Raw genomic sequence first — 72,089 nt, 5'->3', positions numbered from 1 at the left:
TATGGTCCTAAATTTTCAGATCTAAGACACAATTACATCGTTAGAAGTTTGTGTTTTTTAATGCTTCCTTGCATTATTCTCCTCAAGAGAGTTAAACTCTACCACCTAGCAATAAATCTACTTTTTTATTGGTGGGGGTCCCTGACTTTTTGTGATGAGGAGATTTCTATATCTTATCAACTCTCCATCCCTGGAAAAAAAATAGGTAGGTGATATATATATATATATATATATATATATATATAGTGAGAAGAAATAGTATATTGGAGAAAGGAGGGGAGGGATGATTGTTAAGGAAATCATGCTTGCATTGCTCTACGGAGTCAGGGCACACTTTTTAGCCCAACTATGCCACGTCCTTAAGAGACATTCCTTTAAAGGGGGATACCTAAATGCTGGATGTGTTGTGATTGCATGTTGGCATTTGGCTTTGATTGTGCTTGTTTTAAATTATGATTTCTGAACATCAATATCATCTATTTTATTTTTAAATGTGTGGAATTTTCCACCTGATGAAACTTGAATTTTATGCAGCAAAGGCTGTAACTTCCAAGTCGTAGGTAGAAATAGCATCAAGAAATAGAGAAGGAACCTGGATTGTGTAGTTAGAAAACCCACATTGCAACTCTAGCTCTGCCATATTTTAGCTGAGTAAATTTGTTGAAGGCATTCACAGTTTCTGAATTTCAGTATACACATCAGTAGAAATGATAATATCCATCTCATAGAGCTGTTGTAAAGATAAAATGAAATGTCGTTCATAAAGCACCAGTGAGGACTGGTATGTAGAAGACCCTTGATATTAATTCCTCTTTTCCTCAGTAGCTATACTAACAGTGCTGGGAGCAAGAAGATCATTCTCTTCCAGTCTCTATTTCTTACAAACTATATGACCTTGGTGATTCCCATACATGTTTCTTTACTATAAAATGGGAAGAAATATCTTCCCAAATGAAAGATCTCTTTTATAGAAATTCTGTGGCTTTCAAATGAGAAAGTAGAATGCAATAAATTTTGGAAATTATAAGTTCTAAGGAAATACAAGCCATTCTCTTTAAAAGTAGATATTAATTCAGGCACTGATATACATATATTGTATCTTATCACAAAAGTACAATAAACAAGCATTCAGGAAAGAGCAAGTCTTAATATCTAAGATCATATTTCACCACATTTATCCTTGGTCATTTTCTAAGTCCATGTGCAGATAAGATTCTAAAAAATGATTTTTTTCTGACTATTGATATTTGTTCTTTTACAAATATAATTGTGGGACACTGAAAGTCACTTCACTTCCTGAGAAACAATTAAGAGCATATTGAATCTTCTCCTAGAAAATATATACATATAATGGCAAGATCAGGAGTTTTATTCTGAAGGAAAGCAAATCGACAAATTTAGGTTGAAAGAGAAACGAGATTATTTATCAAGGTCAAATGAAAATAAATATTGTTAGAAGTTTTGTTTTGTTTTTAGAGATAATACTCATCTTGAACAAACTGCCACTTGACAGAACAGATTTGCTTGAGTAGCCGATTTTCTCTTCTTTTTGTTTGAATTTTTGATAATTATGTCAGATTTGGAAAAGAAATAAGAATGAGCTTTGTTACCGTCATGGAGACTCTTTCTGTACAAAGAACTGATTTACCAACATGCCAAATCACCAACCATAGCCCTAGCAAAGAAGGGTTTGATTTTTTTTTTTTGAAATTAGAATAATGCACGACATTGCTTTATGTAATTAGGTGTCAACCCAGTTGCATACATAAGCTTTGTGCTGATAAGTGGAGAGTCTGTGATAATGCTTAGAAGTACTTCAGAGTCTGGGCTCTATGATGGGGCCACTTGACTCGCTGTGATCTGAGTTGGAACACACTGCTTTATTCCACAGCCATCTAGACCGAGAGTGAGGAAGAACAATTTACCAACTAAAGCAACAAAGCAATTGAGGTAGACAGAAAGTAATTAGTTTTTAATGATCTTTTGGAAGTCACATGAATAGATTGATTTCTGTTTTGATCTTGCTTGAATTAATAGCAGCTTTTGAGTCTTCCATCCCACTTTGGCTCGCATTGTTTCTCCATTTTACGGTCTAGCGCTCCTGCCGTTCAGGTTTTACTTGGACCATTGTTCCATTTTGTAAGGCTCTGCCCAGTGTTTTTGTGCTCTTCAGCTTTAAACATTGTTGTGGTGTTTTCCTTTTATTTCTATAGCTGTTTCCTCTTGGGAATTTGATGGGGTTATTATCACTTCCAAGGGGCTAACATCCAAATTGGAGGTTCATCGTCAATTCATTTCTCGCTGAGACAAGCTCTATAGTACTCCTTGTGAAGAGTGGTTTCAGCCCTGTCCTGGTTAGAGCTCAGACTTTCCCTTCTCTCCTTTTTGGATTATCTAAGTTATTTAGAACCAACTAATGAGGTTGCAAGGAAGCAGTTCGAATGACTGGAGCGGCTGTTAGGACTAAAAAGCTTTTCTCAATAATAAATTTACTTCTCTCCAAAGCTTTCCAGACAATGGCAACATCCCCAGTTTCTTACTCAAACTTTGTCACCAACTCCGTATTTCATGGGCAGGCGGGTGTCTGCATTCCTCTACTCTGCTTCCCACATGCCCATACAATTCTCACATACTTTTCCTTGTCAGGAAGGTAGTAAAGGCTCACAGTTTTTTCCTTCTTTGTTTGTTTGTTTGTTTTTGGTCAATCAAGCTATGCATGTATATTTTTTAAAGTTTTGTTTTTTTAAGAAAATGAAGAAAAAATCAGTCAAGTTTGCTGCAGTTCGAGACTTTCAACATTTTAAAATAGATCTCCTGGTTTTTCTATATAATTGTATTTATTCTTCAATATATGATAATTTTTATATAGTTGTGCTTTAAAATAATTTTCCACTTAATTTAAAGAGATCATTTTTCTCCGTCAAAAAATATAGATCTCCATGATACTTTTCAAAGACTGCCAGAAAAAGTATTGCATGTTTATGGTCCTGGGCTTCAGGATGGCTATAGGAAGAAAACAGAACTGATTTGAAACTAGTAAAAGATCAAATAAACACCACTACCGAAGACCTTCTGGAAAGGAGAAATGGGAACAAACAAGCTTAGGAAAGTCAAAAGAAATTACCTTCTGGTATGAATCAACAGGTTTTAGACCAGTAACCAAACACTACCCTACACTACGTGTGAATTAGTACTTTGGAAATTGAATGTCTGAGTGCTGGGATAATGAATTTTCTTAGTCTGTCATTCACTTCCCCACACTCCACAGGAGAGAGGAGGGAAGTGGAAAACGGAAGAGAGAGCAGGGAAAAGGTAGAAGATAAGACGCGGGAGCCAAATTGGACAAGAGAGAAGGAGAATGCCGGGCTAGCATGTTGGGAAGAAGCCTTAAGAGAGGAAAAAGGAGGGGCGTCGGGATATTTACAGCCAACATTCCATTTAGCACCAGGCACCCAGTGGAGAAAAGGCCATTTATCCTTGTCATAAACCTGGCTGCGCTGCTTCTCTTGCTGCCAGGCATTTTGTTCCCAGAAGAAGGGGCTACCCAGGAATGTAAGGGGAAGTGGGGGGTGGGTGGGAGGGAAGGTCAGGAAAGGCTTTCATGGTCAGCACCCTTAGTCAATTTCAGGTTAGATTACAGCCTTGTCATTTTATCTTCTTTGTTTATTACTCTCTTTTGGTTTTCCATTTTGTGTTTTGTATAGTTGGGCATCTCTAGTTCTCCATTTCTTCCTTTTATTTAGCTAAGTATAGTTTTAAAATTTAAAAATTTATTTAAAATTCTTTCTAACTATGCCATAAAATGCTATCATGTTTTTCTTCGGTCCTTTACCTTATAGAGGTCAAAATCTTCTGATTTTGTAAAAACAAATCTTCAGTCTGACTGAGGGTTTATATTAATCTACCATCTTTGTGGTTTTAGTATTTCAATGGCAGATATCCCACATGATGTTTTTTTATTCTGTACATTTTGTTTCACAGGGATGTCTGAATATGGTCCATTCACTGAATCCTGGAGAACCTAACCTTCACCAAAAGGACAAATGGTTGCTTTCTTTTGTGTCAGTGACAAAGTTTGGATACACAATGTGCATCTTCCAGTGACCTGTGGGGTAATTTGGACTTTGGGCATTTTTCCAAATTAAGGAAGGAATTATAACAGTCGCCTATTGTTCTTATGAGTTCGACCTCATCCATAATCCAGCATTTTGGGAATTTTGCACCTTTCCCAGCAGTAGTCATCCAGCTGTAGTAAAGACACTCAGTGTCCTCATCATGAGATAGGGTTTGTGTAACACATTGGCCTACTTGCTCCAGAGGGAAAGACATAGCAGGATTAGGCCGTGGATTCAAATTGTGGCTCTGTCTTCTGGCAAAATGAACTTCTTACTAGAATTTGGTTTCCTCGTGTGTTTAAGGAGGACATAATAATATTTGTCTCATAGAGTTGTGGTGGTGACTCAGTGAAGTTCTGTAAGTGCCCGGTACACCGTAAGTCCTCTGTAAGTAGTAAGTGCTGGCTCGTTATCATTGTTTACATTAATAACAATTATTAGCCATAGCTTCAAATCCTTATATGCTGTTTAGGGGTTAAAATTTGCAGGCATTAATCACCTAGAGGATATTTAAGTGTTAAACTGTAAGATAAGAACTATGTTTTCAATTGCAGGCACTCAAATGAAGGAAAGATTTATGTGGGCCAGCTGAGGGGGAAAGAAGACTTCCCGAAAGAGGTAAGAACTGAACTGGGCCTTGAAGAGCAGATAGAATTTAAAACATACAAAAGGGAATTTAAGGTTCAAGAGACAGGAAGTCAGGGAGAAAAGTGTGAGTAAGCATATAACCAAAAAAAGGGTAGGGTTTCAGAGCTGTTTTTCTGGGTTATTTATCCAACAGTTATTCAGTCCTTTTTCCTTTCTATCAGTACCCTGTTATTACATTAAATCAAGTTATTTTTTTTCTTTTTAGCTGTGACCTGCACCAAAATAATAAATATGCTCATAATATTATGCCATTTTAAAATCCTTATGAATCTTGGTTAGTTTACTATTCAGCTGTTGCTTTGAAAGCATACCATTTTGGAATTAATTCTAGGGAGCTATGTTTGCAAGACTGCATATATTTTAGGCAAATTGAAAGAGTTGATATTCCTAGGGACAACATGAAATTTCTAAGGAAAAGCATTGCATTTCAACAACGAGTAAACACCATCTCGTGTCTAGGCTGGCTGTTCTCCATTCACTAGAGAAATCATATTGAGCAATCTACTGTCATAAGATACAGTGCTACTGGAGGGCTCGGTAACTACCTCTTATCCTCTGCACTCCTCCACAGTCCCAACTGTGAAGGGATCTTCAGAGGTGGGGACTTACAGCAAAGTGGAGCCACCCAGGGAGTCAGGGGGTGCAGAGGACTCTACAGTTGAGGCAGGTTAAAAACATAACCCAAAATTTCACTGCAACTGTCAATGGAAGATTAGGGAGGTGGTTTAAAAAAAAAAAATCCTGAGATTGTACGATGCTCTGTATAATAAAGTTTAGGGGGAGGTGAAATGAAACTGTTCCTAGTGATGTACTCATTTAGTTCTTACTCTCTACAAACATCATTTATTACTACTCCTGATATTGCCCTGCTGGTCTCTTCGTTGGCCTGGTCTATGGTGAGTAACTGGCAGTCCAGGCCGTGGGGTCCCGACCAACATTGCCTCACCAGGCAAAGGCAACTTGGCTGCCTCCAAGGCCTAGCCTGTCCACCCATTTTTACCTTTAGCTCTTACTTAAATGTAGGGGCAGTTTACGTGATCTATTTAATTACATGCATTCTTTCCCAAAGCCTTTTATTTTCCGTGAAAGCCCCTGTATTGAAAGACTCTGTTGGCCACTATATCTGAGCATCACTTGGAAGTGAGTCAGGAAAGGAATATAGCTTAGTGTGTTTGAAACTAAACAGATGTGGGTTGAAGTTCTGTCTTCATCACATGTTAACTGTATGATTGGGAGGAAGTTATTTAAGCTTGTTTGCTCCCTGGTAAAATAAGGATAATAATAGCATTTATTGCAGTTTTTTAAAAAATAGAGTAAAAGAAAAAGTGTGTTTAGGTCACTTAGTAGAGTGATTGATACATAGTGAATTATCATTAAATGAGATTATTAATCAGTAACCAATCTATTAATAATGTGACTATTAATGATAAATGTAATAATATACTTCTATTGTTAACACACTCTTTAATAAATATAATGATTAACATTGAAAATACCTACTGTTGGCTGCTACTACAGTTGTTATCAGAGTGTTTGATTCAATTAACTTTGTCAGTTCCCTGATCTGTCACGTAAGGATAATAGTACCTACAGGCTCATGCTGTGAGCTATGCGCAGAGAGATGGGGTTATGCCTGTGCTTTACAGACCACACAATAACTATTATGGCAAAGATGGAAATAAGTAGATGATGTCTGGTAGCACTTTTGACCTTAATGTATATGACCAGAACCTGCAAGACAGAGTTTTGGTGAGTGCTAACCTTTTAAAAGTTAGGGCCAATGTTTCTGGAGAGCCAGATGGATGGTTGGCAATGGAGCGGAGTGCTGTGTCCTGAAAGGCTAGCTGAGCAGCTTCCGATTCTGTTTCCCTCGCTTGGCACAGCCAGTTTACCTTTAGCACTCTTGTACCTACCCCGTAATTACAGGATTTGTCATCTTCTAAGAGAATTACTTTGCTAAGGAACATTCTTTCTTCCTTTTCTTCTTTTGTAACTTTATTGGGGTAATCTCACTGGGCATCCACATTGGGTTAGACCTTTGTGAGGCCTTATACCTGCATCATTTAATACTATCCTTATAGTCATCCTCTGAAGTGTGCATTATCACCTGTATTTACAGGTGCTTCACTAACTTGCCTAATGATAAATGGTAGAGCTGGGATTAAAGCCTTTATCAAACTGAAGGTAAGTCTGCTCTTTCCACGGCATTAGTTCCCTGATGCTTCTATTGCTTAAGCACAAGTGTAGAAAAAGGGCATAAAAGGGAGTGGTTCTCTGGGGGAGAGTGGGGCGGCTTCCCTAAGTAGGGTTGGAAAGTGGACGGGGCAACTGGATGGTCACAGTGACTGGGCTGAGGAGGTGCTGCTAGATTTGGGAGGAGGGGCCGTGGACACTGAATGTGTTATGGCATTCTGGATGGTACGACTAGAGAATTGTCCCACCCGAAATGCCAGCTGTGATCTCAGACAAGGGACTAGGTGATTCAGAAATGGCTCTTGCTATTTCTTCTGCAGTGGTAAAGGGTGGCTGTCGTGGGTTCGTGGTTATATTTTGTAGTTTTCGCTTGCATGCATTTTTTACGGTGTAGAGAAACCCAGCCTTCACTTCCCAAGTAAGACTCTTGTTTCTCTTTAGGTGTTTTGTTTCTATGCTCTTTATAACCCTTATCACAGCTTATTAATCTCCGTATCCCATACCACACAGATGTGAGTGTGGACTCCGTTTTGTTCACTGCTGGTTCTGTGGTGGCCAGCGTAGAATCTGGTTAGTAGTAGGTGCTCAAGTAACACTTTTGAATATAAGGTTTCTCTATCATGTATAAAGCCCGGAAAACAAGCTTAAAAGCTCGGATTTATTTGTGCTCACTGAACTTCCTCCCTGCCTCACAAATAAGCAGAACCTTAGCAGGGCTGAAAAACAACAGCAACAACAACAACAAAAAACACAAAAACGAGCCTTTTGGTGGTCATTACGTATGCTGCATGCTGTTATTTCTGAATTTTTGCTCCTTTCCTGATTCACACATGCTCTGATAGTTTAGGGTTCTCACTTGGTCACCAGCAATCTTCTAGGAAGGGAAGTTCAGCTTTTGGAAATTTACCTGTGCAGCCAGTGCCTTACAAAGATTAGTTTTCACTTTAGCTCCCTTAGGTTGTGGCTCCGTTTTCCCCTTTGGGCACTTTGAGTGATGTGGCTTTTGCCAGAGCCAGGATCTGTATTATAAAACAGCTGATTTTTCAAGGAGGCACTTGAATTCATCACAATCATTAGTTCTCATTTTCTACCCACTGAACTTTGAAATATTATTTATTTTCCCTTGTGGCATTTGTCTATACATCAGGGTTATTTTCCTCTTTCTTAGCATTTAAATAGGCTTTCATATATGGTGAATGTAGGGAGCGCTTCAGGTTGGCACTGGTACTGTTTTTTTTTTTTTTTTAAAGGTTTATATATCTGAGAGAAAGAAAGGGCACGGGGGGGGGGGGGAGGGGGGAGGGGCAGAGAGAGGGAGTCTTACCTGAGCACCAAGCCCTATGGAAAACTGTATCTCAGGATCCTGAGATCAGGACCTGAGCCAAAACCAGGAGTTTGACACTTAACCGAGTGAGCCACCCAGGTGCCCCATGCCCTGGTACTTTTAAATTACTAATTAAAATACCTCAGAAGCCTTTGAGAGAGAACTACATAATTTCCCATCTTATTTATGAGACTTCAGTTGTCATGGGATTTGCCAAAGATCCCTTAGCAAGTAAGTTGAGGGTTTAAAATAAGAACCAAACATTCTTGATCTTTAGTTATTTGGCTTTAACATTTTTTTCTTTTCCTTCCTTCCTCCCTCTCTCTCTCTTTCGTTTTTTTACTTTCTTTCTTTCTCTCAAGGAACTTCAGTATTTACTTTCTTCTACGTCTGACATGAAGTTGCCGACTTTCTTGTTATAATTATTACCTTAGACTAAGAGGTCAGGGTAGAGCCAAATGTAGATGACCAAGCTAGGTTAGACAGTGTCATGGAAGCAGCTCACCCTCTCTCTCCTTAGTGTTATGTTTCCCACATTCTTAATACCCTTCTTCAGTTTCTTGAAAAACATGACCACTTTTGTCTACTACCTTCTTTCTTCTCCTACTCTTTTATTCACTCTTATAACCCTTTCTCATTAAAGCATCTTTTTTTTTCTTCCTGTTGCAGGCACCATGTGTTCTGGTTTTGTTTGTTTTGTTTTCTCTCTCTTTTTCTGGGGGACACGCGAGGTAAGGGTGGTAGCGGAGTGTGTGTCTCTGCACAGAAAACTTTAAAACCGCTTGCCGAATGAAACTTGATGACTTTCTGAAAGCGAATTAGGTTGTGTGCTCTGCTGGCTCATTTTGGATTAATGCATTTCATCAAGTGGCTGGAAAAAAAACCAATCAGCATGCTTACAGTTTGTGAAACCATTTAAAGAAAATGCGTAACGAGGAAGAGAACAATGTACACAAATGCACTTCACCCTCTGATGGCCAAAGAGAATTGTCTTTAACTTGATAATATGTTTGAAAAAAAGACAAGACTTTGACTTGGGAAGTTACTGCCCTCCGCCCTGAGTAGAATCCAAGGATTACTGGCATTAGGAGGAGAGATTACAGATTATGGTTACTAAATGGAAGGATTACTGAGACACACATGCCTCAGGCTTGAAGAAGACAATGGGAATTAAGAGATTACAATGAATAGAGAGTGGTATTAACTGTTTTTCCAGGGTTGAATACTTTACCAAAGAAAGGAGAACAACTATTTCTCAGGCTAAAGTGTGGAGTGGTGCTAGAGCCTTGGTTGTTTTTATATATTCTTTCCAATCTTGGCCCCCAAAACTTTAGGTTTTGTACGGTTAGTCTCAGGAGAGAAAATGGCAGTTGTGTTGATTTAGGTATTGTTTCAGTCTCAGTCTTGATTTGTTGTCTTAATGCATTCACTTTTTGCCCTTCCTTGGTCACTGCTGTTATAACTCAAATAGTAAAGGCTGGTGTAGGAATTGTACCCTAGGCGGCTGTGGAAGAGGAACAAGGTCCCTCCACACTGGTTTCCAAAGACCTGGAGTCTAAGCCCAGTTCTGATCCAAAGAATGTTACTGGATTTCTCAGATCCTCAGGTGCTTCATCTGCAAAATGGAGGGAATGATGCTAGATGATGTTCACAAAGCTAGATGTTGCTAAAAATATAGGTACCTATCAAAGATCTGCAAGCATATTAATTGGAAGCGTTGGGAATCTATTCAACTGTTGAATGGCATTATATTTTGGAAATACCAGATGAGAGTTCGTGAATGTTTTTTCTTTAAGGCTGTAACATTTATGAGATTTAGACAGACCCTATTGGGACAACTGATTTCATTTTAAAAGGGCTAATAACTCTTTATTTAAGAATAATAAAACAAATTTACATATAAAACATAAAACATTTAAACATTTCCCTAAAGTGTGTTTTAGTCCAAATGTTGCTAATTTGTGGGAACCAAGAGGCGAAATTCTTGACATTGAAATAAACTGAAATGATGTCTGATCTGGCTTTAGTCTGAGGTATTTTATTTAGTTCCAAAATTCCTATAAGAGTAAATCCACGCTTTGATCATGTACTTACACTTGATATAAGATTAAAATATACACATTATACTATCAATTATAATATAAAAATAGAACTAAGAAGATACTTTTACTTTAAGCCTTTCTTTAAAAAACACTAGGAAACATTCTTAGTGGTTGTGCTTTCTTTATTTAGCTGGGTTAATCTCTTAGTTGCTAAGGGCAGATTGATTTGTTTATAAACTTGTTAAACCAAATCTGCACACAACCACATCACAGATAATAGAGTGGGAAAAGACCACTCAAATTGTCAGTCTGCATCCACTCACCACCTCAGTCTTATTAATGTCTAATTTAACTTTTTCAGCATTGTATTCCACATTGCATGTTTTGCACATTGTATTTTTAAATGATGTGCTGACGATGATTGTTAACCATGTGTGTGGGTGGGGCTGAAAAGACCCGATGTGTGACCAGAAATCCTTTTCCAATGACATACCCAGGCTGGGCTACTGTCAGTGAGTCATTCTCACTTCGATGACACTGGGGCTCCCATATGAGGTCTCATGTCTTTGAGGCAGCCCGGCAGATGCCAAGCATGTTTATTCCACATTGGTACCACTAGCACAAGGGAAGAGTGTACGCCACTCTTAGATTCCTGGCAATTAAACCTTTCTCTGGATGTCTGCCTCTTTTTAAGAGCCCCCTCATTTTGGAATCAAATTTTGGAATTTTAAATAAAACCAGATCTTTCCATTTGTCAAATGAGCTTTCAGCTTTTGTGATGTATTGTTATCTCACACATGGAATTCTAAAACTTGAGAGATTAAAAATTTCTGTAAGTGTCATATTACATTGTCTTAGCATATTTTATGATTGTGTTTTTGTCCAGAGAGTGTCAGATATCAGTGCTAAAAGGTAGCAAAGCTTGTGCCTGTGTGTGTATGTGTAGTGGAAGTTTAAAGAGTAGGTGAAGTGACTTTTTTTTATTTTTTTATTTTATTTTTTTTTAAAGATTTTATTTATTTATTTGAGAGAGAGAATGAGAGATAGAGAGCACGAGAGGGAAGAGGGTCAGAGGGAGAAGCAGACTCCCTGCCGAGCAGGAAACCCAACGCGGGACTCGATCCCGGGACTCCAGGATCATGACCCGAGCCGAAGTGACTTTTTGACAGGTGACAGCTTTAACCCAAGTATGGAAAAGTTTTATCTATTGTAGCAGATTGAAATTTATACACAATTTAGGAAGGCAGAAATATTACTTTTTTTTTTTTTTTTTTTTTTAGAATCAGTCTCAGTTCTACTCTTCAGGCCCCTCTCTGCCTAGAGGAGGGAACTTAATCTCTTCCAGCCCAGTAGCCTCAATTTGATCTAATAATTTTTTTTAGCAATAATTAAATATCTTTGTTACCTATCATTTCATAGGGTGGTCACTTTTCAGTAAAGGGCATCCAGGAGGATTTCTTTCCATTTCCCTCAGTGGCATCTGGGAGCAAGTTGGGAGGTCCAATCGTAGCAGTGGCATGGGGGCTTGGCTGTGATTTATTTGCTGTCCTCCTGGTCCCTGTGGATCTCACCATGCTGTTGCCTGGCTCTCCTGGTCCTAGTACATGACTCGTCTTTTCAGCATCCTGCTGATTTCTATAACTGATGCTTGTGTACCTTTGATTTTGAGACTCCTCATCAGTGTTGCAGGTCTCTTTCAGACTCAGGTTCTGAACACCTCTACATTACCCACTAGAGTCCATGAGGACTTTTGGTTTCATTCTCCACACCTCACTGAAGTGTGTGAACCTCTGTGGGGCTGGTCCTTCAGCTCACACCCAGGCACCTTCCTTAGCTGTGGAGACTATTTCATATCTCCTCCTGCTGCCATTTTGGATGCTGTGCTGTTCCAAACGCAGAACTTCTCAGGAAGGTTTATAATGGGCTCAGTCTCTGCCCAGGCAAGCAGAGCATCAACAATGGCCCCTCAGATGCTCCTAAACCTATGTGGGTGCTTCTGTTGTTGACTGACCTCTCTGTTCCTGAGATCGGAACCCTAAGTTGAGAGGAGAGAAGTAGACCCCTCATATCTGATACCTTGTCCCTCTCTTCCTCTTGCTATTTACTCTAGCACAGAAATGTTTTTTTCCTTTTCAATTCCTGTCCTCAAGGAAATGACTGTGGTCCTATCTTCTTTCTTTTCTACTCTAGGGCATTTAACTATTGATCTGAGTCCTTTGGGTTTGGCTTTTATTTGCAAAATGCTCAGCGTTGGGAAGTTTCAGTAAAGCCCTTTTCTTTCTCAAGAAAGCCTGGCTCCTGCTAAATCAAAAGCCTTAGCATTCAGGCAATAGTCTTGCTATGGATGTAAAATCTTGTATTGTAAAACTATAAGCTGATTGACGATTGCTGTTCTTGGCTGAGGGTTGCCCTTTTCTTGAAACAATGAACTCCATGGATTAAGAAGGTGTGGGAAAGATGGGGGAAAACTACAGGCAAATGAGGCTTAGACTATATGATTAGGAGGCACATGATATCTGATTGTTTTTTAATGATCTTAGCAATTGTTGATAGCAATTGTTGATGTTTAGTGCCTAAGTTGATTATATCATATATTCCTCAGGGCTACTTTTATACTCTGGATCCTTAATATATGGGCAAGATTCAGAAAACAGTGGGTAAATTGGAGATGAGTCTTCCCAAATGGTACTATAATTTTTGAAACTTCTAAATGTGTTTTACTTGTTTATATATTTGGTATAAACCAGATTGTTGAGGCTACATCAAGCTTGGAGCAAATGCAGAGCCACAATTGCACTGGAAAAAAGTGTTTGCCTTCGGTTCAGGTCATGATCCCAGGGTCCTGGGATCAAGCCCCGCATCGGGCTCCCTACTCCGCGGGAAGTCTGCTTCTCCCTCTCCCACTCCCCCTGCTTGTGTTCCTTCTCTCGCTGTGTCTCTCTCTGTCAAATAAATAAATAAAATCTTTAAAAAAATAAAAAAAAGGTATTCATCTTCATCTTCAAAAAAAAAAAAGGTTATTTTTAAAAAGAGGCATGGGAATGCAGGCAATGATATTGTAACCAGACCAATGGTAGCTACACTTGTGGTGAACATAGCATAATGTATAAACTTGTTAAATCACCTGAAACTAATGTAACATTGTGTGTGAACTATACTTCAAAAAAAGGTGGGGGGGGGGGACAGGCTGTAGTTTGTTGGCATCTGGCCTAGCAGATGGCAGAGCCATAAGATGGAAAGAGCTTGCTTGGATCCTGTCAACTAGGAAGACCCACCTTCAACTGTCATATGAAGGAGGAATCAACTTTTATTGGTTTTGATTTGTATATTAGTTACCTCAGACTGCCATAACAAAGAACTGCAAACTGGATGGCTTAAAATAATGGAAATTCATCATCTTAAAATTCTGGAGGCTAGATATCCAATGTAGGCCAGACTGTGCTTCCTCTGAAACCTGGAAGGAGGAGGCCTCCCTGCCTTTTCCTAGTTTCAGGTGGTGGCCATCAGCTCCTTGGCTTGAAGCTGTATCACCCCAATCTCCACCTCTCCTGTCATGTGGTGTCGTTCCTGTGTGTTCTTCTCTGTGTTTCTTCTCTCTAACAAGGACAATAGTCACACTGGATTCAGGGCCTGTCCTGGTCCAGTATGACCTCACCATAATTTACATCTTAATTACATTTACAAAACCCTATTTCCAAATAAGGGCACATTCACAGGTACCAGGGGTTATAACTTCAACATATCTTTTGGGATATATAATTCAATTAACAAAAAGATATTACACATTTTGGGGGGAGAGTTTAGTTATTACTGAGGCCCACTGGACTGTGAGTAGTTCAATGGCATGCTGTTCTTCACTGGGGAAAATTTATTTTTCACACCTTTGTATCTCACTCGACGTGTCTCAGAATTATGTGTGTGTGCGTGTGTATGAAACAACTTATTCACCTGAAAGAAGAGCCACCATCTTTGTAGAACTCATGCCCCAGGCCACAGGGGGCTAGACAGAAACCAGAGTAGTGATGGAGAGCTAAGAAATTAACAGCTAACTCAGCAATGGACAGGCTGTGCGCCTGAGCACTGTTTTACCTGCTGTTCATGGGGCCGCTGAGCTCCGTTTCTTCTCAATTCCCTCTGCATAAACTTTTTCCAGGAGGCTCATTAGTCAAATGTACTCTTGACAGAACCACTTCCTTTTCTCCTGACCCTTCTGCTACCACCCCCCACAGACATGACTAGACATGCTTAATCCTAACCTGAACACAGCAGACACCCCTGCTTGGTGTCCTTCTACTGAGAACTTAAAAGGTTTGTTAATGACAAATGATAATTACAACATCACCTCCATCTCCAACCAACAGATTTCTTTTAGGTGAAGCGTGACAGAAGTAACTGGTTGACAGGAGTCTGTCAGGAAACTGACTTAGGCAATTTCCTTTAAGCAAAATTTTGAAACAAAGGTACAAACAAATATAATTCAATTAACAAAAAGATATTATACATTTTGGGGGAAGAGTTTAGTTATTACTGAGGCCCACCACCACAAACCAAGGTGAGTCAAAAGATGGAGTTTTTATCCACGTATGGTATACCTTGGCAGCCACCACCTGGTAAACTCATTATTTTAGTTCTTAAACCACTAATTTGTGCTTCTGTGGACAGCCTAAATAAAAAATAAAACGGGAAATCAATGAATTTCAAGAAGGCGATGTTTGTGCGTGTGTCTGTGTTTGTGTCTGTGTTTAATCATTAACGTTTCTTAAATTTATGCAAGTGATCAGCACAAAAATGTGTTTCTTAGCCGTCATATGCTTATAGGCCACGCTTCTTCCTCCTACCTCAGACTTGTGTTTCCAGGTAGGTTCACTGATTTGTAATCAATCAGCAGAGATATTCACAGTAACTTTGGTTCCTAGCCCGGTCTGGAAGAACTCCAGCCTGGGAGAATCTAAACATATCATTCAGAGGCCTGTGATGTTGGAAAGAAAGGAGGTTTTGGATGATTTTTGTTTTTGTTTGGACTTGGGTCAATGCCTCCCATTTACAGCTGGAATGTGTCCTGGATGGTTTCAGGTGTGTTTTGGAAGACTGACATGGGCCTTATGATAGTCAGCCACAGCAGGGCATTCAGGAAACTCTAGGAGCAGATTATCATGTGAAGAAGCATATCTCTTTATCAGTGAAGATTAATGCTGAATAACAAGGCCGTGGAAGTCTTCCCCCTCCATTGGCAGTCTTGCCCATCCCAGGCAATCTGCATAGTTAGAACCTGGGCCAGGGTCCTGAGACCTTCTCTATGGCTTCTCCATCAGGCTTTGACTCCTAGGAGAAAGGGTTCACCCAGGGGATTTCAAGTCAAAATCCAAGAACCAAACTGATTCTTGTAAAATGTTATGAATGACGTGTTGGTGGAAGGAAAGAAAAGGCTCCCACTATGTAGAGATACAAGAACAAGTGCTAGCAGGGAGGTTACCTGCAGTATGCTACCACTGACCGTGCAGGCCGTCATATGAGCATTGCCATCATATCACTTTCCTAGGAGGCAAGATGTCTTCTAAAAGTGCGAAACATTCTTGCTTTTTTGGGGGGGGGGGGTCTACTTGTGGTGAGTCCACTTGTCTCATACCATTAGGCCCACCCCTTTACCTTTTGATCCCCTCAGGTAACTTTCCATCTTCCTTAAAGAAAACACAGGATCTAAAACAAGATTGCAAACAGTTCTTTCAGAACAACAGCAACAGGAAGTTGAACGCGTTATCAAAATTTAGAAATCAGGAGATTGCCCATAAGAATCTGCATTTCTTGTGTCTCTTGTAAGACAGGTACCTGGGGCAGCACTGGGCCTACATTTCTGCATGACAGAACACACTGGAGCTGGGGGTACGGGGCCACATTCAGATGGAGGCCCGTGTTCTTATTAATGTAGGCCAGCTTGACTCATGGACATGACCTTCCCTGTCCTGGTAGGCACTGGAATTTGCAATGTCTGATCTATAGGAAAGCAAGCTTCAACAATTTTAATTTTCTTCTTTGAGGTTCCAAGTTTTGTTTTTGTTTTTGTTTGGAAATGAGCCATAGCCAGGGAATGGAAATGGCTGGTGAAAATAAGTAAATAAATGGACTTCCCAAGAACCACAACCTGAGTACTTCTGACAATAACTGGGTTCAGTGTTGTCCATGTCTGAAAGACTGACAGAATGGGCAGTACCAGTAGGCAGTATGTATTTATTTCCACAGATATATGTCAAGGGGAGATGTTTTCCAGAGAGGGCCAGCACTGTTGGTCTTGAGTGCCTGGAGCAGTTTGTTAAGTTGGAACTATGGCTTCCAAGGAGACTGTATCCTGAACTATGGTAAAACATATGGCCACCTGGCTAGGCAAGAAAGTTCCTGGGTAAGAAAAGTGGAATGCTTTTGGATTTAGTTAATCCTTGCCCTCTCTTCAACTGCTTCTACCTAGAGGATTTCTTCTTCCAGAGGAGTTCTTGCTTCCTTGCCCAAGACCATGCCCATCTTTCAGGTTCCAGTTGGTTATGGAGAAATTGGAATTTTTGTTATTTTGAAAATATAATCAGAGAAAATATAAAAACCATGATAAATGAAATACAACCTCTTTTCTGGTTTTTAATACCAAGTAAGACAAATATTTTTCTATACATATTTGTGTGTCTGATTCTTAAGTGCCCCTCCTTCCCATGATTGCTATTTTCTTATGATTTATTTTATATGGTCTTTTTCCAGGAATCCTTCTATCCCATTGGGTTTTCCTTTTTTTCCTTCTATGCTGCTATGTTTTCCTTTTATTCTAGAATCTGTGTTTAATTTTCTAGCTCTCTGCTTTTATTCCTATTTTTCTTTTGTCAGCCTGGCCTCTTTTATTTCCTGTTATTGTTTCCTTTTCTCCCTCTTGGTGCCTGCGTGTGCTATTGTACGTGGTCTGTTTCTTTCTCTCTTCTGTTCAGTTTGTTTTATTCTCTTACCATATATTTATGCCTCCTGCATACAAACAAACAAATGAACACAAAATGGACTCTTACTGGTAAATCATAGCGATCTCCCTAATTTCTTTATAATAACTACATACCATAAATCAGTTTTTATATTCTAAATTGCCAAAATCCCATTATAACAAAGTATAGTCCACCCCCACAGTTTTCTACAGAAAATTAGAATATTTTTATTAATTTTTTTTTTTTTTTTAAGAAATAAAATTTTCTTCCATATAGTAGCTGCTGGACTAGAAGTCATTATGTAGGTTCTGGTGCCATTTTGTTCATTTGCTGGCTGTCTTACCTTAAGGATGAGTGTCTCTGGATCTCAGTTTCTTATTCTGTCACAGCTAAGGGAGAAGAACTTCCTTCCTGCTCAAAGTCTGGTCCTTATACCAGCCACATCGAAGTCAACTGAGAGCTTATTAGGACTAAATTAGCTGAGGTCTTTTCCTCACCTTTCTAGACACAGAATCTACAGTTTTTACAAGATCCCTGGGTGCTTTGCGTGCTTATCAAAGTTTGAGAAGCGCAAACTAGATGATCTCCAAGATTTTTTCCAGCTTTAATTTTGCTAAACATAGCTGAAAACTTATTTTAATAAGTGAAAGTAAGTGAAAAAATAAAGTGAAAGCTGCCTTTCTCACATGCCATAGTAAAATCATCCCAAAATCTTTGATAAAATGCCAGTGACTTGGGGTAGTCCCTTAGAACAATTAATTGAGAAGCTCCAGGGATGGTATTTTTTTTTTTTTCATGTCCTAGGTAATTTTTAATGAGTGGACTGAGAACCACTCAGGTATACTACTTGAACTTTTACCTCCTTTTCTGATGCTATCAGCACTGCTTTCTTTTGGATGTAAGATGAATCATTACTGTGGAAAGAGCGGAAGTCAAAACTATTTGGTTTTACCTACTTAAATCCACCAAAAATTATTCTGGGGAGGATAAAGGTGTAAAGAGATAATTACTGAAGGTGATAGTATGTATTTTTATTGCATTCTGGGAGCAAAAAGCAAGGTTCGCTCACAGTTTTTTTTTTCTCAAGTCTCACTCAGACCTCTGACAATGGGAGTGTTTGTGGTAACAAGAAGGAAGTAACCCCTGGCGAGTGATAGATGACATCGCATCCTGAGAGTCCTGGGGAGTCGGGGGTGGATATTTTAGCAGGATGGTTTCATTTCATCACAACTCGGTGCTTGTGTTGACTGGGTGAGCACAATTAGCCACATGCTATGATTGAGTTACCAAACATTAAGTTCCAATTTATTTTTAATTATTTCAGGTTGTTGAACTGTAGCTGATTTAAGAAAAATTGAAACCAACAGATTTTTTTCCTAAAACTTCCATTATAGTATCTTTATTTTGAGGACTGGGGAAAGAATAGTCAGAGAACAGTTTGTCGCAAGAGTAGACAATATGACAATACCATTATAGGGAAATTCTCTTATGTTACATTTTTCTTTTTTCTTTTTTTTTTTAAAGATTTTATTCATTTATTTGAGAGAGAGAATGAGAGATAGAGAGCACGAGAGGGAAGAGGGTCAGAGGGAGAAGCAGACTCCCTGCTGAGCAGGGAGCCCGATGTAGGACTCGATCCAGGGACTCCAGGATCATGACCTGAGCCGAAGGCAGTTGCTTAACCAACTGAGCCACCCAGGCGCCCTTATGTTACAGTTTTTCAAGTCAGACCTTAAGGAACTGTGTCTTTAAAGATTAACTTTGTTTTTTTTTTTTTAAGGTTAAATTTTTTTTTCTCCAGTACCGATGAGAACACAAGCAAATGATTACATTTTTGGAGTAATTGAATTACTTGATTAAAATAAAGAAAAAATGTATTTTACTAAACAAAACATTTTTTTTTTTGCTTAGTACAGCACTTTCTTTTCTCAGTTTCTATGTCCTGAATTATTTCTGCATCATTAAGTTTAGCTGAGGAGCCAAAATTCTGTCATTGTGGGGGGTTTCTGAGGTGTCACATCGAAGAAGAGAGATATTTAGAATAAGATGTCACCTTGGTCTGTTACTTGAATGTTAGTCCAAGGAGCTATGTGAGCAGAGAAACATCAATCTGGCTGGACATCTGTCTTTCCCACTGTGTAGCAGAATCCCTGTGCAGAATTTTTAGTCGAGGATGGGCCATGGCCTCATTTCATCAGGTCTGCCGAGAGTCTCTAGAAGGTATGTGATTCTTTCTTCACACATTGCTCAGCATCACATGAAGACTTAACAAATATGTCCTCCAAAATTATTCTAGCCCTTGTCAGAATTGTGAAGTAGGAAACTTCCTCTCTTATTGCATTCTCTCTCTTTTATTGAAACACTTTTCCCTAGTGTACTACTTTTTGTCCCTTGTGCTCCCATCTCTGACCTACTCACACCTGCTACATACACATGGTATCTTTGTGATAACTTCTTTGAGCCACTCTGTTATTATGCATTTTTTATAGATAAATTACTAACTGATATATTTTTTCTTATTAACAAAGTATCTATTTTTTACAATGTTTGATACATCCCCTCAGCTTTCTTAAGTCTTTTGTAAATGGGAGGAAGTTGAAGTTGAAAAGCTTCCTATCCAGGGCGCCTGGGTGGCTCAGCTGGTTAAGCAGCTGACTCTTGATTTTGGCTCAGGTCATGATCTCAGGGTCCTGGGATGGAGCCTGATGTTGGGCTCTACACTCAGCCAGGAGTCTGCTTAAGGATTCTCTCTCCCCGTCTCTCTCTGCCTCTCCCCCCTGCTTGTTTATGCACTCTCTTTCTCTCTCTCAAATAAATAAATAAATATTTAAAAGAAAAGCTTCCCATCAAGAACTTGCTTGGGGCATTCTAGTATGGCTATTTTATTTGATTTTGAAGAAAGAAATTTGAGAATATTTCTTTAATCTCACCCCTCATCTTTAAAGAAAACAATCTGTATTCTTTTTTTTTTTTTTAATTTATTTGTCAGAGAAAGAGAGAGCGCACAAGCAGGGGGAGCAGCAGGCTCCCTGCAGAGCAAGGAGCCTGATGCGGGACTCGATCCAAGGACCCTGGGATCATGACCTGAGCTGAAGGCAGACGCCTAACCGACTGAGCCACCCAGGTGTCCCAAAACAATCTGTATTCTAAAGCTAAATAGAAGTGTCAAGTTTTCCCCTTTTCTTAGAACTTCTCAAATAGAAAATGTCTTTCCCAGGGTTCCATTGAGATAGGATGAACGGGGTGGTGATATTGGTGGTAACTGAGTGATGAGTGGTACAGAAATATGGGTTAAGCTTGGAAATCAAACAAATCAGAAATAGTCGTTTTCCTTACTTTAATCCTCAGGGCATTTTGTATCTTTCTTACTCTTTTTTTTTTTAAGATTTATTTGTTTATGAGAGAGGGAGAGAGAGAATGTGTGTGTGCGCGGGGGGAGGGGCAGAGGGAGAGAATCCCCAAGCAGAATCCCTGCCAAGTTCCAAGCTGATCCCATGACCCATGAGATGATGACCTGAGCCAAAACCAAGAGATGGATGCTTAACCTACTGAGCTACCCAGGCGCCCCTCTTTCTTACTCTTTGAAACCATAATGTCAGATGAAAGTATGTTAAAATTTAGCTCCATAAAAAAATAACAGATAACTCTATCTTACCTTTACCTTTATATATATTCACCTTAAAATAAATACATATTTTAACAACAAGACTGACTTTGCAAAAATTACCTTTCTGGGTCTGGAATCTTTGTGGTTCTGAACTATTAGCACCTTCCACATTCATATTCATGCTTTTGATTCAGCCTATATGCCAACAGATAGCAAATATAGTTAGTTTGAACCAGTGATCTGCACCTACAAACTCTCATGACATTTAATAGAAGTTATTTCTAGTGCTTTTTTTTTTTTTTTGGAGGCTGTTGCTAATTTGTGGTGTGACCACTTCAGTTAGAACATACTCCAGTTATGAAAATTCTCATACCCTCGTTAGTGCTGTGGAAAATTTAAAGAACAACAAAAGTAGGCTTGATGCTGGTTAGAACGTGATTTTTTCTGAGAGTATTTGGAATTTGCTGTGGGTTGGTGAAAACTCCACCTACTGCTCCAGTTCACAAGTTTTCCCAATGGCTGGTGGGATTTTTCCACTATTTCCAGATTATAGAGGGAAATATGAAATAATGGAACTGAAGCATGAAACTAAAGGCTTATTTTTGTCTGGTCATCAGATTCAAATAATTGAGTTGCCTGAACTGTTAGCCCAAGAGCTGGCAGAGAGGGTGAACAGTGTTCTGACTCACACTGTGTCTGAACAGGGAAGGTCCGCTCCAGTAAGAAGCCTATCAGGTGTATCAGGATGAGCTGTCCCATGTTCGGGAGCCCCTTGCACTTGGGATAGAAAAGGAAAGCTACCTAGCACTACCTAGTGCTATTGAAGATAGTAAAAACATTAGCAATACAGTCCCCCCCACATATCCATTCCACAGGGCCTGAGTGTCCCATCTTTAGTGCCCTTCCTTCTAGGTAGTGTCATTGGCAATGTGCAAATAGATGTCTGAGAAGACCAAATACTTTTTTGTTCATGGACTGATAGATTGGATTATTTTGCTCTTGGAAAGAGCTCTGCAGGAAGGGGACACACACAGGAAAGGTATATTTCGCTTGTGGAGTGAAAGGGAGAGTCCAAAACATGGGAGGCTGTAAAAAGATGTCAGCCCTTTGTAGGTGGGGAAGAGAGGGGAATGGGCAGCCTGGGAGTTTACTCCAAGGAACCCAGTTTTAGAATGGGTGATTTGCAATCACTTCTCTGCTCTAATGCATCATAGAAGTGTCACATTCCTCACCTATAACAGGGACTTCCTTATAACACTCTTACAGAAGTGGTTCTGAGCTGGGGCATAACTGGTGTCTGTCAGATTCTGGGAAAGGATATAATTTGGAAAAATCCTGTTTTAACAAAATAGATGACATTATGTAATTGTGGGCATTCTGTACATAAAGCAGTAACTTTGCTGAGACAAAGTTTGATTTCTTATGGTTTCATCAACGTTGGGAATGGATAGACTGAATCAGTGAGGTGTTTGTTTTGCTGAAGTCAGTCTTTAAATTTAGTTTGTCCTGTTGCAGATGAAGGATCCTTCAGTGGCCATACATAGTGTCCTTAGGAAGGGTAGTGGTGCCATAACTCTACACTTTTTCTAAACTTGTGCTGCAAATTTGTCTCTGATATATGTAAGATCAGGGAAAATGTGGAACAAAGGAACGATATAGGAGAGTTGAGGACACTAGGGAGGGACTAAATCTGTGCAGAAGGGAGTTGATAAAATGTGAGCAGAGTCGGAAAGAGCTGGCAGGAGGTGAACTGGATCTGATAAGCATGTGTGCAGTATGTAGATATATGTATGATTCACCGTGAATTCTCACAGTACCTTCATTAATCTTATGGTTGGCTAACTACCAATAGGTATTTTTTGAGCACCTGCTATGTGCCAGGCACTGTTCTGGGTGCTGAAGATACAGCAGTAAATGAGGCAACAGAATTCCTGCGTTCAAGGAGATCACAGTCTAGTAAAAGAGTTCTCCATCTCTCATTAAGTTTGAAGTGCCTGTTTATGGCAAAGAAGTTTCAATGGGAGATGCTTCAGGTAAAATATATTAATTGTCTTGGCAAAACATTCTTGAGGAGAGATTAGGACAGTGGGGAAAAAGAAAGCATTGAATAACAATCTCTCCATTTCCACCTTTCTGTCAGGTCATAGATATAAATGACAATTCTGGCCCTTGTTCACCCTCACATAGCTCTCTGGAATTCTTTCCCATTCTTTGAACATGAGAGGAATGAGGAGGTTATTTGGAAAGTCATTGGTCTGAGGAGTTGTCCTGCTACAGTTACCAGAGAATTCTTGAATTTCATCTGCAAAGACTGCAAGGCATCGAGGGCAAATGCACTATGAGGAGTCAATTGGTGACCAGACCCCACGGGTGAGAAGCATATAGAAAGTCAAATTCATGATTTGCTGCTTTAAAAAGAATAAGCTGTGGGTGGATTTTATTTTATTTTATTTTTTTAAAGATTTTATTTATTTATTTGAGAGAGAGAGAATGAGAGATAGAAAGCACAAGAGGGAATGGGTCAGAGGGAGAAGCAGACTCCCTGCCGAGCAGGGAGCCCGATGCGGGACTCGATCCTGGGACTCCAGGATCATGACCTGAGCCGAAGGCAGTCGCTTAACCAACTAAGCCACCCAGGCGCCCTGTGGGTGGATTTTAAATCTGACTCTAAATACAAGGCTAGCATCAGCAGCTGTTTTCAGGAAAACCAAAGGAACCCAGCATTCCCCAATGTGTTGGAGAGACTGTGTGGTCTCAAGCAGTGAAGCAAGGAGTTCATTGTTCATTCTGTCTCCTTTCTCAAACACCCGTCCTGGAACCCAGCAGAATTTCTGGCTGTGCATCTGGTTCTTGGTATGCTGCCGAAGGGATTAATTAGTGTGTCACTGTGGACTCTTTCTCTGGCTCAGGAGAATATCAGAGAAGAATCGGAGCAAAGTTCTACCTGGGACTGTGTGGGTGGGGTAATTATTCTCTCAGTAGGGAGTGTAAGAAGCTCTGATCCACAGTCCTCACCACTCAAAATGTGGTCCTGGGAACTTGTGAAACATGCAGATCTCAGATCCCCACAGCCACCTCAGAATCAGGGAGTTAAGTTTGGAGCACTGGCCTAGGCGATGCACTTTCCTGCCTCACCTTCTGTACCCCTCACTCCCACTGTCTCTTGTTCCCCATAGACTACCCTCAGGAACGGCGTTGGTGGGTCCTGGATGAGGGAATAGGCCACAACATTCAGTTCTTTACTAAACTGGGACTCCAAACCCAGAAGTGTCTGAGTCACAGAAAACAAAGAAATGGTCTCATTTCACACACATCTAGAGTGTTTGCTGGATAAACCTCAGGAAGGCCACAAAAAAGCCCCTAGACATTTTAGGGTGTGAATTTTGAATCTGTACTTCCTGACATCTGTTTGGCTGCCATGACCTTCAATTTACCAAAATATGGAAACTTCATTATGGCATTCTACCCATATAATGAGGAAAACGCTGGTGTTTGTCTCAACCCCAAGCCCCTAAAGCAATACTATCCTCAACCACACTTTCCTTTATAGCACTTTACACAAAAAAGTAAACCAAGATATTTGTTCCCTGGAAGTTAATATAAATGAAGTTTCCTTCTTATAAAATAGGAACAATATTCAGTCTCTTTGATTATCACAAATCTCTTGTGTAGGAGTCAAAACTCTTCCATTAAAGTTTTATCTAGCTAAAGGGATTTCCTCCTCTTCAGTGTATAGCCTCACCTGTTGGTAGTTGGCCACGTATAAGAGTAGAGAGAGCATTGTGAGAACTCATGGCGTATCTTATATATGGTCCTGCCTTTTAGTTTTTTGTGGGTTAAAGGTAAAGCTACCCTTGCAACTTTCAAGCTATAATTGTGTTTCTTGGGTTTTCAGAAGGAAAGAAATAGTGAGAGAACAAGAGCAAATTGAGAAACACGAGAGTGAGAAACAGAGTGAATGAGATGAATAAAGCCCCTGTGAGCTCCAACCACATCCTTTCTTGGTGGCAGTGATAGGAGCACAGATAAGTGATTCCTTCCAGAACACGGTGTCAAAAGGAGTCCATTATGTGCAAGGTTGCTGCAGCTTTCCCAGGCTGGTTTCAAACTATACAATTGTGATATTCACACATACTTTCATTCAGTAGGGACACATATCAATATATCAATATTTTATATCATCGACTACTTTTCCTGTGTCTGTCAACCCTACTGTCTCAAACTCATAGCATTGTGGCAAGAATGAACCCAGGTCTTCCACTCAAGAATAATTGGTGCAATTTTTTTAGAAGTAGACTGAGGTAGAGAAGAACGAGACCTTGGTATGGCTTGGGCTATTTTGGGATTAGAGTGTTCAGGATCCTCTCCGTTCTACTCCTACATACTTGGCTCTTTTTTTTTTTTTTCTTTTAACATAGGTTTGGTAAATTTCATGTGCATGTGTGGACATTTTTCCATTCCTGGGTTTTTGGCTTAATGGAAAAGTCAGTTGAGGAGCCAAAATACCAGAGAGGCTTACCGTTTTTGTAGTAGGAGTTAGTTTATCTCGTGATTGGGGCCCAAAGAGAAAAGGCTTAGAAATGCCCTCAAAAATCAGATTTAGCTGATTGCTAGTTTATGTAAATCAATTTGAAAACTTTGGATAAGCATTATTTAGACAATAAAGGCACAAAACTCTATTCAGTTGTGTCCACTTTTAAACCTGATGCCCAGACAGAATGCTTTCACGCTTCCTTTCAATCCTTCCAGAAGCCTGAGGAGTGAACATAATAGAAAAAGAATTTCACTTAGTTACCATCCAAAAACAAGAACAGCAATGTTCATGTTTTTGGATGGTAACTAAGTGGTAACATCGACTCATATATTTTTATTCAAGTTAATACCCCACAGACATCCTTGTTGGCATATTTTATTCTGGAGGATTGTTAGAACTGAAATTAGCCTAATAACTTAGAGCAGTGACTTTTATATGTGTCTCCTGAATTGAAGTTTTGGTACTAAATGCCCTGAAATGATTTGACTGTAGATATTCATGAGAATTTGCTCACTGTTGCTCATCAGAAAGACAGCCTCGGTCTCCTTTCTTTCCCTTTCCCAATCAGATTAACTGAGGAAACATTTTTAAAACTATTTAGTTTTAGTTAGGAAGTAACATTACTAAACAAGTTTTGCTAGGTGGTGTATAATCACTGAAAGGCCCATTTATTCAGGAAGCAGGAATTAGCACCTCTACTTGAGTGAATAAAAAAATGGTACAAGACCTTAAGTAACTAGAAATGATGGAGTCTGGTTAAGCAGAAGAGGAGAGGTCTAGAGGGAGAGCAACCCTCAGCTGGCAAGTATCATGAACAACTGCTAGCCCTGGGTAAGCATCTTTTTATCTTGACCTAGAGAAGTTAAAATATCAGCACAATTCAATGTAATCTGCCTCCTTCACTCCAAAGGCCAAATAATTTGTTCAAGGAAAAGAATTTATTCAGGCCAGCCATTAGACATGGCTCTACAGTTCTTGGAAATAAACCAAGCTCAGCTTTGGAAACAGAAAACTAATCCAATTGACCACTTGAGGGGGGTGGTGGGTTATCTTATTTGGAAAAAGGAACCCAGTTCATTTTTAATAATGTGTAATTTTAAGAAATTTGAAAACCTGTGACCTGTGGAGAAGAGATCATAAGAACCCAGACAATGGCCTTTTCTCTACTTGGATCCATTCTCTAATTTTCCTATTAAAATAAAGGGAATAAAATAGATTTATTAAACACTTGTTATGGTCTGGTTGATGGATCACTTTAAAAAGAAAGACGGGGTGAAGTATGGGTAGTTTATTTTTACAAATCAGTTTTAGTTTTTTTCTATGAAATAAATGAACGAGAAGCCCATTAAAATGGTTGTTACAATTCTTCTTTTTAATTGTTTACTCTATTAAGGTGACAATACCTGACACATTTGATATATGAACAGTGTTCGCTGGCCTGACATGAACATAAATTATAACATGAGAATGTGATGATCCATCAACATTTCACTCACTCATCCAGGTTAAATGTAGAGTTTGGAAAGAAATCAAAATTAAAGTTACATTTACTTAGACTCCCAACAGCTGTTTCTTCTTGTTTAAGGGTGGCTGAAGAAAAGTTAGCTGAGATGAAGGGTAAAATGGGTCAATTCCAGCAAAGCCATTGTATTTTATCGGAGCCAAGGGAAATCAAATCATTAAAGCCAGCCCTAGCTGTAAACACCATCCATTCACTGAATTTCTTTCTTCCCAGGTATGATAGAATATGCTTAAATGTGGGTTCATTGCTTGTGGATTGAATGGCGGCATTATAAAATCAAATTATAGAAACAGAAATTTTAAATTAATATTTTATTTTTTTAATAAATTTAATACATATATATATACTGTAGAGTCAAATAATATAACATTTATAATGAAAAACAACAGTATTCTGTCCCACCACTTGTCGTCCCAATTCTTTTTTTTTATGTTATGTTAATCACCATACATTACATCATTAGTTTTTGATGTAGTGTTCCATGATTCATTGTTTGCGTATAACACCCAGTGCTCCATGCAATACGTGCCCTCTTTAATACCCATCACCAGGCTAACCCATCCCCCCACCCCCCTCCCCTCTAGAACCCTCAGTTTGTTTCTCGGAGTCCATAGTCTCTCATGGTTCGTCTCCCCCTCCGATTTCACCCCCTTCATTCTTCCCCTCCTGCTATCTTCTTCTTCTTCTTTTTTTTTTTTTAACATATAGTGTATTATTTGTTTCAGAGGTACAGGTCTGTGATTCAACAGTCTTACACAATTCACAGCACTCACCATAGCACATACCCATCCCAATTCTGGCTGCACAAACAAAACACTTCCAATTTGTTTAGCTATTTCTTCTGGCCTATCACTCCAAATGTCTAAATAACATGTTTATACTGTTCTTTCTTATATGTGTGTGATTAAGCCTCAGGTATATTCTATCGCTTCCACTTATGGAAGAAAGGAATCCAGCCCTGTCTACCATCCCCATATCACTTGCCATGTATTTCCTAGTTTCTTATCCTCTAAATACAGTTCAATCATCATTTTAATTTAACCCGTGTTTGGTGTTAACTTGATTATGACTAAATAAATGCTGTATACAGCTGAGCTTAGCAGGGTGCTCTGACCTCTCTTTTTCCTAATGAAATTGTTTTCCTAAATGAAAAATTGCATGATTTTTTCACTAGCTGATTTTTATGTTTTATGTTTTTTTAAATATTTATTTATTTTAGAGAGAGAGAGAGAGAAATCAAGCAGGGCGGAGGGGCAGAGGGAGAGAGAAACTTAAGCAGACTCTGCGCTGAGTGTGGAGCCCAACGTGGGGCTCGATCTTAGGACTCTTAGATCAGGGCCTGAGCTGGTCGGGTGCTTAATGGACTAAGCCACCCAGGTGCCCCATCATTAGCTTATTTTTATATACTTAATACTGATTCATCCTTCAGACCTCAAAAAGCTATACAACCCCTCTCAATACAGTCACATATAATCCCCCCTAAGCCCTCACACAAAAAATTTTTTTAAAAAAATTTTATTTATTTGAGAGTGAGAGAGAGAGAGCGCGCGCCTGCACATGAGTAAGGGGGAGGGGCAAAGGGAGAAGGAAAAGCAGACTCCCTGTTGAGCAGGGAGCCTGACACCAGGCTCGATCCCAGGACCCCAAGATCATGACCTGAGCCGAACGCAGATGCTTAACTGACTGAGCCACCCAGGCGCCCCACCACAGGTGCTTCTTATGCTTACTACTAAGTTCTCGTCCTGGGTCTTCCCTTCACTATGGAACTGGGATTCTATTATCCTTTCCTGTCTTTGCTTCTCTTTCCTCAATCACATGTTTTCCTGGTTTATTCTCTCCTTTTTCTGGAGTTCATTCTCCAATTGGCTCCTAAGGAAACTTGAATGAGAGGAAAATGTCTTTTTCTACCTTCACATTTTATTAAAGTTTGGCTTGGTACTTTGGATGGGAATTATTTTTCCTCAAATTTTTAAAGATTTTGTTCCATTAGTTTTTATCTTCCACTTTGTTGTTATGAAGTCCAATGCTATTTGAATTCCTAATCCTACACATGGGATCTACTTTTCCCTCTGAAAGCTTTTAGGAACTTTGCTTTATTTCTGGAGTTTTGAAATTTCACAAAAAATGATGTCATTTCTCTTCTCATTTATTTTATTGGAGATTTAATGGGAATTTTCAATTTTCAAACACATGCCTTTTGTAATATTTTTGGTGTTATTTTTGTGTATTAGTTATTTGATTATTTTTTCCCTTCATGTTTTCTGTTCTCTCTAGAACTCCCTTTATTCAGATATTAAACCTGAATGGCTTCTCCAATTTTTCAAATTCCTTTCATTGAAGCTATTTCTCCAATTTTTCTTTTTGTTTCATTTTCTGGATCATCTTTTCCATTTTTACCTTCCACCCTTTCTGTGGAATTATTGTTTAATTTTTGTTTTTATACCTAAATTTCAAGAGCTCTTTTATGCCCTCAGATTACTCCATGTTAAAAAACAAACAAACAAAAAAACCCCAAACCAAACCGACCCTAGATAGCATTCTTTTCTGTTTCACCACATAACAAGACTTTCTTTTAGCTCTCTAAAGATCTTTATTTTAGTTTCTCTGAAGTTATTGTGGTGGACCCTGGGAGGCGCCACCCAGGTCCCCCTTTAAGGAAAGGTGCGATGCCCCCACTGCTAGGAGTGCTACGGGCAGAGAATCTTCAGCTGTGAGCCCCACATGGATCATCTCAGCTGCAGAGCACTGCCTTGACCGAAGATCATCTCCTTTCTGGGATGGCCCACATCCAAAGACTGTTCCATGTGAGACATGTATGCTGGGCCATGTCGGCTCAACTGGCTCAACTCTGAGAGGTTCTAGCCCCAGAGACTGAGGCTGAGCCTACCCTGGGACTGTCCTTGCAGCTTGACTTCTCCACATGCCCATTCCTGCTTTGGTGCCATTTAAGAACACTTGCTAGTAAACACCATCTGACAGTTGGCTTCCAGGGAAACAAATCTGCGACTGTTCTCTTCTTTATGCAATAGATTGTTTCTCCTGTTACCTTTTTTCTGTCTATTCATTTTCGACTTTGATTGCCATGGTAGAGGCTTTCTATTCAAACTCATTTGAAAGTGAAGTTGACTAGAAACTTAAGTATGTGAGGTACATGTGTCCTTAGGGTCACGAGGTAGAAAAAGTCATGAAATCAGCTATTTCTTTGGTGTCTGTAGGTCTCTTCTCTTGGCCCCAGGCAGTTTCCTCCTCTCTCCTACTGAGAACATAAATCTGACTAGCAGCTTTCTGGGACCTAGTGGGAGAAGTCTCTGGGGGTCCCACTCTTCATAGAAACATTTTTACTTAATAGTCTGGATTTTTAGTTTGGAATCTCAGCCCCAAATTTCAGCTCTGCCTGGCAAACCTACCAAACTTCTGTTTTGAACTCTCTGGACAATTCTTTTTACTTATGTTCTCTACCAGGGTGTGGGAGGGCTAATCTCAGGGTATGTGGAATTGGAAAGTGATTTGGGGCATGTATCTTTTCCTTATACAAACTTTCACCGGCTTCCTTTGTTATCAGGTCCCCCATCCTCCAGAGGCACACCTCCAATACGTGATCCCTTCTAGGGATCTGCAGTAGGAACTGTGCTGTGGCTTTGAATTGTGTTCTTGTGGGTTTCCTCCCTGTGAGGGCTTGGAGCTCTCTCCTCTCAGCAAAGTCACTTGCTGCTCATCTTTTCACTTTCCATCTTCCAAAATTTTGTTGATGTCGCTCACCTGCTGTGGTCTCCACTTTCATTCTCCTTGTTTATGTGGGTTCAGATCTCATTTTTATTTCTTTATTGTGATTTAAGTGGAGCCTGAATGGGAATGGGTAGACACACAGGCTTTGCTTAAACTAATTCGAATCAGAGTACTCTTCATATACTGAATCAGTGGCATGTGACAACGTTGATCCTGTCTTCTTTTTAGAAACACATTCTTGTTGGCTTCCATGACAACACGTTTGCCTGATTTCTTCCGACTTTGTGGGGCTGTTCAGTCTTGCAGGCTGGATTTTAATCTCTCATTTCTCCAAAGACTATAAAAAGAAACTCAAAATGACAGTTCTAAAAAAATACAAACCTAAGTACCAGAATAGGTATCTTTAGATGACATAGCTAGAAAAATTTCACTCATCGTAAAGAACTGTAAGACAATTCACAAATGAAAGCAAAACACATACTTTTTGAAGATATTTATTTAACACTCAAGCAAGTGAAAATGGGTTTAAAATTTCTTTCTTTTTAGAAATGTTATTGTGAACTGCAAATGCTTTAAAAATATGAACACATTTTAATTTACCAAGCCCTAATAATTAAGGAAGAAAATTAAAAAAAAAACCCCACAAATTGAGATTCATGCTTTTCCTGTTTCTTTTCAGGTATAGACTATTTCTGTGGATTATAGAACTTTGTTAAAACCATTTTCTGGGCAACAGCATTTTTGTAAACTCTGTAATAAATAAGAATCCATATGCTTGAATCACTAACAAAACTTTAAACTTGCTTTTTTTCATAAAAGAATATACTGTGTGGTAAAATGATTAAAGATAATTTGGAACGAAAGAAATAGGAAAACTATAACTTTATAGAAAAAACCTGAGTGATTATATTTCTTGATCATTGACCCATGAAATCATATTTTCAGAAATAGTCAATTTGATCATTTTAGATAATCTTCACAGATTACCTATTATGAATATGAATCAGAAATTTAAAATATATGTGAGTATATTTTATACTTCTCAAATTGGAATTTCTGCCAGAGAGCTAGGTAAGATGCACAATGACTGAATACCTTTTCCTTAAAATCCAAAGCACGGTAATTGTTGCCATTAGCCGGGTGAACCTGATATTGCTTTCACTCATTGGATAGTTTATCATGTTTACCAAGGAAGAATTTGGCAAGGAAAACTTAATGTTAGTTAAAAACAAAATATTTCTTAACATATTAGTCCTTAAATTTATTAATTTAGAGAACGTAACAAGTTTAGGCCAGAGTTACAACATAAAGAAGTGGGAATGATATATAAGCTTCCAATACAACTGTAAAATGAAGAGTTGCCTATTTTTCTTCAGAAATTGCATATGTGTGCAGCAATCTGAGTCTAGGACAGGTGCAGATGCTTCAGTTACTTGGCTACAAAGTTCTATGGTTTATGAGTCATGGGAATTGCTTGTCTTAATCTGACTGCTAAAGCTCTGTCCTATTGTCTTTTCATGTAATAGAAAATGGCTTTAATGACAAAGCCCAACTAATTACAAAATTTAATTTAATAGTTTAAAGCACAAAAGGCATTCCCTAAGAGTAAAATCTTTTGTTTGGAAAATTTTAAACAAATTATATTTTACTTTATGTTTTATTATTTATGTAATAAGTGTTTATAAGAACACAATTTTCTCAAGATTTAAACTGCTCATTGTTCCATAAATAGGACACACATTGAGAAAGATGAGTTTTTTTTAAAGAAATATTTTAGTGATTACCTCTGGCTCAAAACATAAAACTCATTTAGTGCTTGATGTTACCAGAATCTTGCCCTAGATTATTTTTCAAATCTTCTCTGTAAGGTTAATAATAGGAATGCTTTCATCCCCAGTTACAGCTTGGAATTACTACTTTGAATTTAGATTTTGTGTCTGGCTGAAATTTCCTTGTGGCTTAATTACCAAGCTGATAGAAATGTCTTGCCTAAATCCTCTATCTTCTTTTTGTTCGAAACATTCATAATCCCAAACCTTAGTATTTGGTAGTGCACGGGATGACCTGTAGTCTCATTTCTGTCCCTAGTTTTGAATTCCCCTGACAGTAACCTTGCTAAATTTTGTTGCCCAACTTCTGTGTGGCTCCTTCCAGTAATGGAGAAATTTCTGTCCATTTTAGGCATATCGGGTAATGCTTGGGTCATTACCAGCTATTTTCACCTTAATACAGATTCCTACCTATCAAAGTGTTTTGTGGGTTGGACCATGAAGCAAGGAGACTTAACCTTAAAAGGTTCAGGAATGTAAATTGACCAACGTGAACTCTGACCTAAAAGAGAAGGGCACCATTGTTCCCATGGGCTTGTGATTGTGCGGTTAATAGAAAAGATTGTCAGCCATGTTGGCCAGGGGGATGGGGAATGGAGTGTTTCCCAAGACCGGGATTGACGTTGGTGTCCTGTGAGTTGAGAGTGTCCTGGGAGTAGGCCTGTTTGCAGGAGAACTGAGGCACTGCGATGGCTTCCCGAGCCAAAGTGCTCACGACCCTTCTTTTCTTCACAGATTCCTGTATTTTAAGGACTTCTTGTCAACACTCTGAGGCAAACAATAGGATCTGCTAAAAACGTAGCAGTCATCCTGTCAGACAACAGATACTTTAAGAGTGAACTCCTTGGGGTAAGGAGGGAAATTTAGAAGAAATTGTAGACAGTTCCTACTATCAGTGAATTTACAAACTGATAGAGAGAAGAAAGGAGACAACTGACTCATAAATAAAGCACATAAAACATGAAAGGTTTTGTAACTTTATAGAATGCAGTATTACATACTGACATTAACTCTAGAACTCAGGCATTCGTCAAAGCAGACTGGGGTTGAGAAAGTTTCTACAAAAGAGAGGAAAAGTATGATTTTTCAGGATTGGGGAAGAGTTTGGGGTGCTGGGGGCGGTGAGGAAAAGGTGTTCTTTAGGGGGGTAGGAGTATCCTGAGATGACAGAGAGGAGAGGGGTGAGGAAGCTTGTCTGTGCTCAGAGCCTTGCTTGGGCAGTTTTCCTCTTCTTTCCCTCCACTTTCTGGTGGTCTTTTCCTCAAGAGAGTTGGGGTCCTTCCTACCACTCAAGGGGATCTGGCACAAAATTGCTTTGCCTGCACGTGGGCTAATGGGGTTTGATGGTAGAAGCCTCTCTTTTTGATCAGCAATCTCTTTTTGATCACTTTTTGTCTTCTTCCCCCATGGGGTCTGTGCCTGAGAGTCCCTACTTGCTTGAGCTCCCACCCCAACAAGTAGTATGGCTCCCCTGCTGAGGATTTAGGTTCTTTCCCTTGAGCACCTATAATATGGCAATACCTTTCCTCCTGATGTGAGATCTCTGTCTTCACTCCTGGCAGAGGTAGGCAGACAGCTTTAAAAATTCACTCTTAGAAGAGTCATTTTTAGGACTCTTAGAACTCTGGGGATGTCCTGATAAAATGAGCCAAATCATTGCCTGTGTCTTTAGACCCTCAGATCACCTTTGTTATTTTGTAGTTTCTGCCTCATCACTAGGTATTGGCCCAGCTGCACCCACTGAGAATGCCTTTGTATATTCTGTAATTAAAAAGCCCAATCTCAAACGCATTTTAACTGGGGCTGTTGCACTTTGTACAAGTGACACTTTACCTACCCCCCTACAGGGAAGTGAGGTTGGTGACACCAGGAAGCCTTAACAACAGAGGAATTCACACTGCCCTCCCCCTCCCAACACTACTGACCCACACGCTGCGGACTTCTTGAACTGATTTATGACATTTCCTAATATAGCAGGGGTAAGATGACTTATTTTGAAAATAGAATTAAAACTTTCCCTTTTTAGGAGCAAGCACCACTTTGGCAACACCATCAGCCCCAAGCACATCAGTCCTTATGGTCAAAACATTAACAGGGTGCTTTGTTAACAAAATGTTCAGGTCATGATAAGGCCAACAAAGGAACTGTAAGACTTTATGAGCTGAGTCTTTCCAAATAGTGCTCCAAGTCAAAAGCACTGAGAGGAAAACTTTCTCCCGTAAACAAGGCCTGAGCCAGCTGGGGTAAGAGTTTTCATGAGTAAGCAGAGGTGTCAGGGTGTTGCATTGACCAAAACGAGCCACCTCATGGAAAGTAGGAAACGACTGATAAGTCCACAAAGAGTGCAGCTCTCTGAAATCTGCGGATAAAAGATCTGAGATAGGCTCACTAATTAGCCTTCTTGGGTAGCATAGGAGAGTGGGGACCCCTTTAAAGAGGTCCCAGGGAGTGCTAAGTGCTGGGGAAGTTTATTGCCCTACTCATAAACAATGGCACTGGACAGGGAATTGAAATGAGGTCCTGTGGGCTGCAGAGCACCTGCTCTGAGCACTCATCTTTGTGAAACCTTCCCTGCCTCTAAGTGCTCGTTACTTTCCTACTCTATCATCTCAGAGTTTTAAACAAGAACTCTAGATTAATTCTTAGTCTTTACATGGTGCTTTGTCTTTTTAATGAGAGGGAGGGAGAGACAGTGAGAGGAGAGGGAGATGGCGGGGAGAGTGGGGACTGATGCCAACAAGCTGGGAGAGGGGCATCTGTAGTCCTCAGTGCAAATCCCGGTTCTGACTGGGATGTTGTTAGATAATAATGAAACCTCCGTAGGGCTCTGTTTTGTCATCGCCGGGATGTTGTTAGATAATCACGAAACCTCTGTAGGGCTCTGTTTTGTCATCTGTAAAATGAGGACAGAAGGAGATGTGACTTTGTTTTTGAAAATCACTAATAATATCATCCATTTACTAGAGCCCTAACACATCTTATTTGGCTTTATAATAGTCCTTGAGGTAGGCATAATAGAAAACATTCTCTGTGCCTTAAAGAGGAGTAATAGGAGATTCAGAGCAGTCAAGTGATTAGCTTATGAACCACAGCAAACATGTAGCACAAACTGGGGCAAGAACCCAGGTCTTTTGATTTCTAGTTCTTTCTACACATCTCAAAAATTGTAATTTATATAGTCTGGATTTCCTCTTGGAACTAAGTCCTTGAAGGCAAGGAGAGCATTTTATGTATTTAGTATGTAACTACTATGTATCTGGCTCTAATTCACCACAGTGTAATAAATATTGCTCACTGAAGCTTTTAGGAGCTTAGGTGACAGTGTTCTTACTTTGGAGTCCAGAGTATAATATTGATAATAGTTAGAAATTTTTGAACTGCTACACTGTACTAGGATTATTACATACATTATCTCCTTTATTGTTTCTCATTTTGAAGATGAAGACCCTGAAGCTCAATGGCAAGTCACACAACCAATATAGTAGAGATGGGATACGGACTTTAGGCTGCCTGTTTCCCAGGATGTCAGTCATTTGTCTTGCTGACCTTCTCTTTCTCTATATATCTTATTCTCAGTGCTTCCTCCAGGTGAGAATTCAAACCCTTTCTGACCCTCTGAATTGGAAAATAGCCAAGAAAGTTTATAGGCCCAGTCAGTGGTGCAGGAGAATTTCTGTGGGACTTGTGGGGTTCTGAGAGTAGGGGGGAACCTGTTCTTGGCTCTTGGGTAGTGTTGCTTTGGAGAAGTGAGAGGCTGCATAGTAAGTAGGGGAAGGCAGAGCCACAGGCAACCTCACAAAGGATCCCCTTGCCCCAAAGCATGACACAGGGATAGTAGCTAGTCAGGGATCAAGGAGAAAGGAGTGATGGACATCCCAGTGGCAATCCGTGAGGACAGATGTTCAGGAGCTGGGTCCCTGTCCCTCACTTCCTGATGAAGTAGCACGAGGACACACCGTGTGGCACAGTTCCAGGGGGATGACCTCCTGGAAGTTTGAGGTTTCATTTGTAATGTCATCCTGGTGGAACCAGGGCTTGGAGTCAGGGAATGATTTAAGATACAGAAATGAAGTAATTTTTAGCATATCTGACATTATAGATGGAGATACATATTTTCTACAGAAGATTTCGCAGTACTTCGTGTGGAGACAAATGATGGAGATATTGAGTCACCATTCAGTGCCGTATACTTTAGGCATCTGAATTCAAAAGAACCCATGCCACAGGATTCAATATTATATTGATGTTTTGGCTAGCAATTAGTGTTTATCCCTTGAAATTAGTGTTGTTAAGTTTGATTTTTTACTGGTTTATTATTTCATTTAACTTAATATTAGTTGTAATGTTATTTGGCTCTATAGTTTCATAAGAGTTTTAAAGTACTTATAACTGGTTTTATGTTTGCACATATTTAAACAACATAAAGTATATCCAATATCAACATGAGAGTCCTTGAAATCATTTCCTTCTTCATGGCTCACTGAAGTTTGAGGAACAATGTTCTAATTCAAAGGAGTGATTCTAATTATAGTTGTTGCTGTAGTTCAAAAAGGAAGAGAAAACGAGGTAGGTCAGTAAGAGAGGTATTTTGGGGGTAGTCCCTGGAAATAAACTACCTTTCCTTCTCTATTCAAAACGTTCTGCAGATGGCTTAGATTTGTGCTGAAATACTTATTTGGTAATGAATATTTATCTCTATGTGAAGAGTAAAGTCAGTGAAGCCCAGAAATAGACTCACACATATCCAATCAATTGCTGATCCCTCCAGACACCCAGTCAGTGGGGAATAATGGGGCAAAGGAAAGTCTTTTCACCAAATGGTGATAGAACAATTGGATATTTATATGGAAAATGTGAACTTCAGCTTTTACCTCACATTATAAATAAAAATGAATTTGAGATGGATCATAGACTTCGATGTAAAAGTTAAAACCATAAATCATCTAGAAGAAAGAAAACACAGGAGAATGTCTTTGTGGCCTTGAGATAAAAAGATTTCTTAGGACAAAAGAAGCACAAATTATGAAAGAAAAAAATTTGTAAAATAGACTTCATCAAAATTAACAGTCTGTTTAGCTAAGGACGCCACCAAAAAATGAATAAGTAAGCCGCAGACTGGCAGAAAATATTCACAATTCATACATCTGACAAAGGACTCACATCCAGAATAGATGAAGATTTCCTACATATTGAAATGAAAAGACAACTCAATAAAAAATGGGCAAAAGGCTTGAACAAGCACTTCACCAAAGAAGATATAAAAATGGCCAGTAAACATATAAAAAGAGTTTAACATTGTTAGTAATTAGAAAATTCAATTTAAAATGAAATATTTCATACTCACTAGAATGGATAAAATAAAAAAGTTTGACAATTCCCAAATTGTAAAAATTGGTAAAAATGTGGAGCAAGTGGGGCTACTGTGATACTAGTTTGAATTTCTGTTCATGTTAAATTCTGTTCAAAATGATTTGATTTTGGATAAAATTTTATCTAGAAAATGTTTATTCATTAATGCACTTATCTAATAATTATATATTTAGAGTTCACAATGGTTAAAACAAAGTTCTTGCCTTCAAAGAGCACACAGATGGTTTATAAACTGAAGCCTTATTAAGTTAGCCACCATATAGATAGTGTTTTTACCATATTTCCTTGATTTACAAACAATTTCAAAATGAATCTGGCAACTTCAACTTAATTGATCTTTTCACCAAGGAGTTTTATTGAATCAATGCTATGTTTTATAGTTGAGGAAAGGCACTAAATAATCTAGCTGTTATGTTTTAAATCAGGCAGCTGTTCTCTCTCATTAACTTGAAATGTGGAGGAAAAAAAAGAGTAAAGGCAACCACTTCTCTATTTCCATGTGATTAAGGAAAAAAGTCATAGGAGTTGTAAACCCTGACATTTTATTTATTTACTTATTTTGAGGGGTTGGTTTTTTCTGGTTTCTTACACATAGAGACTGAAAGCAGAGCTTTTGAGTGCCAAAAGATTGAAAAGGTGATTTGGTGAAGGAGTTAAGAAATAGACTGTGGGATCAGACAGACTGAGTTCAGCTTAGTTGAAAGCAATTAGGTGAATGCAGGCTAGTTTGCTCACCCTTAACCTTCAGTGGGTCTCAGTTACCTTCTGTATAATGAAGGGCAGTGGTGAGGTTTAATGAGGTTTCATATAGAAGGTGCTCAGGACATGTTTTACATATGGTAGGTACTCACTAAATAGCAAATCTTATTAACTAAAATGTGCCTTCTGATTAGTATCAGTCTTAGTTAAGGTGAACTGAACACAAGACACTTAATGGCTGAGACAGTTGGTTGACTACTTAGAGATTAGTAGCTTATCAGAGGCACCTTCACTAATGAAACAAAAGTAAATTCCCAGGAAAAACTTGTGCCTCTCAATTAATGTTCAAGGCTTATTAGTTAAGGAAAACTAAGAACTAGGAATCTCCCCATTTTACCAGAATGAGAGATGAATAAAGCCCTTTGGAATATTAAGTTTATATATGTAAATTGATATGGTACCAGAAAACCAAATGATACTTTTCAGAATATACTAATTTTATTTTTGATGATTATAATATATTGTGTATCAGACAGTTTTCTATCTTGGCATTTTCCCTACCAAAGAGAGAAAGTCACACAGAGTTGGCCAATTCCATCTCTTTCATTCAGGTGTTTTTGTTCCACAATGCCACAGATTCACATTTAAGGATTGACTGAACAAAACCATAAGTGTGCATCTAGGAACACACTATACTAGAAAGCACTGTAAGTAGCTTTGGATTTGTATGCATAGCAGTTCTGGTTCTATTAGTCTATTACTGGCTCTACTGTGGCTTTTTGATCACACAAATGACTTCATGTTTTTGAGCTTCAGCTGCTTCATCTTTACAATTATACACATCCTACAGGGGTGTGGAAAGGAATGTAGGGATTGGAGTTTCTCCTGAGATGTAAATTACTCTCTTGAAATGAGAGAGGCCTGAAAAGAGGGACTTTACCAAGGAAGGAGGCTCCATGAGGCAGAGAACCAAAGGGAGTGGAGAGGGAGGCTGGGTGCCATTTAAGAAATGATGTCAGGAAGCAAGAACAGGGATTCTAGGAGCTTTGTGGTCTTCCCATGTGTGTCATTTACTGGCCTTCATTCACTCACTGAACAACCAGAATTTGGGAACTTTGCCAAGTTCAAGGCACTTTGCTAGATACTGAACATACAAAAATGACTACGACTTGGTCCTTTCTTTTAAGAAGCTCATACTGGGGATGCAGACCAATACTCTTATAATACAATGGGATAAATGCAATGGAAACATTAGGGCATGAGGAGTTCTTAATTTAACTTGAGCAGTAAAGATAGGCTCTTTAATCCTTGAAAGAAAGGAACCTCTTCATACAGAATGGAGAGGCCATGGCAGGGGAAGGAACAAAATGTAAAAGGAATAAATGTGTGAAGAAGTGGGTTACCTGAGGATGACTGATTTGGAGTGCCTTGGGTGGTAAAACTGACCAGCGAGCAAATCCCGCGGCCACTCAGCTAGATCAGTCTGCAAATCTGATGAGGACTGATGACTCTTTTTCAGAGCTTTGCAGTTTGTGTGTGTGTGTGTGTGTGTGTGTGTGTGTGTGTGTGTGTGTGTGTGTGTGTGTAAGTTTGTAGGAAAAGAAAATTGGAGAAATAGAAATAGAAAAAGAAAATTGGGACATGAAAAATGTCCCTCGGCCAACATTTCCCAAAGACTTTGGGAAGCACACCAAATAGGCAATGAAGTTTTTTGAGAAACATGTCCTTAATTTTTAATGTAATTTGAAAGTCTTTGGACCAATGAGGAATGTCAGTGCTTGCTGCTGTGATATTTACCAGGAGAAGAGGAGATCGGAAATTATTTGTTTTGAATACAAAAAGCCTGAGTGGAACTTAAGTAGAATGTCCCTGCAATGGAACATTTATGATACCACTTTTTCATTGTGTTTGATTTCATGTCCACCAACGCTCACGAAGACATATTTGTGTTTTCTTTTTAATTTTCTTTTATCAATATGATTAAGGGTACCTCAGATCCCTAAAGGAGATGGTGGGGGAGCCACTATAGAATATTTGTCAATTTTATAGGCAAAAATGTATTTCCTTAAAAAAATAAATCCATGAAAATTTTGTGGCTTTATTTATTCAAATGTTTCCCAATAAAATTTTATAGAAAATGGAAAAATGATCACTTAATTATTTCCCTGAGGGCTAAGAAAAAAGAGGCCCTATGTAGCTGCACTGGGTCCTGAGGTTTCTATTCCTTGTATGGCCAATAAATGTAAAACCAGACTTCACTTTGCCTGTGGTTATCATCATTGACTCTGGTTTTTGTTTTGTGGTTGGGTAGGATTGGGGTAGTTCTGGTAGGGTAGCATATTGGATAGATTTGCAAGATAAGTTCAAGGATAGTACTTTATCATACAATAATCTGAAATTCCCACTGGTCTTTCTGAAAGTTTCATTGTTTATTTATTCTTAATATCTGGTATTCATGGACACCTTTTATGATTGTCATTAATGGGAGATAGACAGTTGTATTACATTTTTACCAGTTGCATAGCACTTTATCTTTTAAACTACTTTTGTTCAAGCCTCCAGTATCTGGAAGAGCTTGTGTGATAGCTGACATCCTATTTAATCCCATCTGTATTTCTGTAGTGCTCATCAACTCAGGACTATGTTATTTCAAGTGCTTCTTGCGGAGTAGCTCACTGGTGTCTTCTCTGGGCCAGGCTTTTGGGTTAGTTCCTTGGTGGTCACAGCCTCTAAACCTTAGAAGGTTTTTCCTCAAGTAGTTTTTATTGTTTTCTTTTATCGAGGAGGAAAACTAGATTCTTGGAGACATTACAAGAATATCTCAAGATCATAAGTGACACAGACAGGAGCCAGAACCTCGTCCAGGAGCCAGAACCTCGTCCACCTAGTCATTAAATCACTTTTGCTCAGTGTACCACACTGTCTGTGTATATCTAATATCCTAGTATAGTTGAGGCTATGTGTTGTGTAGCATTTAGGAGGCATGAACACTGCCTGGGTTCCAATCTCAGTTCTGATGCAGACCGGCTGCATGATCTTAGGAGTCATTTAACCTTTTCTTTCTTTCTTTTTCTTTTTCTTTTTCTTTTTCTTTCTTTCTTTCTCTCTTTCTTTCTCTCTTTCTCTCTCTCTCTCTCTCTCTCTCTTTCTTTCTTTCTTTCTTTCTTTCTTTCTTTCTTTCTTTCTTTCTTTCTTTCTTTCTTTCATTCAGATTTTATGTATTTGAGAGAGAGAGAGAGAGAAAGAGAGGGGGTGGGGGCTAAGGAGCACAGGGAGAAAGACAAGTAGATTCTGTGCTGAGTGCAGAGCCCGATGCAGGGCTGGATCTCACAACCCTGAGATCATGACCTGAGATGAAATCAAGAGTCAGATGCTTAACTGACTGAGCCACCCAGTTCCCCTAACCTTTTCTTTGCTTCAGTTTCATCACCTCAGGGTTTGGGGTGGGGGAGCATCAAATGAGTTTATGTACCTAAAATATGATGCTTGGCATAGAGTATACACTCTGTAAAGGATAGCTGTTTTTTTGTTTTGTTTTGTTTTGTTTTTTAAGAATAGCTGTTTTTATTGTCTGTTTGTTTTGATGCCTGATATTAGACAGTGGGAACATTAGGACCCAAACCTTCCCTAGCTCTTTATATCAAGTGCTAACTCTCTCCTTTGTGCTTCTTACCATTTCACTGATGGTACACATCACTGATCATTTGTATGGCAATTATTTCCATGTACAGTTGGCTCCTCTTGCATGCTCCCTGAGACCTTACCTTATTCATTTCAAGCCCTAATATTCACTGATTCATAGATATGTTAACAGAATTAACAGATTGTAGGGATTTTAGAATGTAGGATGGACCACCAAACTTTGGAAAATGCTCCAGACAACTTTAAAAACTCAGTTATTTGCTATTTCTCTGGACTTATTTAGACCTGAATGTTGGTGGGGTGTGGACCAGGTGAGTTTTCACAGTCGTTTCCAGCTCTGTGAATCAATATTAACAAAGCGATTTGTTTTCCTTGAAAAAGATAGATGTATACTTTGTACCAGGTCTGCATAACTTAGTTATTGGAAAACGTTTGATCACAGGCATAAGGCAGTGACCCTAATTTACCTGTTCACATGTGATATTTAAAAACTCTTAGTGAAAACTAATTATCTCCTAATTTATTCAAGCTACACAAAACCTCATTTGGCTTCTGGAAAAGTCTCTTTCTCCCTTAAAAATTTATGTTTTTATTTTTAATAGAAACAAGTTTCTTTAAATGGTTAGTAAAATTTTATTTAAATCATGATGAAGGGGAGGGGAAAAAATACAAATACCATCTTCTCTTGCCCTGTAAAAATGGTCACACATAGATTGCTGTTTTGCTTGTATTCAAATATTGTCATGGTAATTTCATATATCAAATATTTTGGCAAAATTTTTATCATTTATTTCTTGTTACAAATTAAAAAAAAATCTAAGAGAAATAAGCACAAGAAAGAATGTAAAAGCCACTCATGGATGTAAACTTTCTGGTGTTTCTCCTTCTAAGCTTTAGAAATGTGTATTTCTGGAGACACTGTGATTTTTTGTCCAGTGCACATCCCCAACTACCTTTATTCTTCCTTCAGAATCTCAAGTATATTCAGATATCCTCCCCCACCTCCATGGCCATGTGCTTTGGAGGGAGGGACTGACCCTATCATCAGCCCCACTAGTAAATCTTGATCATCTAAACCAATCATGGTTGTTTCCCTTGCTAGTGATCGGCTTAGGCATGTAATGGAACTCTGACCAAGGAGATACTAAGGCAAGTTGGCTTGGCACCTCAGGGAAAGAGTTCCTTTAGCTAAGGAAGAAATGGCTTTTTTTAAGGAACATTATCTGTGTGTGGCCTGCAAGGACAGTTCTCATCTTGCAGCCAGGGGGGATGCTAACTTGACAGCAGAAAGCTAGAGATAACTTGAATCCTTGATGACATTATTGGGTTGCTGAATTAACTATCCTGGAAACAGTTTATCTTTTCTCTTTTTGTTCAGTGGAACAAATTATCTGATTATTTAAACCAGTGGTTTTCAGACTAATTGCCAGTAGCCTGGAGAGTCATGGACTTTCCATGGGGTAAATTTCCTAAAGTTGATTGGCCTTTAAACCCCACATGAAATGACAATGATGTGGTGGTTCTCCTTTTCTACCTCCTCTTTTATTTATTTTTTTAATGGATTTATTTATTTGTTTGAGAGAGAGTGAGGGAGAATGAGAATGAGGTGGGGGGAAGGGAGAAGCAGACTTCCAGCTGATCAGGGAGCCCTAAGCAGGTCTCGATCCCAGGGCCCCAGGCTCATGACCTGAGCCGAAGGCATGCTTAACTGACTGAGCCACCCAGGTGCCCCATCTACCTCCTCTTTTAAAATCACTTCATTTCTACTTTGCAAAGAGTGATTTACCATTCACTCATCAGTTCCAAATATTACTAAGGTTCATTGCCCAAGGTGTAATCAAGAAGCCTCCTTTAATTGCACCAAAACCAATCTCTCATTTATCTATCTTAGAACTGTGTTTACAATAAAATTTTACTTTTTATGTTTAATAATTATCAAATTTTTATAATAATTTAAAACTTTATGATATTTTGACTAATTATGTAGTAATAATATTTGACTTGGAACTCACCTAGAAGATGTTTTGATTACTTAGAGCTGTTTTGTGCTACCAGATAATTTTAAAATTTAAAATGTTTAATATATTTTTGCTGCAAATAAGTATGATAGAGATCAGTAAAAGATTTTCAAGCATTAAAGTATTACATTCATTACAATAGCTGTGAAGGAGGCATAATGGAAATACAAATTCAAGGGAGAAAAAGAATAATTATTAAGGAAGACCTTGTTAATGCAGCTTTAAAATGGATGATGGTGGCTATAAAATTATCTGTCTATATATATATTATAAAATGGTATTAAAATTCCATTGAATAGGGTGATGGACAATGGGGAGGGTATGTGCTATGGTGAGTGCTATGAATTGTGTAAGACTAATGAATCACAGACCTGTACCCCTGAAACAAATAATATATTACGTTAATGAAAACAAATTCCATTGCATACAGTCAAAATTGGGACAAAAAATTTTTAAAATAATATAAATAGTTGTAATATTGTCTCTTATCTACTTTGCTACCAGAAATTTGTGATAAAAATTTTATTTTATTTTTATTTTTTTTTTTTAAGATTTTATTTATTTATTTGAGAGAGAGAGAGAGAATGAGAGAGAGCACATGAGAGGGGGGAGGGTCAGAGGGAGAAGCAGACTCCCCGCCGAGCAGGGAGCCCGATGTGGGACTCGATCCCAGGACTCCAGGATCATGACCTGAGCCGAAGGCAGTCGCTTAACCGACTGAGCCACCCAGGCGCCCCTTGTGATAAAAATTTTAAATGTCAACTTAAAAATGTAAGAGGATACATAATTTTTCAAATTATTTTGTGGAATACACCAGCCAAAAATTTTGAAGTTTACCATATAAACTATTTTAAAATTGTGTTTTCTTGACACCCAAAACACACATGCATCTATCAATCAATCCATCTCTATTAACATCACATGTGTTTAATTTAATACACCTCAAAATTGGATGATCCTGGCCACCCTTCTTTCTACCCCCGCTGTTCCACCTGGCCAGGTATTGCTCCTGTGTCTACTTTCCAGCTCCCAGCATTTGTTGACATCTCTACTTAGTCTTTTTGGATTTATGCCTTAGAAAAAACTTCGTTGTAAGTTGAATGGGATTTCAGGTTGGAACAAAGATGGATTAATTACTCAGTCTGCCATATTTATTTCAGAGTTGGCAAACTGTTTTCTAATTTATATTTTTTTCTTAATCATAGAATAGGAACATTTTCCCATAGTGTTAAATGTCTGCTTACCACACATTTTAAAGGCTACATAGTGGTTCCCATTATGGAAGGTTAATGGTGCAATTTCTAATGGCCCAAATCCATAAGATTTCTGTAAGTTCCTCAGATTTTTTTGTCTACTATTTTCACTACATTAAACAAAGCAGACCTGCTTTCCTTCCACATAAATTGGCCTTATTATATCACCGACAAAATCATTTATGAGATTGGGTTGTGATAAGACCACAGATTCTTGGGTTTTTCTTACTTGGACTTCTTTCCTCTGAGTGTCATATCCTATCACTTTTGTGTGATTAGCGGTATCAGTCCTGCTCCCCAGCTGCCCTCGGCTCTCCCAAGGTGAAAGCTCATAAAATCCAGGAGGCAATGAAGGACCAAAGAAAACATGAACACAAAGGACATATACCACTCTAACAAAAGGGCCTCTCTTAACAAGTAGACCCTTTCTTGTCCAGGTGAGAAGAAATAATAAAAGCTCCTTATCAGTCAACTTGATCTGGAGTGGAGAAGAATGAATGCAGTCTTTGAAACAACTTAATAAGGCAGAATAGACTTGGTGGGAACATTTTAGACATAGCTTACATTCTACTCTTAACCTTTCAGGACACAGTCACTGCCCTCTGTCAATTACTACCATCTCCTCATTGACAAGCCTGATGGGTTATAAGTACAAGAATCTTCCAGATGCATGGCAGAAGAAAAAAATAGACTTCTTAACACAGGGGTGGTGCTTCTGGTGGCAGGAACTTAGGGTCAGAAAGGGAAGAAACCATTGGAGGGAAAGAACAAGGCTGAGACTGCTTTCTGTCAAAAGAAATGTGTCAGTGTCTCCGTTCTTACAGTGAGCATATATGCAAGGATGTTCCTCTTTCTTGAGAAACATTTTAATGGGTCTTCATGAAAGCTAAGAGAAAGTTTGATTTTTCTACTGTTCTCTATTTCTATATCTTGTTTTCAGATAAATCTGCCAATGGATTCCCACCTGAACCTGATTCTGATTTCAGTAACACGAAGCCTGGATTCTTTGTGTTCACTACGTTTATTCTCTTTCCATGAGCTAAGGCTGTAAATCCCACAGTGAAGCATGCATAAACACAAACTAGGCAGGATTAGACCACACTATTTAGTTAATCTCAGTTTACAAAACCCCTTCTTTCTTTGTCTGACAGGCTGCCACAGAAATTCAGCAAATGCAATTTGCAAACCAAACGTGAGAACTTTCTGCATTATGGGTAGAGAGATGGTTTAAAAAAAAAAAAAAAAAGAACTCCTGGCTTTTGTAAGCCGTTTTTCTTTGAAAAACCCTTAGGGATATTTTCCAGGGTGAAAGACCTCTACAGTTAATGCTTCAAATCATCATCATGAAGGAGAAGAACACAATAGTATTTCCTTCCAAAATTTAAGCGCCACAACCTCCAAGAATCTTGATGTGTATAGTTAAAACTACCGAGAAAGGAGCCTCTCTCCCTGACCTCCACCCTCCAGCTCACTCCTCTATCCTCATGTTTTAAAAGGTTTGTGTTTTTAGATCCAATGACAATGATACTAGTAGGACTTTAACTAAAGTACTATGAGTTCTAGGAGGAGAAACAAAGGATGATTTTCTATAGCATGTTCGCACAACCGGACATCCATTAAATAATTGGTGTGCAGCTGGGAACAAAAATGGCTTAACAGAAATGTTTCTATAACAGATGTGAGCACAAAGCCAACAAAGGACTTGAAGGCTGAGCACTTCAAATATGCTGTCGCAGCCACCTGATGTCATGAGCACCTGCTGTATAGGAAAACCACTGTGGTGGAAACATTCATGTGTATATGTGGGGTGACAAACATTCTGTTTGAGTTCTGTATGTAGATAAAAGATGCTCTGGGAGATTCTTTTTCTGCAACCTTTAGGCCTGTGGCTCTGCAGGCTGCTTTTTGAATGTCCCAAAAGATCATGTTTGCTTTGGTCAAAGATCAAATACACACCCCAATGTTCACATTTTCTGCTCTCCCAAGTTGGAACAATTCAAAGTTGCTTTCCAAGTCCAAATGTGTTAGACTCCTCCAGGGCTCTCGAAGTGTGTTATAAATTATGGAATATCATTTGTCACAGAACAAAACTTTATTTCAGTGAAAACAGTGACTACATGGATATGCCTTATGGGAAGCTAATCTGCTGTAAACCAAAGAGAAACTAGAACTAGCAAAGGGCAGTGATGATGGCGGTGTGGCATCAGGCTGGGTATGTGTGTGGCTGGTAGAAGTTGGAAAGATAACCACATCGTGTGCTAGGCTGTCATTACCAGAATATTCTCTGTCCTTAATGTTTACCTTCTTCTCGTGCAGAGAACAGCAGCGTTAAGTTATTTTAAAATACAATGTCAGAAGACTTTGAAAAACCTCACCACCATATTTTAATCTCCGGAGTTTATGCCTAGTTATGAGTTCACTGCTAAGCAACATATAATGATAAAACATTACTCTTCAGTGTTTAAATCTTCAACCTGGTCTAACATATACTAATAAAGACTGACTCATCATTGGCTTGTCCTGATTTTTCTGACAAGGAATTGGTCTTTCCAGTGAAGCACTGATTTTAAGATAATGATACGAACACATATTCTTGAACCACTGAGGGTAGGGAGTGTTTAGACAGGAATTGTGGAGATCTGTCTGCTAACGTGGTTTTAAATGCAAACCCAAGTAACAACCCAAAATGAGCTGCCTGCCAATATCCTATTCCATAAGAAATCTTGGCATCTTTAACAAATGATATATTTATTGATTCAATCTCCTTGGTAACTACTTGGTCCACAGACAAGTGCTTCTCTACGTCTGGGATAGACGACAGCCCTTACCGTAAAAGTGTTGAATATTGGCCATTGATTTTTAAATAACGAAGGTTATGTTTCAAATGTGCTTCTGTTAATAAAAAGAAAATCCTAATAGGAAAAATTTGCCATTGATGTTATTCTAAACCACCCTTTGGACAGATTACTTTCCTGAGATAAAGCAAAGGTGGAAGAGTTGGCAGCTGGAAGGAATGTGATCTTTAGAATATTTGTCCCGCACACTGCCTGTTCTATGCGCCGTCACCATACATACTCCATATGGGACCGTTGCCTTCCAAGAACTGGAGAGCATTTCCACAGATGTCCCTTCCTGTGGATTGGGCCTAATTCTACCAATGACACAATGGACCCAGGAAATTATAGAATAAGCCTGCTGTCCTATTTTTGCTCAAATGATATTTCACAGACCTCTTTCTCCATTTCTTCCTTTCTGTCTCTTTGGTCCCTCATGATAGTTTATATCACGTTCCCTTTCTCTTTATTCCTTTTGTTCTTCTTGTCCTACTAGCATTACTTGTATTCTCTCTTTTCTTTTCTTTTTCCTCTGAATTACTTGTATGCCCCTTTCATTCTGTCATTTCCTCTTGGATTCCTTATTCACGTGATTCAGTTATTTCTTTTTTTGCTTCCCATAATTAAAATCCAATTTAGAGTACTTTTATATTCTGTATTTGATAGTATGGCATGTCCTTGTGGAAACTTACAGCCTATTCAATGGAGCCTCATCATATCGCATTAAATTGTAATTAATTATAGAGGCTCAACATCCCCCTCTACCATTCCATTTTATATCCCATAGGAACAGCCTTATTTGTTTTTTCTATTTGTCTGTGTATTCCCTCAAGTCCAACATGGAGAAGATGCCGTATGATTGTTAGCTGAATGCTAAATAAGTTGCCATTCTTCAACCTTTTTGTCAGCCACAGAAATGAACTAACCTAAACTCTATAACCCTGGCACATAACATGGTATCTGGTATACAGTAGGTGCTCAATAAAGGTCTGTTTCATGAATAAATAATCGAAGACCAAGATTACACCTAAAGCCTGTGTTAGCATATTGTTGCTAGCATAAATATGGTTTCTGTCTTTCTTAGGTTTATTGTACACATACTCAGAAATTGCTTTACTCACAGAGTGTTCAGGATTTGATGATCCCTCAGAATTCATTCACTTTCTAAGGCTTCCTTGTGCCTCCCCTGTATTTTAAATCAGTATTTCTTTGACTACCTATCTGCATTTATTTCCACTTTTTTCCTGTAGCTTAGACCACAAAAAAACCTTGGCTTGCAGCAAATATACATTTCCATGGAAACCAAGCCAAAGGCAATAGAAAAAGGAGGCATTGTATAGAAATGTCTCTTGGTTGCCAAATTTCAGACCATTGCCTGATTTCCTTTTGGTTTTGTGTTGATCTCCTTAATTCAATGTGAACACACAGACCAGGACTTTTTAAATTAAAAAAAAATTTTAAGTATACTATGTTTGTTGATTTAAAACATGTACTTACGAACATACACAAACTTGCAGGGTGTGGAAAAATAGCATTAGTGAATGAGGTTTGTGTTTCAATGTTATTTTTATGGAAGCTTCATCTTTCTTAGGTTAAATGTATTTTCTGTGAATTTAAACTGTTTACTGATATATGAGGACATTATTTGCTTATAGAATTAGAGTGATTTTTTTTACCCCTACATGAAGTGTAAGGGTAATGTGATCAGAGATAATTAATGAAAAGTAACAAATGGTTACATCAGCAGGGGCATAAAGGATTCAGCCTACTCTTCAACATGAATATAGATGTCTGAGCAATAAACCAGTAGATCTGAAAACTGGTGGTACATGGTATATGACCAGTGACCATGGCATACACCTTCTGGGTGAGCATGAAACCAGGGCCATATTCTGCACCTGTGACTTTGCCCTTGCACAGGGCACCGTACTCAACAGTACCTCACGCTTGGTTTAATGTTCTGCTATTAACATCTTGACATTCTCAGTAATTTTTTTTAACAAGGGGCCCCACATTTTCATTTTGCAGTGTGTCTTGCAAATTATTTAGCTGGTACTACATGAGACTTACCCTTCATACCATCTTCAAGTTTAGGGGAGATCACTTGGATTTTCCCTAACCATTTTAAGAGTATTAGAAAGATTCAAAAAAGGTGAGTAGAAATATCCGTGAAGGTGTAGCCTTTTATATGAGACCCTCCAAATATACTAGAAGTTTATTTTACAACTTCAGCCCACCCTGGTCATCACTGGTAATCCATCTCTTCGGCAGTGAAAAGCAATTTGTATATAGTGATAAGGAAAGGCTTTCCTCAAAACCAGCTTGTACTAGGACATCTCAAAAGCTTTGAAATATGCATTCCCATTAATTCACCACCCCCAAGATAGAGGGTGCAAAGCTGTATGTACAACAAGTTCATTACAATGTTATTTATGATAGTAAATTATTGAAAATGATCTAAATGTCTATCTATACATGAACAAATAAATTATATGCTACTCAATGGCATATTGGTCAGACATTAATATGATATTGTAGATGTATACTATAAAATATTAAGAATTATATTACAATATATTATATATATTATGATCCATTAAAAAATCTATGCATAGATAAAAAGCTTACAAAGTTGTCCAACACAATGTAGTTATTTCTGGGTAGCAGGATAATATGGTTTTGTTTTAGCATAGTAGTAGTTCCAGTTTTTCTAGAATGAGTTTGTAGAGCGAAAATATTAGAACGACCAGGAAAGCAAGCAAAAAATAACCATTGTTGAGCTTTGTCTCCATGCTCAAGAAGACTATTATGACTTTATTATTTTCCTTTATAAGCTAATAGGCATTGAAGAAACAACCATGTGTTAAAGAGAAAAGTTTCAATGGGATATTATTTTCCTTCCATTAAAGAGATTATAAACATCTTCCTTTTCTTTAGCTAGTCAGCTATAATTTACTGTTCTCTGGCCTTCTTCTGAAACTTCTCCAGAAGCTGCGGCAGGTGCAGGATGCATCAGCTCAGCTGTTACTGCATAAAGGTGCAAGAGAAGTGGCAAAGCCCCCATCTGTGAGGTGCATTGCTTGCCAGTTTGATAAAAGAATTCCGGACCAGATCCTTATTCTCTGCTGTTAGACTATGGCTCTTTCTCCCAACCATGGCAGAAGAGAAGTTACTGTATATACTAGAAGGTCTATGAGCATTATATTTTTTTCAGTTTTTTCTATCACTACAGGCTATCCTGATAGACACAGTTCACTTAGCTCTGAGCCTTATTTTAGAGGACAGTGACAAGGTTGAAAGCTTATAAAATCATCTTATCCGTACTTACATGTATGTGTTCCCTTCTATTAGATCTTGATTCCATAGGTCAGTTACGGCTTAATATGACAGATTGGCAAGAGCCCAAACTTGTCTCGTGGTGGCCAAATTTCATTTTCTTGGGTGTTGATGGGGGTGAATTATGGTTCTTTGTTTCTACCTGAAACTTCTGCTAATGTTATGGAATATTATGAGTCCTATGTACTAACTAATGTACAGTATCTTATATTATGTCTTTTGCCTACAACAATAGCAACACCTGCTTGAACCAGGGATTAGTTAGCAAGCGGGGCATGTCTAGATGTCTAAACCTGTTAGCCTGTTGATAGAATCTTTATGATAACTGAATATTTGTTAATGTTTGCTGTAAAATATCTCTAAGGACATTTTCTCTTTCCATTCAGTCTACATAGGCTTCTTTTTTTTTTTAACTAAAGGCATCTAAGGAAATTTCGTAAATATGTATGTATTTTTTTAAATGAATGATGAAAACTCTATTTTGAAATTGTAAATAGCAATACATTTTATTTTTTTTAAAGATTTTATTTATTTATTTGACACAGAGAGAAAGATAGCGAGAGCAGAAACACAAGCAGGGGGAGGGGGAGGGGCAGAGGGAGAAGCAGGCTTCCCGCGGAGCCGGGAGCCCAATGATGCGGGGCTTGATCCCAGGACCTTGGGATCATGACCTGAGCTGAAGGCAGACGCTTAATGACTGAGCCACCCAGGCGTCCCAATAGCAATATATTTTAATGCTAGTGTATTTGGACCCCAGTTTAGATTTGAACAGAGACACAAATTTGAAATAAGTGTATGTATAGAGAGGGGATACAATGGAAAGACTCCATCATTTTTCATCTTCTTGATCTCCAAAGATGAAAAAACCAGATTTTTAAAAAAATTTCAGATAAGAGAGCATGATATTTTAAAGATGATTGTCTACTAGTCCCTAAGGGAAATTTATCTTCATTTATCATCACTTTGGTTGAACTGTAGTCAATTGGACTGTGTTTTGATTTAGAAAACACTTATCCTCTTTCCCTGAGTGTAGTAAAGTCTAAATTGAAGCCCCATTGTTTAGCCAACCAGCCTTGGTTCTATTTCATCCTGTCAGGAGAGGTTGAAAAGAAATGTGCCATGAGAGGGCAGTTATGGAGGACGTCGAGGAGATGGGGATGGGAGACACAAAAGGAAGGTGGCAGAAACCTCAGACAGACATACAGACAACAAACTCAGACGTGCATCACATGTGAGAATGCAAGAATGTGTCCATAGGTACATCCAGGAACTCAGCTTCCCACTCAAAGATACTGTTACTAACTAGGGTTCCCCGTTTCAATTTGTAGGTGTGTCCCCATAAAAATGACTGACTTAGTAATCACGACCACTGTTATTCTTTGGGGGATTTGTTTTTGTTTAGAACTCTGCCTTTTAAGACTTGCAGCCTAACTTAGAAAATGCCATTCTTCTGATTGTGTCCCTGTCAGGCTGGCCAAAGCCACTTCACAGTATTTACATTTAGTCTAGATTGCTTAACATGATAACCTAGCCTCTCTTTGAGTTGGTGCTCATAGGTTTACTCTAGGTCAGTGCTTCTCAAACGTAATCATCTTTGGGAAGCCTGTCTTTGGGGCCTGAGATTCTGCGTTTCTAACCAACTACTGGGTAATGTCAACTCTGCCAGTCTGTGGACTACACTTTGAGTAGCCAGAATTAGCTTGCTCCACTTTAGTTCGTGGTGCAAGAGCTGTTATATTATTAATGTTATTCTCAACATCTTGTAAGGTTAAAGTGTGCAAAGGATTAAATGAAGCCTAGCTGTGTCTAGTCATCTAATACTCAAAACATATCATATTTTTGCTCATAACACTGGTGGAGAAAGTAATTTTAATCTGCAGTGGGTTATTTGCTGAGTGTTGCTGGTTCAGAACTCCTATTACTTACGGAACTCTCTAGGCCTCCGTTGGATCTGGTCTCCATGCTAAAGCACAGGCTTCCTTCAAAGCACACTGCTGTTTGTGAATAGATTCTGGTTACCTTGTTGATGAGAGAATATTTGACCCCTAGTCATTTTCATTTCTTTGAGGGAAATTCACCTTAATTTAGCATAACTTTGAATTAAACTCTGTTTTGATTTGGAAAACACCTACACTTGTTTCTTGAGTGTAAAAAAGTAGAAATTGTTTCCATGAAGAAATAAAATGTAAATAAAAACAGTATCTTTTACCCAAGTATCCTTGTCTCTGGTTCTTCTTGGCAGGAGAAGCTGAAGGCCTCACGCCATATAATTTAATGTTAACTTTCACATCCATGATGTTTAAGATCTGCGGTGTTGTCTGTCCAATGTAGTTCCTCCTTTCTCTGAGAATTGATTCTCTCCACTTCTAATCAAGTGATTCTGAGGGATCTTTTTTTCCTGTTGTGCTCTACCTTGTCTCTACAATGGTGAGCATGTGAACAATTGGATTGCTGTATTCCCCAGTGTAAAATGATTTAGTGCAAAGAAGGGTAAGGGACCCATGCTGAGCCAAACAGAGGCCTCCTGGGAATTGTTCTGTGTGGCGTTTCGTGGGAAGGTGCTTTGTATCTGGGCCATACAGCTAGTAGGAGGTCAGTCAGGGAGCAAGAAGATACTGATTCCAGTAGGAGAGACTGAAGCCACTGAAAGACAAGCAGAGATGAGAGATGGGTGGATAGCAAAGGGAAAGGGCAAAGAGCACAGAGAATGCTGGTCACTGAAGATTTCAGAGTTGTCTTGATTCCCTTTGGCTCTTCTTTCAAATTTCTGAGCTTCTCATGGGCCACTAAATTCCTTTTTGTAAAGCCAGTTTGAGTTGGTGGCCAAAGTGTTATAACCGACAGAGGCCGATTAAATATTTCACATACATTTCTTTAGAATGGCAAAGTGAAGGGGTAGCTCTCTGAGGCTGCTGTATCTTAGCACCATGCTGCAGCCAGTGTGCGTTAACTCAGTTTGCAAATTGGAATCAGAATTAATGAAGAACAACTGAATATGTCTTTGTTTGCCAGCAAGTGCATTACATTAGTAAGTGATACCAAAGGGCTGAAAAATAGAATGTCATCATTACAGTTATTGTCACAACAAGTTTGACTGAGGATGAACATTTTGAATACAAAGTACATAAAATGAACATTAAGCTTAAACTAAAGACATTGATTAAAGATTTAGAAAAATCTTTCTGGCTCAAAAAGCAGATGAGGTCAGGCCATTGTAAGATTGAATATAGAAAAAGAAAAGCAGCTTAGGCCAATTTTAAAAGAAACAAAGGATTGTTGGTGAGTGATGATTTGCCACAAAGAAGAAAAAGTACTCTGGAGTTTATTTTACTCTCAGTAATACATGCATCAGAACATTTACTAATAGTATTTGGGGATCTCAGTGAGGAAGAGGGAAAGGAGAGGAAGCAACCCTATACTTGGGGGTAGCAAGTATATGGTGATACTTGGATCAAATGATCCAGGAGGACTTTTCAAATTACACATGCTGCTTTCAGTCCCTTTTTGGAGCTTCTCATATGCTTTACTAGGGAGTATATTTTCCCATGCCAAATTCCACTCTCAGGTGAGAATCTCAATAAGGGAACAATAGTTATTGATGGGAATGTATAATGTTTCTCAGATGTACAGAATTTTTAAAAAGGCTGATAACAAATTCAGACTCAATAAGAGAGCTGGTTAATGAAAAAAATGGAATAATTTATATGGAAAACAAAACATATATAATGCAAACAAAGACAGCATGGCTTCATCACTTACAAAAAACGGCTACAAGAATGACAAAAGGGTATAGCTGTCCATGAGGGAGCTAAGAAGCAATGGGAGGAAAGTGGCCAACACACAGAATCTATGATACACTTTATAAGGTACATTGCATCTGTTATCTCATCAAGTTATCAAAAAAGTAGGATGTTAGGTATTCTTATATGTATTTAATAGATAAAACGGAGATTCAGAGAAGCAATTTCTCAAAAATCGCACAGTTGTTATGTAATAGAGGCTGGATGCAAATCTAGTATTGTCTGTTCCCAAGCCAAGAAACATTCTGATTCTTCATGGATGAAAAACCCAAATAGCTTTTGGGTGCCCATATATGTAAAGGACTGGTAGGGAAAGACTGATATAGATAATTTACAACATTATTCAAATGTTTTGACCAGCAATAGATACAATATCCTCTCGATAGGAAGGAATTTGCAACATAGTTTGTGTTTTCAGCAGAAATGGAGACAATATGCTTGTGATAGAATCAAAGAATATAACATCAACTAAAGTTTATGGCCCCTTGGATGGGTATATAAAAGAAATTATTGAGGAAAAGTTCCTGGAGCAGTAAGGAAAAAGATCTTCAATCTTTTCAAATCATCAATTTAGAGCATATTAACAACTCTACAAAATGGTTTAACATTGTATATTTATATGACCCCTTGCATGCCACTTGAAAGTATACCTGGTAAGATGAGTGAGGGGATTTTAATGATGATTGTCTCTAGAAAACAGAGCATGCTAAGGCTTTCTCGCTGTATCCTAAGAAATGGATAAAAGAAGGAATAGAATTGTGTCTCTTAAATTATGTTAATTTTGTTGATGATAGTTTTCTGCATAAAGCATCATAACCAACCTTAATCTCATGGACCAGACTTAATAGTTAAAGAAAAAAAAAACCCAATACATATTTCAGAGTCTGGAGATCTGTGGTTCAGCCATTCACTGGCTGGATGCCTTTGGCAAAGTCACTATTATCTCTATCATCACTGGTAAAATATGAAGGTTTTACTAGATCATTTCTAACTTCTACTCTATTTAGAACCTTTACTGCACTCAGTCTAAAATATTGATAAACTTGTCAGGTCACATCAAACTTCTTTATTAAGTTGCAAAATCTGCAATAGATAAATTATTTCAAATTCTTGGGTATATTACAGTTGAGCATATTGAACTGTAAAATTGTGTTAATAAAAATAACAGAGCTTCCACTTCTCTATCTCAATCCCAGATACTTCTATTGTCAAATATTGGAAACCTTCATGGCTGTTTTTTTAGACATATGGTCTTCTCTATAGGACAGCTTCTTATTTAGACATGTGTGGTAAGCAGAAGTCTAGCAGAATGGCCCCCAAGATTCCCACCCCCTGGTACACACATGCTCTATAATCCTCACCCCTTAGTGTAGGTGGGACTTGTGAACATGACAGGAGGATTTCACTCCTGTGATTAAGTTATATTGAATGGCAGAGATGAAAGGATTTTGCAGATATAACTTAGATCCCTAACAAGACAACTTTTTTGTTAATCAAAAGGGTTATTATCCTGGTTGGGCCTGACCAACTTGAGAGGGTCTAGAGATTCAAATCAAGAGAGTTTCAAAAGAAGAGAGAATTGGAACCTCTCTTTTTGACCACATAGAAGCAAACTGCCATATTCTGGAGAGGGTCAAATGGTAGGGAATGGTGGGTGGCCTCTAAGAGCTGAGGGCCTCAGTTGTATGACTGCAAAGAAATGAATTCTGCCAACAGCCAGTGAGTTTGGAAGAGGACCCTTAACCTCAGATTAGACTGCAGTCCTGGCTGACACTTTGATTGCAGCCTTGTGAAACCCTGAGCTGAGGACCCAGTTTATCCCTAGCGGACTTCTGACTCATGGCAACTGACATAATAGATGGGTGTTGTTTCAAGCTGCTAAATTGTGGTAATTTGTGATGCAGCAATAGAAAACTAATACAGCATGACTTCAATTATCACCAGATGACTCATAAATTTATATTTCCAGCAAGACCTTCCCTTGCATATCCAACTGTCTATTTGACATTTCATGACTGTCTCCAATGTACTTCTATTTCAGTGTGTTCAATACCAAACTCATGTTCAATACTTTTAAGCCAAGTTCAGTAAATAGCATTTATCATCCCCCAAGTTGGGAAGCAAAAACCTTAGGCATTTTTGATGCCTCAGCTTTATCTCTTTTACCCAATCCATCAAAATTCCAGTTCATTTCACTTCTTTGTGGCTGGCACTTCAGTCTGATTCACTCAACATCTACTCTACCCCATCCAATATACCTTTCCTATACTTTCAAAGCTGAAAAGTTAAAGATAACATTTATTTTTCTTTTTAGCTAAGGTTTCTCATGAGACATAGGTTCTGTGAGATAGATGCATTCATGTGAATTTTGTAAGATGGACATGAGCAATGACAGGTGGCAGCTGTGTTTGAGGATCTCAGACCATCTAGCAAGCGTGTTGTGGAGATGACTGGTTCTTCTGGGGAAACTATGACAGTAGTAGTTGTACTGTCTGGTTCTTGGCATCTTCAATGCCATTAGGTTTCCGCTAGAAGAGCCAGTGTTGTTTGGCTGGTTGTTTCCCTTTGTTGTTCTGTTTCTAGCTATGGAGTAGTCCATCTTGGTGATTTGACCCTTCTAGAAATTCTATTGGTTACTTAATACCTTGAGATCTCTCTCTCTCTCTCTCTCTCTCTCTCTCTCTCTCTCTATATATATATATATATATATATATATATCTTACATATATATATATGACATATATATCTTATACTAGATTAGGTGGATGGATGCATATTTTTAAGGGCCAACCAGTCTACCATTTTTTCTCCATCTCCACCACCACCGTTACAACCATCCTATGACAAGGTATCATTACATATAGCAAGTGCTCTAACAGTAACTAGCCTCTTATGTGGTTAACCTCTGCATCCGCCATGCCCCCTTGCAACTTGTTCTCTACTCTTCAGCCTGAATGATCTTTTTAACATGTAATCCTCTCCCACTTAAAATATTCAATAGTTCCCCCTTGCTCTTTAGATAAAGACCAAAATCATCACTAGCCTACAAAGTCTGGCCCCCACCTAACTCTCTATCCTAATTTTACTTCTTTTTTCCTTTAGTAAGCACTCCAGCTGGAGAATTTTAGTCACTTGTAGGGGCCATGCACTTTACCACTGGTCTCTGCATACAAGGTAGCTTCTTCAAGGAAGGCTCTTTCTTCCCTAATTAACATTACTCTATGACTTCCAGATCTAAGGTAAATCGGCACATCCTCAAAGAAGCCTTTGCTGACCACCCTGTCTTGGCCAATTATCTCATATGCTTTCTGGTGCCATCTGCCCTTTAGGAATTCCAGTTTGCAGAGTTGCAATTTTGTATTTATGTCATCATTTGATTAAGAACTGCCTTTCCAACTACATGGTCAATATCACATGAACAGGTACGTTTTGTTTTTACTCCCATTAAATGCCTCCATCTGGCATAGGGTTTGGTACCTAGTAGGAGCTCAGTGAATAGTTGTTGAATAATGAATAAATTAAGCATTTTTAATGTTCTTGGTATTATTCTAAGTGATTTATACTTAGTTTGTCCTTACAAAAATACTGAGTCAGGTAGGATTAATTTATCCTGTCAATTAGGATAAGCTAGGCAATGCTGTGGTAACAGATAAGCCCCTAAATCCAGTGACTTAAGATGACCTCAGCCAAGTTTTGTTTCTTGCTTATGCTTCATGGTTAGCAGGTGGGAGGCCTTATGGTAGTTACTTAGTTATCCAGATCAGATGCCCATCTTACCACATTCTTCTGCAATTATTGCATCAGGGAAGATAGATGATAGAGAATCATGTTTCAATTTTTAAATGCTTCTGCCAGAAGTGACACACCTGGGCAAAGCAAGTCACCTGGCCATGTGTAATGACAAGAGGCAGAGATGTATAGTCATACTTGATGCCTGGTAGGAGATGCCTGGCAGGAGAATCAGAATGTTGGTGATGAGGATAAAATAATGGTCTACCATATTTATTATTCCCATTTTACAAATGAGTAAATAGGCACAGAGAGAAGCAACTTGTTTGAAAGTGGAAGAGCCCGAGTTTGAATCTGGGAAGATTGCCTTCCCCTCCCCCACCAAGACATCTATGTTATCCTTCTTTGTCCACATTGTGACCTAAAGAGTCGTGGGAATTCTGGGAACAAATGGTTAACTATGTTTCTGTCATTGCTTTTGTTCCCAGAGGAGAGGAGTGAAACTGAATGCTGCTCTAGCCAGAGTTTTACTACCAGAAAATGTGGAATTAGAGTCATTTTTTTTTTTTCAGGAAGGCCATGACCAGATATACCATATACCATGGTCAGACATGTGGTCATGATATACCAGCGATCTCTCTTGTTCTCTGTTCTTTTGAAAAAGTTCATTTCTACCCTCCCTTTGTATCAATGAACACGGTAGATAAAGAATGATTTTGTCAAGCCTGTGTAGCCAAATGTTATCCTGAAACATAAATTTTAAACAAAGGAGATCTTATTAAAGGTTTTTCTGATTGTTCTCATCATTGGTTCTCAAGAGTCTGTTATGCTTTCATATGACATTTCCTTGGGTAATGTCACTTTGGACCATCGAATAAGTTTAAGAACATGATGAATAATGACCTCTGAAGCTCTTAGTTCATTTAGGCTTCTATGAAAATAAAATTCAAAAGTAGCATTTATATAACACAGTAAAGCAAAAAAATTAATTGTTTTTTAACCATGCAACAAGAGGAGGAAGAGTGGGAAGCTTGAGTGTGTTTTTATTAATCATGTACTGGCTTTTGAATAATGTATAAAATAAATTTGTAATTTTGACATGACTTATTAGGGTTTATTTTGTCAATTAGTAGAAATACCTTTTTCAAAAGATAGAATTTCAAGCAAAGAACTATATAAATCTGGCCAACCCCAATCTCAATTATTTAAGGTTATGATTTGGTATGTAGTCAGTGGACATTTTATAAACATTAATATTTCACCAAAATAGTCATATTATCTGCTAACATTATCTTCTATGCTCACATTAATTTTCTTACTTTTCTTTCCATGATAACAAATAGAGATGAATTATAATCACTCCTACATGAAATGTTTATCAAATGGAGTTTGTTGCCTATTTTAGGAATGCAGATATTACAGTAGTTGAATTATATATCTGGGACATATTTTCACTAGAGATAGAAAAAGAATAAATAAATAATGCTCAATAAAATATAGTAATACTGAAGAAATTGCATATATGTGTTTATTTGCTGCCAGTATACTTTTTCTTTTTCAGTTGTGAATTCCTACTTAAAAAATGTATATTTTCAATGGACCAAAGTGTACAAGAGCCACTTATTTATTTTTCAGTATTTATCCTTAGGTATATGCTATAATAACTAGCAAAAACTCACAAAGGACTAAAATAGTTCTGCAGTAGGGGCTCATCCAGGCTTCAGTGGTTGCTTCACAGAAAAAAAAAAACAGGCAAATGTGCCATTCTCTTTGGAGAGCCATGGGAAAAGAAATATACTGTAGAGAGCAGGTTGCCCCTTCTGAGTGGCATTGTCAGTACTTTGGTATTCCAGAATTCTGGCATGTTTAAATCTCAGCTAAACATAGGAGACTTCCACTGAAATCATCTAGAGAGATATATGAGGATCTTACCCAAGCAGGATAATCTCCACTCTCTGCCATGGAGCCTGCACTCGAACATATTTACACATCTCTAGAATATTTGTAAGGAAATTCTTCTAAAAAAAATATAGCGTAGGGACATCAAGGTGGCTCAGTCAGGTAAGCATCTGCCTTGGGCTCAGGGCATGATTTCAGGGTCCTGGGATCGAGCCCTGCCCTGGGCTCCCTGCTCAGTGGGGAGTCTGCTTCTCCCTCTGTCCCTCCCCTCTCCCTTCACCTCGTGCTCTCTTTCTCTCTCTCTCTCAAGTAAATAAAATCTTAAAAATTTTTTAAAAATTAAAAATAAAAACTATAGGGTTTTATAGATTTTGAAGAGAAACTTAATCTCATCTTCTCTAATATTATTAAAAGTCTCTTCTATCTCCTGAACTTAATACCCTAGAAGATGGTTACAATATTCTTCTATTTTGTTACCTTACAGTGCTAGCCTCTACGTTCGTTTAGCTCAAGTCTTCCCTTTCTAATACTATTTGCAGACCAGCATGTCTGTCTCTCATCTGTCTCTGTCTCTCTCTCATATCTCCTTTCACATGACACTAGACTCTGCAAAGCCCCCTTGGAAACGAGACCACTTCCTGTTAAGGGATCCTGGGCTATGTGGAATGTAAAGACAACCAAGAACACGGTAGTGTGTCCTGTAGTAATGACACATAAAAGCCATAAAACACTGGAGCAGAGGAGGGGGTACGAGTGGGAGAAGAGGGTGGTGAGTTTTGCCATGAGCTGTTTCTCCCCAGATCTGTTTTTTAAAAGTCACTTCTGGCCCCTTGGCCAATCTGCACTTAATTACCTGTTCCTGCTCGATACCCCAGACGGCCAGCAGTGTGGCCTGTTCCCATTGCCTCTGCGGGGGGCCTGGCTCTGGGGCTGCGCGGGTGCATCACAAATGCCTTGTGGACCAAAACAATGTATGTGTCTGATGGGATTTTCCCTAAGCGGTCAGGATGCCAACTACAGTCCTGATCATTTTAAAGGGCTTGTGATCTGAGGAGAGGGAGATGCTCATTAGCGGCCATAGGAGCCCAATATCGGGAACAGATTGAACCGAGTCGCTCTGCCAACACAAGCATTAACAGAGGGACCGTGTCAATAAAAGTTCCCAAGATGAAGCCATTGAATGAGGCACTTACGCACGATTATAAACATTTTGCCCCGTGGTGACTCTCCTCTATCAAACCTACTCCAAGCCTGATAAGCGCTGCCTCTTCAGGGGTCATTAATTTCCCTGAAAATTTAAACAGCTGTCACCTGTGATCCTCCTCAGGTGCTCATGTGGGAGAGATTAGCCTGTGTTTATAAGCCGGTCCGTTCATTAAGCGCCTGCCCGTGTGGAACCCCCTCCACAGGCCGGCAGATCGCCCACAGATAATTGGGGGCAGCCGCGAATTACACCGAGGCGCTGCAAGAATGGTGTGGCCTTATTAATATCAGCTGGGGAGAATGCACCATTTTAATGATTTCCAATAAACCAAAGCAAGCCCTCAGAGCTTCACAAGCATTCAGGCACTGACAGTTAAAGAGACTGCACAGGTTTGGGTTTCCCGTAGTTACTATCAACTTGCTCATTAACATTTGAAAATCTTGGTTTTAACCCTTTGCAATGCAGTGATTCTTCCACAGTTGAAGTGACTTCTGATGCTTTTAATGCCTGCTAAATCTGGTAGATTTAATGGCTGTTAGAGTAGAAAAATATACTTCGTGAAGACACGAGGCTCCAAATGGAGGAAGTACATTTTGGCTGTGCTTTCTAAATAAGACACTTGTGTTTACATAGTATTCTCCAATTATATAACCTTTCAATGAAATTTGGTGTATTTCTGTATTCTGTGACATTAGTTAACTTCTTGCAAACTAATAAAAAAAGTGTTATATTTTTACATTTAAAAAAAGATTTTATTTATTTATTTGACACAGAGAGAGCACAAGCAGGGAGAGCAGCCGGGGTAGGGGTGGAGGACGCAGGCTCCCCGCTGAGCAGGGAGCCTGATGCGGGGCTGGATCCCAGGACTGGGGCGGGGGGCAAACGCGAAGGCAGACGCTAAACCGACTGAGCCACCTACCTAGGAGCCCCTATTTTAACATTTTTAACAGGAATTAGAAACTTATTGGAGCGCCTGGGTGGTTCAGTCGGTTAAGTGTCTGACTTTTGATTTTGGCTCAGGTCCTGGGACTGAACCCCGCTTCAGGGTCCATGCTCAGCAGGGAGTCTGCTTGAGGATTCTCTCGCCCTTTTCCTTTGCCCCGCCCCTTGCTGACTCTCTCGTTCTCTAAAATAAAAATAAATTAATCTTAAAAAAAAAAGAAACTTACTGAAAATTCTGCTTGGAAGACTTTAAATAGATTGGACAATTCCATTTCCAGTCTGATAAACATATGGGTAAAGGAAAGATATCGGGAAATTTTTTAAATAGACACATTTATGTTTTTTTAGTAACAAAATCCTTTAAGAGTAGAAACAGTTTCAAATTTCTTTTTCAAAATGCTGTCTCCATTGCAAGATTTGCTTTGGAGAGGTAGCCATTCATACTTATTGCTGAAACGTCCAACTTTAAATCCAACAGAGGAATTATATGTGTTTATATTTTGAAAAAAATCTTATTGGAAGGATACAAGGGCAGTCATTATAATTGCACTACAAAGCTGGGCAACTTTTGCACATTTAAAAGAAATGTATTCTACCTTTAAGCTCAACAGTTCTTTTTAAGAAGTTTGCCCTGAGCTAACCAGCACAACTTTGAGGTACAAAAGATTTTCCTGATCTTTTTCTACCTGATTCAGGATATCCTAAAGATTCTACTATTTTTAAAAGTCTTAATTCTATAAAACTTGTCATACTATTGACATCCTATAGCCTGAAGGGCATCTCTGGCTTTGACTTCTTTCCTACCTTCTTGGCCTCTGAATGATGCAGGAAGCAGTCTCTTGTATGGAGCTATCTCTGTAAGCTTAACTTTGAATCTTTTTCTTATATTCTTGTCAAGGCAGTGGTTGTAGCAATGGTTATAATACACAGTTCTGTAAAGCATTATTTTAGTCAAGAATTTTTATACTATTGAGAACCTACCTTCTTTGTCTCATCTCTCCTTTGATAACTGATGAAAAAAGTAGTTCTTTGTGTATTTCACCTAAATGAAATCTGACAGATGCCGAAAACGGAGACATGCAGGAACATCACTATGTTCATCCAACTTAGAGCAAACCTCACACACTTGATAATTTGATCTAATACTTGTTTTGCCAAATCTTCAGCAATTTTTTCTATGTACCTTCCAAATCTATTTGGATTTGGAATCTCCCTGCTTGTGCTCTCTCTGTGTCAAATAAATAAATAAAATCTTTTTTTAAATGTAAAAATATAAAGGAATGTTTTGTAGTTTGTCAGTATACTGATTTCTGTAAATTATAGCAGATATTTTTACTAGGAAGAGAAAGTGTTTCTCCAATGGGATGTGTTTTCACTATTAACTAAGGACCCACAGAAGTGACTCCCAAATATTTATCATTCAATTTGGTAAAATGTTATAAATTGTTAGCTTGAGTGTAGCATGGTTTTAAACACCACTGAAAAAAATGACTGTGCTATATTTTAGATGCTTATATTAAAACTGTCTTGCTACTTATAATCATGAGCTTATATGTTATGGTACAATATGCCCTCACTGATAAAAGTTGTGGGTGTTCATTGTTAAAAATAGTGAAGGCAAATCCGTATTTCAAACAGTATTCTTTTTTTAATTATTATTAACATATAATGTATTATTTGTTTCAGGGGTACAGGTCTGTGATTCATCAGTCTTACACAATACACAGCACTCACCACAACACATGCCAGTGTTTCTTGATAATTTTGAAGTTTTCAGACAGATCTTTTTATACATGACTAGATGACTTTTTAAATGTATCATGTGGTTGACAAAAATATGTACTAGGAGCTAAAACATTAGTTTTGCCATTTTTCTACTGGTTTGTTTTGTGTTTAAATTACTAGCATTTTTCAATCTGTGGATTATTTGCAGAAACTTTTTAGTCCACTCGACATTTTGTGAAGGTAATTCATTTTAAACCCATTAATTGGTTAGCCCATTTAGCTGGATCCACAAAAACTACAATACAGTAGAACTCACTGGAAACAAGTCCATGAGACAGTATATTGCTGTTAACCCTGACATGCTTTCAAATGGGTCCTCTCTTTTCCAGATACCTTCCTCATTGCCTGTGGCAGAGGCCTCTGACATACAAACTGAATGAGGGAAATGGTGTTGATCTGTGTCATAAAGCTTAGTTACTTTCCTGTTGTGTAGATAAAATATAAAGTTCTAATATTTTTCCCCACACCACGACAAATTGTCTTTCATTAATGCCGCTTTGGGGGCTACTTCAACAGTATGGTTGTCTCACATTCTTTGGCTTTGGCTAAAAGAGTCTTTGTGACAGGATGGGCAATGATATGAATTCACTTAGTGGCTTTCTGTCTTTTGGATCAGCCTTGACCTTAGGAGATAAAAGTACATAATCACAAGGTAAGCCTTCTGGTGATACTCCTATTGCTATAGCCAAAATGATAAAAAAAAGTTGGAGGTTTTAAAAATTTATTATTGGAGGATATAGTAAAGATAGTGAGATGTTGCATATTCCATGAATGTATTTGTGAGGGGGAAGCTTGATTTTTTAAAAGACTCTAAGATGACCTGTCTTCTCCTAAAAAAAATAAGAGATTCTCAGGGAGCAAGTGACATCTGTGCCCTTTCATTTTGTTTACTCTAATGAGCAAGGAGTAGAAGAAAACCCCAGACTCATTGAAAGACTCCCTTTTAAATAAGATATGGCTTTTATGAAGTATGGCTAATGTAAAGGAAACGATCTGAGATTCAAGCATCTGTACAAAATATCTTAATGTTTAAAAAGTACAATTCAATTAGTAACTAGACTGTTTAGCATATTTAAAGAACAGAAGTAAAAATAAAAAGAGGTCCTTATTCACCCTGAGGGATATATTGGTAAGGCAAGAAACTGCTCAGGAGGAATGAACCTATATGCTGAGGGTTAGAAGGAAACAACTAGATCTGTATTTGGAAATATTTCTCACTAATATGCTTTTACCAGATATGTCTTGTGGGCTCTCACCTCGGTGTAATGCTTTGTGTCCATAAAAATCCAAAATTATCAGAGCCAAAAAATAATATATAAACTTACAGTCAAAGCTAACAAATAAGCAAAATGTACTAGATCCATCATTTATGTGAACTATCCCTTTCTTGGAAAGTTTCTAATACTTCCTGTAAGCGGTTGTAATTCAAAATGTCAAGTCATGTGGTGCTGGCAAAAATCCACATTGAATCTGTTTCATTTTTTCTTTCCATTTGTTTTTTGTTTGGATTCTCTTTTGAAGACATTTATTGCTTCATAGAGCTTATGCTCTTCTTTCTCTCATAATTGCTTTGTTCTTCATGTTTTTGTTTCTCTGAAGAGAGAAGACAATGTGGGAAGGCACTGAACAGAGCATAGGGTTTTAAATATGGATAGATCAGGGTTCACTTTTGTCTCATTTTAGTTTCTGGTAAATCATATTGAGAAAATGGTATTTGTGCCTCAGTTTTCTTACCATGAAAGGCGATTCTGTTATTTGGGATAGAGGATTGGCTGCAGGTAACCAAGATCCAAAATAAGAGGGACTTACACTAAATAGGAATTTATTTTTCATTCATACAAAGCCTGGACTGGTAGTGTGACATTGCTCTGGGAAGTCACCAGGGCTCCATGAGATGTTAGAGATCCAGGTTCTCACTATCTTATGCTTTTAATATCTCTAGACTATTGTCCACATATACATGATCTGAATGACTCATTCCTACCACTGCTGAATCCCAACTGTAGGGAAAGGGAACACAACCTGGAAGTTATTCCCATTGCTTCTACTTACATTCCACTGTCCACATATAGCTGCAAGGGAGCCTGGGAACTGTAGTCTTTATTCTGGATGTCCATGCTTCCTGGTTAAAAACTGGAGTTTCATTATTCTAGAAGAAGGGGTGAATAGCTATTGGGGTTTAACTAGCACTATCTGCCATAGGTGGGAATGACTTATATGTTAGCCAGGAGGCACAGTGCCTGATGCCCACAATACTTTTAGGGACCTAAAAAATATTTTAATTTCCTTTAAAATAAGAAAGAAAATGAATATAATGATGAATGTTAATAATGGAATCCAGCCTGGATTATATTTGTCTTTATTCCAATGCAGTCATAATATATATATTTTAAATATTTTCTTACAGAGGAAGAGGACCACAAAGGAAAAAGTCCCTATGGCCCACAGAAGTCATGAGTAGACTGAGCCATAGGAATGATAACAAAGCCTTTCATACAGTATTGTAGAGGTAGAACTATTGTAGAACAAAGTAGATATTAAAATTACTTTCCTTCATTGTCATTTTGCCTTTAAGTCTTATGTTATCATGGTTGTATTAGTTTACTCTAAAGATGAGAACTTTTCTGAATTTAGCACCATCATCTTATTTTACAGTGAACCTCTTTTTCCATGTATAGTCACACCTGCATCACTAGTGGGGAGACAGCTTGTCTAATTTGAGGACAACCAAAAGGCATGTTTGTCTCCAATCTCTCATTGACTGACTTGCCCTATTAGAGTCCATAGCTTAAGAAATGACTCTGGGGTGCCCTACTTAGAAGTTCAACACACAGGTTAAAGAAATTTCAAAATAGAATGTGAAATATTAGATCTTTATCTACCTGGGACATAAACAAAATGTTTACAAAATCTCCACTGCAAGGTAGGATTTTATTTACTATTTTCATGTTTATTTAATTTAGTAATTTAAATGAATGACTATAACCAGAAGCACATAATAAATATGATTTTAAAGTTTAATATTAATCAATTGGCAGTTACAAATTACTAGAATTTGTATATATTTATCTCTATATATCTATTTAGACAGATGATAGATAAATAGATATAGATATATAGAGATAGACATCTTCTTCATCCATTCATCTATTGATGGATGCTTGGGTTGCTTCCATGTCTTGGCTATTGTAAATAATGCTGCAGTAAACATAGGGGTGTATATATCTTTCCAAATTAGTGCTTTCACTCTCTTTGGGTAAGTACTCAGTAGTGGAACTACTGGATCATGCAGTATTTCTATTTTTAATTTTCTGAGGAACCCCTCAATACTTTTTGTTTTCTAGAGTGCCTGCACCACCTTACATTCCCACCAAGAGTGTACCAGGGTCCCCTTTTCTCCACATCCTCACTGACCTAGGAATAAACTTAACCAAGGAGGTGAAAGACCTCTACTCTGAAAACTACAAAACACTGATGAAAGAAATTGAGATGACACAAACAAATGGAAAGATATTCTATGCTCATGGATTGGAAGAATTGATATTTTAAAAATATTCATAGTACCCAAAGCAATCTACAGCTTCAGTGCAATTCCTATCAAAATACCAACAGCATTTATCATAGACCACAAATAATACTAAAATTGTATGGAATCACAAAAGATACCAAATAGCCAAAGCAATCTTGAGAAAGAAGAACAAAGCTGGAGGTATCACTATTCCAGATTTTAAGATACACTACAAAACTATAATAATCAAGACAGTGTAGTACTGGAACAAAAATGGACACATAGATCAATAGAACAGAATAGAAAGCCCAGAAATAAACCCACAATTATATGGTCAATTCATCTATGACAAACGAGGCAAGAATATACACTGGGAAAAAGACAGTCTCTTCAATAAATGGTGTTGGGAAAACTGGACAGGCAAAAAAATGAAACTGGACCACTTTCTTACGCCATACACAAAAATAAATTCAAAATGGATTAAAGACTTAAATGTGAAACCTGAACCCTTAAAACTCCTAGAAGAGAACATAGGCAATAATTTCTTTGACTTGGCCATAGCAACATGTTTCTAGATATGTCTGCTAAAGCAAGGAAAACAAAAGCAAAAATAAATTATTGGGACTACATCAAACTAAAAACATCTGTACAGCAAAAGAAACCATCAACAAAATGAAAAGACAACCTACTGAATGGGAGAAGATATTTGCAAATGACATATCTGATAAGGGGTTAACATTCAGAATATGTAAAGAATTTATACAACTCAACACCAAAAAAACCAAATAACCCAATTAAAAAATGGGCAGGGGACTGGGGTGCCTGGGTGGCACAGTTGGTTAAGAAACCAACTCTTGGTTTCAGCTCATATCCTGATCTCAGGGTCATGAGATCAAGCCCCGCATCAAGCTCTGTGCTGCTTTGGTTTCTCTCTCCCTCTGCTCCTCCCGCACATGCATGCTCACACTCTCTCTTAAACAAACAAACAAATAAATAAACCTTTAAAAAATCAATGGGCAGAGGACCTGAATAGATATTTTTCCAAGGAGGATATACAGATGGCCAAAAGACACATGACAAGATACTCAACATCATTAATCATCAGGGAAATGCAAATCAAAATCACAGTGAGATACCAACCTTACACCTGTCAGAATAGATAGACTCAAAAAGACAAGAACAAACAAGTGCTGGCAAGGATGTGGAAAAAAGGGGACCTTGGTACACTCTTGGTGGGAATGTAAGGTGGTGCAGGCACTCTAGAAAACAAAAAGTATTGAGGGCTTCCTCAGAAAATTAAAAATAGAAATACTGCATGATCCAGTATTTCCACTACTGAGTACTTACCCAAAGAGAGTGAAAGCACTAATTTGGAAAGATATATGCACCCCTATGTTTACTGCAGCATTATTTACAATAGCCAAGACATGGAAGCAACCCAAGCATCCATCAATAGATGAATGGATGAAGAAGATGTCTATCTCTATATATCTATATCTATTTATCCATCATCTATCTAAATAGTTATAAAGAGATAGATATACATTGGAATATTACTCAGCCATGAAAGAGATGAGGTCTTGTCATTTGTGACAACATGGATGGTCCTAGAGGGTATTATACTAAGTGAAATAAGTCATACAGAGAAAGACAATACCATATGACTTCACTTATATGTGGAATCTAAAAAACAAATCAAATGAATTAAACAAACAAATAAAAAGCAGAATCAGACATATACATACAGAGAACAAACTGATGGTTGCCAGGGGAGTGCATTAGGCAAATGGGTGAAGGGGAGAGGGAGATACAGGCTTCCAGTTGTGGAGTGAGTAAGTCATGGGGATGAAAGGCCCAGCATGGGGAATATAGTCAGTGGTACTGTAATAGTGTTGTAGGGTGACAGATGGGAGCTACGCTTGTGCAGAGCACAGCCTAACCTATAGACCTGTTGAGTCACTATGTTGTACACCTGAAACTAAGGTGACATTGGGTGTCAACCATACTTCAATTAAAAAAAAGAAGTTCTTTCTATGTATATCACTGTTGTAACCTGGCCTTGTACTCTCTGGGCCTAACAGATGCTTAAAACTTAAAAAAAAAAAAAAAAAACAAGTCTCTGCTTTCAAAGCTTAACAAATTCACTTTTTTTTCTGGTCTTTTTCTGGCAACCAAACAGAATTTAACAGTTTTACCGGCTCTAACCAATCCCTTCCAACTAGGCAAGGATGGCTGTTTTTTTTGGCCTGACTATTTGGAATCATCTGCATGAATCTGGTTGGTTGAAAATATGTTTGACAGTTGAGCCCCTCTTCTCTCTGCCTTGGCGCTGTAGACAGAGCTTGTTAAGTTATTCTGTGTGAGCATGTTGGCACCCGGAGCATGTTTATTTGCACATGTCACAGGGGTCTTATTCAATAATTTATTACTTTGATTCCTTAAGTAGACACTTGTGACCTGAGTTAGGATTCCTCTAAATGGACTTAACCAGTTATACTCAGGAAATAAACTTTCTCTCACGTTAGGTTAGATTTAGAAAATGTTTGCATTAGCTCTTAAGTTTTTGACGTGGTATAGGATATAACACATAGAACACAAAGGCAGGATTAAACAAACTGAAGGCTCTTCTGTGATGATTTTTCATTGAAACCTTTCACTAGATGTTAATGTTCTTGAATGATTGGGACTCCACTTCATCATGAATATGATTTCACACATTTTGAGCTCTCTTTCTGTTATAGTGGGGTTGAATAATTATTTATATTAATTTCGGATTTCCCCATTCCTCACATTTCTTTAGAGTATACATCTAAGAATATATTTAAGATTTTGGAGAGGATATGCAGTGCCAAGACATTGGGGGAGGGGATCCATGTAGTCTCTCTGTCATATTTCCATGGAGATAGCAAATGAGATATGCACTCTCTTAATTGGTCCTAAGTTATCAACATTGGCGTCTCTGTGAGGCTGTTCATGGTCTCTTAAACTGGAGGTGTCATAGAGCCTTTCTTTTCCTGGCTACTTGTCTACCAAGAGAAATTGGGGGTGGGGGAGAGAGAGAGAGAGATTATTGATTAGTGTATACATAAATAACTTAGAAGAAGGATAGATAGTTTGTGGTTCTGTGGTTCCTGGAGGCTTTTCCTGGGAACCAGGTAGCTTTTGTTTTGGTATTTCATAAAAATATTCCAGGTCTTTGTGTCTTCCTTGGGCTCTTCTCTGGGAAGCAGGGCACAAAACCCAGTCTCTGGGATCCAGGGAGACTTTTGCTCCCATTGGACCTTCCTTCCCTCTTTCTCCATCTCCCCTCCTAGAAAACATTTTTCTAGTCTGGATAGAAATTAGATTACCTTCAGTTTTAAATCTCTTTTTAGCAGAAGCTAGGAAAAACTTGCCTTAAATCAAACCCTAAGTCAAGGAACACAGGGAAGACTGCTCAAATTAGGGGAACAAAAAGTGAGAAATACCAGGAGAAAAATGGAACATGGGTGAATATTACAGAACTATGATCCCACCTTAATTACCTGTGCAAGTTCTCACTATCTGAGCCCTCCAAAAAGAAAACTAAGGTCTTCTCTAT

The sequence above is a fragment of the Zalophus californianus genome, chromosome 7 (assembly GCF_009762305.2).
Source record: "Zalophus californianus isolate mZalCal1 chromosome 7, mZalCal1.pri.v2, whole genome shotgun sequence".
In the NCBI taxonomy this organism is placed as follows: domain Eukaryota; kingdom Metazoa; phylum Chordata; class Mammalia; order Carnivora; family Otariidae; genus Zalophus; species Zalophus californianus.
Note: the sequence above shows the minus strand (reverse complement) of the source record.